This window comes from Odontesthes bonariensis, chromosome 4 (assembly GCF_027942865.1).
Source record: "Odontesthes bonariensis isolate fOdoBon6 chromosome 4, fOdoBon6.hap1, whole genome shotgun sequence".
NCBI classification, from domain to species: Eukaryota; Metazoa; Chordata; class Actinopteri; order Atheriniformes; family Atherinopsidae; genus Odontesthes; species Odontesthes bonariensis.
Window position 1 is genome coordinate 1,583,033 of NC_134509.1, and position 66,578 is coordinate 1,649,610.

General features: G+C 43.4%; 3 protein-coding genes across 3 annotated transcripts in view; 1 reads left to right on the plus strand and 2 right to left on the minus strand.

The window, feature by feature from the left end:
* Window positions 1–15,318, plus strand: part of LOC142378181 (protein NLRC3-like) — a 16,077-nt gene extending 759 nt beyond the window's left edge. The window contains exons 2-9 of the mRNA XM_075462430.1: window positions 4,003–4,285; window positions 4,572–4,655; window positions 5,856–7,716; window positions 7,810–7,983; window positions 8,628–8,801; window positions 8,913–9,074; window positions 12,963–13,009; window positions 13,136–15,318. Of these exons, the coding sequence (XP_075318545.1) occupies window positions 4,012–4,285; window positions 4,572–4,655; window positions 5,856–7,716; window positions 7,810–7,983; window positions 8,628–8,801; window positions 8,913–9,074; window positions 12,963–13,009; window positions 13,136–13,752 (3,393 nt within the window). The 5' untranslated portion in view covers window positions 4,003–4,011 and the 3' untranslated portion in view covers window positions 13,753–15,318. The remainder of the gene's footprint in view (window positions 1–4,002; window positions 4,286–4,571; window positions 4,656–5,855; window positions 7,717–7,809; window positions 7,984–8,627; window positions 8,802–8,912; window positions 9,075–12,962; window positions 13,010–13,135) is intronic.
* A 16,562-nt stretch (window positions 15,319–31,880) lies between these two features.
* LOC142378106 (NLR family CARD domain-containing protein 3-like) lies at window positions 31,881–44,609 on the minus strand. Its single transcript, XM_075462336.1, has 7 exons — window positions 44,592–44,609; window positions 36,244–38,138; window positions 35,977–36,150; window positions 33,855–34,028; window positions 33,582–33,743; window positions 32,791–32,837; window positions 31,881–32,664 (listed from the first exon to the last, which is right to left on the minus strand). Exons 1-7 carry the CDS (start codon window positions 44,607–44,609, stop codon window positions 32,039–32,041), a joined length of 3,096 nt encoding a protein of 1,031 aa, XP_075318451.1. The 3' UTR covers window positions 31,881–32,038.
* LOC142378201 (NLR family CARD domain-containing protein 3-like) lies at window positions 44,428–58,006 on the minus strand. The gene is made up of 6 exons (XM_075462460.1): window positions 55,952–58,006; window positions 55,685–55,858; window positions 52,004–52,177; window positions 51,731–51,892; window positions 47,560–47,606; window positions 44,428–47,433 (listed from the first exon to the last, which is right to left on the minus strand). Exons 1-6 carry the CDS (start codon window positions 57,853–57,855, stop codon window positions 46,727–46,729), a joined length of 3,168 nt encoding a protein of 1,055 aa, XP_075318575.1. The 5' UTR covers window positions 57,856–58,006; the 3' UTR covers window positions 44,428–46,726.
* Between the last annotated feature and the right edge of the window lie 8,572 nt (window positions 58,007–66,578).

Consider the following 66,578-nt stretch of genomic DNA (forward strand, 5'->3'; position numbering starts at 1 on the left):
CCTGTCACTGGTTTTAAGTCCTGTCACTGGTTTTAAGTCCCGTCACTGGTTTTAAATCCTGTCACTGGTTTTAAGTCCTGTCACTGGTTTTAAGTCCAGTCAATGGTTTTAAGTCACTGGTTTTAAGTCCAGTCACTGGTTTTAAGTCCTGTCACTGGTTTTATGTCCCGTCACTGGTTTTAAGTCCCGTCACTGGTTTTAAGTCCCGTCACTGGTTTTAAGTCCCGTCACTGGTTTTAAGTCCCGTCACTGGTTTTAAATCCTGTCACTGGTTTTAAATCCTGTCACTGGTTTTAAATCCTGTCACTGGTTTTAAGTCCTGTCACTGGTTTTAAGTCTTGTCACTGGTTTTAAGTCCTGTCACTGGTTTTAAATCCCGTCACTGGTTTTAAGTCCCGTCACTGGTTTTAAATCCTGTCACTGGTTTTAAGTCCTGTCACTGGTTTTAAGTCCAGTCACTGGTTTTAAGTCCAGTCACTGGTTTTAAGTCCTGTCAATGGTTTTAAGTCCAGTCACTGGTTTTAAGTCCAGTCAATGGTTTTAAGTCACTGGTTTTAAGTCCAGTCACTGGTTTTAAGTCCTGTCACTGGTTTTAAGTCCAGTCATTGGTTTTAAGTCACTGGTTTTAAGTCCAGTCACTGGTTTTAAGTCCTGTCACTGGTTTTAAGTCCCGTCACTGGTTTTAAGTCCTGTCACTGGTTTTAAGTCCTGTCACTGGTTTTAAATCCTGTCACTGGTTTTAAATCCTTTCACTGGTTTTAAATCCCGTCACTGGTTTTAAGTCTTGTCACTGGTTTTAAGTCCTGTCACTGGTTTTAAGTCCTGTCACTGGTTTTAAGTCCCGTCACTGGTTTTAAGTCCTGTCACTGGTTTTAAATCCCGTCACTGGTTTTAAGTCCCGTCACTGGTTTTAAATCCTGTCACTGGTTTTAAGTCCTGTCACTGGTTTTAAGTCCAGTCAATGGTTTTAAGTCACTGGTTTTAAGTCCAGTCACTGGTTTTAAGTCCTGTCACTGGTTTTAAGTCCAGTCAATGGTTTTAAGTCACTGGTTTTAAGTCCAGTCACTGGTTTTAAGTCCTGTCACTGGTTTTAAGTCCCGTCACTGGTTTTAAGTCCCGTCACTGGTTTTAAGTTCTGTCACTGGTTTTAAGTCCTTTCACTGGTTTTAAGTCACTGGTTTTAAGTCCCGTCACTGGTGTTATGTCCTGTTACTAGTTTTAAGTCACTGGTTTTAAGTAACTGGTTTTAAGTCCTGTCACTGGTTTTATGTCCCGTCAATGGTTTTAAGTCCCGTCACTGGTTTTAAGTCCTGTCACTGGTTTTATGTCCCGTCACTGGTTTTAAGTCCCGTCACTGGTTTTAAGTCCCATCACTGGTTTTAAGTCCCGTCACTGGTTTTAAGTCCTTTCACTGGTTTTAAGTCACTGGTTTTAAGTCCCGTCACTGGTGTTATGTCCTGTTACTAGTTTTAAGTCACTGGTTTTAAGTAACTGGTTTTAAGTCCTGTCACTGGTTTTATGTCCCGTCAATGGTTTTAAGTCCCGTCACTGGTTTTAAGTCCTGTCACTGGTTTTATGTCCCGTCACTGGTTTTAAGTCCCGTCACTGGTTTTAAGTCCCATCACTGGTTTTAAGTCCCGTCACTGGTTTTAAGTCCTGTCACTGGTTTTAACTCCCGTCACTGGTTATAAGTCCTGTCACTGGTTTTAAGTCCTGTCACTGGTTTTAAGTCCTGTCACTGGTTTTAACTCCCGTCACTGGTTTTAAGTCCCGTCACTGGTTTTAAGTCCTGTCACTGGTTTTAACTCCCGTCACTGGTTTTAAGTCCTGTCACTGGTTTTAAGTCCTGTCACTGGTTTTAACTCCCGTCACTGGTTTTAAGTCCTGTCACTGGTCTTAAGTCCTGTCACTGGTTTTAACTCCCGTCACTGGTTTTAAGTCCTGTCACTGGTTTTAAGTCCTGTCACTGGTTTTAACTCCCGTCACTGGTTATAAGTCCTGTCACTGGTTTTAAGTCCCGTCACTGGTTTTAAGTCCTGTCACTGGTTTTAAGTCCCGTCACTGGTTTTAAGTCCTCTCACTGGTTTTAACTCCCGTCACTGGTTATAAGTCCTGTCACTGGTTTTAAATCCCGTCACTGGTTTTAAGTCACTGGTTTTAAGTCACTGGTTTTAAGTCACTGGTTTTAAGTCCTCTCACTGGTTTTAAGTCCAGTCACTGGTTTTAAGTACAGTCACTGGTTTTAAGTCCAGTCACTGGTTTTAAGTCCTGTCACTGGTTTTAAGTCCCGTCACTGGTTATAAGTCCTGTCACTGGTTTTAAGTCCCGTCACTAGTTTTAAGTCCCGTCACTGGTTTTATGTCCCGTCACTAGTTTTAAGTCCTGTCACTGGTTTTAAGTCCTGTCACTGGTTTAAGTCCTGTCACTGGTTTTATGTCCCGTCACTAGTTTTAAGTCCTGTCACTGGTTTTAAGTCCTGTCACTGGTTTTAAGTCCTGTCACTGGTTTTAAGTCCTGTCACTGGTTTTAAGTCCTGTCACTGGTTTTAAGTCCTGTCACTCGTTTTAAGTCCTTTCACTGGTTTTAAGTCACTGGTTTTAAGTCCTGTCACTGGTTTTAAGTCCTGTCACTGGTTTTAAGTCCCGTCACTGGTTTTAAGTCCAGTCACTGGTTTTAAGTCCAGTCACTGGTTTTAAGTCCTGTCACTGGTTTTAAGTCTTGTCACTGGTTTAAGTCCTGTCACTATTTTTAAGTAATGTCATTGGTTTTAAGTCCTGTCACTGGTTTTAAGTTAGTGGTTTTTAGTCCCGTCACTGGTTTTAGGTCACTGGTTTTAAGTCACTGGTTTTAAGTCCTGTCACTGGTTTTAAGTCCTGTCACTGGTTTTAAGTCCCGTCACTGGTTTTAAGTCCAGTCACTGGTTTTAAGTCCTGTCACTGGTTTTAAGTCCTGTCACTGGTTTTAAGTCCTGTCACTGGTTTTAAGTCCTTTCACAGGTTTTAAGTTCCGTCACTGGTTTTAAGTCCCGTCACTGGTTTTAAGTCCTGTCACTGGTTTTAAGTCCTGTCGTTCTTACAGTTTATATAAACAACATTATATCCTCTAGAAAAAAATTATATATATGCAGACAACACTGTTCTCTATTGCTCTGCACAGTAAGCCACTGAAGCCCTTCAACAAACTACAAGAAGATCCTGCAGTTAGTCAGGAATGTCAAACAGATTCGATCTTTTCTCTAGAATCAGAAGCATCATGGATCCCAGTTTGGAAATTACTTCTCTTAATGGGTGACATACTGAGAGTGTCTCAGAGTAGATGTGTCTTGGTACATAGTTGAACCAAAAACTTACCTTAAAGTGATAGTTCGGAGTAGATTCACCCTAGGGTCATTTGAACTGTGACATCCAGCCAAGTAGCCCACCCGAAGTTTTTCCGATATTGGCTGAATATCAGCCAAGTTACTGAGTTATCCCGAATAGCTTCGTACAAGCGCTAACGGACCCTGGCAAGGCTGCTCAATTTCTCCATTGATAAAATAAATTCACAACTCTACAACATAAAAATTCATAAAAATTCATGTAGAATATAGCATATACTACAGTAGTAGATCAACCCTCTTCTTACATTGAAGCTCCCAGATCAAGGAAGTGACGTAGACGCAGCTTTAGCAGCAGAGAAGCTATCAGGCTTGTGTTGATAATCATAAACTCCTGGACTATTTTCAAACTTCCAAATGCATCGTTTTGTGAGTACAGACCATATTTGTAGTACTGTAGAAGTTTGGTGTCATGGCATGTGATTTTAGTGAGGTAATTTTGGAGATACTGCCAGGGTCCATTAGCGCTTGTACTAAGCTATTCGGGATAACTCAGTAACTCAGCTGATGTTCAGCCAATATCGGAAAAACTTCGGGTGGGCTACTTGGCTGGATATCACGGTTCAAATGACCCTAGGGTGAATCTACTCCGAACCATCACTTTAACTTGTATCTGACTTCATCAGGGAGCCGCGATGACTCCAGTGGACATCTTAAACACTCTGGAAGATCTGGGAGATGAGGAGTTCTGTAAATTCAAGTGGTTCCTGCAGCAGGCCGACATCCTTGGAGGCCTCCCGGCCGTCAAAAAGTGCAGACTGGAGACGGCAAACAGGTCAGACACCGTGGACCTGATGGTGCAGACCTACAGACTTCCTGGAGCTGTGGAGGTGACCAGGAAGGTGTTGGAGAGCATCAAAAGGAATGACCTGCTGCAGAGTCTTTCTGCCATCAGCTCAGGAGCAGAAGGTCGGTCACAGGAAGAGAAACTCATAGAGTCACCGACTCCTACATTAAAATAATATTAAAATTTAATTAAACTAATTAAAATAAATATTAAAATAAAAATAAATAAAAAAAATTTAATTTGATTAATTAAAATACATATTAAAATGAATATTAAAATAAAAATAAATAATTAATAAATAATAAAAATGAATTTCAATTAAATAATAAATAATAAAAATTAATTAAATTAATAAAGTTGCTCAGAGAACAGTTTACATCAGTTTAACCCACATAAACTGCCTTTCAGAGGCTGTTTCGGATGTTCAGGGGTCTTCAGAGAACAGAGGACCTTCATCTTCTCAGCCACAGGCTCCTCTTCCTCAGACTGAAGGTAAAAGTACTGGATTTTCTGGTGAGTAGCAAAGAAAGCCTTTTAAGAATAAAGGACGGTCGTGTGTCTAACTGAGTCTTCAGCGCCCAGCATCAGTGCCCCTGATTCCAGCGTACGAGGGAACCACTGTGGGCAGAGCAGCATCTGGCCCTCTGGATCAATTTGAGAAGAACTCAGTAGTCACTGTTATAAAGCCTTGTAGAGCGCAGAGAGATGAGCCTCTCACTGCAGCTGCTCCTCTGTCCTGTCAGGATGCTGTGGAGGGGGTGTTTATTATTCTCCATCACAGAATCTAACTTCCTCCTCATCCGTTTCTCCACCACAGCACCGAGAGGGTCCAGCCTTCTGCCTACAACAGAACCAGCCTTTTTCACCAGTTTGTCCTGGCGCCACAAGTTTGTCCAGGCGCCATAATTACATTACATTACATCACGTTACATAACATTACATTACGTCACGTCACATAACATTACACTACATTACATCACGGTCATTCTGCAGACGCTTTTATCCAAAGCGACTTACAATAAGTGTGTTCCACATCGGTAGGCAAAAGAACTTCACGTCACAAGAAATCATAAGTGCACTGAAATAAATCAAAGTCTTACCAAATATATTTGTCTCATTAGCTTAAAAACCTCTTTAAATGTCAAAAAAGCTTGTTTCATATGATATGTGACTCAAAACAATTTGTTTTCAAGACTTTTTAATTCAACAAGATATTCAAGATGTATTCTATTAAAACAAGACCCTATATCTGGCTGAAATGGTACTTGTTAGGCAGTTGTGTCTTATATCAAGTGTAATGAGATATTTTGACTAGAAATTAGACAAATGTACTTGGTAAGACTTTGATTTTTTCCAGTGAGAAAGACAGTTTACAGAATCTACACACTGGAAAAAATCTAAAGTCACTAAAAATCTAACTCAGAGAGTTAGTAGGAGAAGTGTGCAGTTTGGAACACAGGCGATGTATAGAGGGAGAAAAGAAGAGGACCCAGGACCGAACCTTGGGGAACCCCAGTGGTGAGCCTACGTGGCTTCGACACAGACCCTCTCAGTGATTGGCTCTCATGGGATTTCTGACTTTGGCTTGAAATGTGTTTCCATGCTGTGTTTCCAGCTTCTAACAGGAGCTCAGTCACCTGTAACTGATGTGTTTGTTTCAGACTGAAACTTTCTTCTTTCTGTTGGAGACAGATTTAATGGTTCCAGTTCCTGAGCCGCAGCCCGTCACATTTTACCAACAGATGCTTCAGTCCAACTTCCAGGACACGTTCATGTGTGCACGGGAAGGCTGGGCAGAGGATAAACAGCGTCTGGTAGATATCTACACAGAGCTGTACATCACAGCAGGGTGGGACGTGCACATGAACACGCAGCACGAGGTCCGACAGATCGAGGGGGCGAGGAAGCCGGCAGAACCGGAGAAAGCAGTGAGACCCAGAGACATGTTCAAACATCCTCCTGGAGAATACAGACCCGTAAAAACTGTGCTGACCAATGGAATAGCAGGAATTGGAAAAACCCTCCTGGTGCAGAAGTTTGTGTTGGACTGGGCCGAACACAGATCCAATCAGGATGTGCACCTCATCTTCCCCTTCACCTTCCGTCAGCTGAACCCTCTGCAGGGAGGAGAGTTCAGTTTGGCACAACTCATTCATGAATGCATCCCAGAAACCGTGGACATCAGAGAGGAGGCTCTGAACCACATCTTCACCGCTCTGCAGTCTTCGGGAAACAGCAACTACGACAAGAGCAAATTCAAGCTGCTGTTTGTGTTGGACGGACTGGATGAGAGCCGCCTTCATCTGGACCTTCATGCCGAAGACGTCGGCTCTGTGGACGTAACGAAGCCGACCGCAGCCGGCGTGCTGCTGAGGAAGCTCATCAGCGGGAAACTGTTACGCTCCGCTCGCCTCTGGATAACCACACGACCCGCGGCGGCCAATCAGATCCCTCGAAGGTTGGTCAGCTGCGTGACGGAGGTCAGAGGGTTCACCGACTCTCAGAAGGAGGAGTACTTCAGGAAGAGGTTCAGAGACGAGGAGCAGGCCAGCAGGATCATCTCCCACATCCAGACGTCCCGAAGCCTCCACATCATGTGCCACATCCCGGTCTTCTGCTGGATCACTGCTACAGTTCTGGAGGATGTGTTGGACACCAGAGAGGGAGCAGAGCTGCCCAGCACCCTGACTGAGATGTACATCCACTTCCTGGTGGTTCAGGCCAAAGTGAAGAAGCTCAAGCATGATGGAGGAGCTGCGACAGATCCACACTGGAGTCCAGAGAGCAGGGAGATGATTGAGTCTCTGGGAAAACTGGCTTTTGAGCAGCTGCAGAAAGGAAACCTGATCTTCTATGAGTCAGACCTGACAGAGTGTGGCATCGATATCTCAGCAGCCTCAGTGTACTCAGCAATGTTCACACAGATCTTTAGAAAGGAGAGAGGGCTGTACCGGGAGAAGGTGTTCTGCTTCATCCATCTGAGTGTTCAGGAGTTTCTGGCTGCTCTTCATGTGCATCTGACCTTCATCAACTCTGGACTCAACCTGATGGGAGAAAAACAAAAGTGGTTTAAATTATTCAAATACAAAAAAGACCTAAAACATCTCCATCAGAGTGCTGTGGACAAGGCCTTAGAGAGTCCAAACGGACACCTGGACCTGTTCCTCCGCTTCCTCCTGGGTCTTTCCCTGCAGACCAATCAGAGGCTCCTACGAGGCCTGCTGACACAGACAGGAAGTAGCTCACAGACCAATCAGGAAACAGTCTGTTACATCAAGAAGATCAGTGAGGATCTGTCTGCAGAGAGAAGCATCAATCTGTTCCACTGTCTGAATGAACTGAATGATCGTTCTCTGGTGGAGGAGATCCAACAGGCCCTGAGTTCAGGAAGTCTCTCCACAGATAAACTGTCTCCTGCTCAGTGGTCAGCTCTGGTCTTCATCTTACTGTCATCAGGAAAAGATCTGGATGAGTTTGACCTGAAGAAATACTCTGCTTCAGAGGAGGCTCTTCTGAGGCTGCTGCCAGTGGTCAAAGCCTCCAACAAAGCTGTGTGAGTACAGATATAGAGGGATGTGTATGAATATCCTGCTGCTGTTTCTATGGGAGAGAAAGTCCCAGATTTATCTCATTATTCCCTCCTCAGACTGAGCAGCTGTAACCTCTCAGAGAGAAGCTGTGCAGCTCTGTCCTCAGCTCTCAGCTCCCAGTCCTCCAGCCTGACAGAACTGGACCTGAGTAACAACGACCTGCAGGATTCAGGAGTGAAGCAGCTGTCTGATGGACTGAAGAGTCCAAACTGTGAGCTGGAAGCTCTCAGGTCAGGATTCATTAACCTTTTAAACTGAGCGTTGATATAATTCTGTCTTAATTTAATGATAAAACAGCTGCCAGGTGCCTTGATCAATGAAGTAGATGAATCTGTTCTGGTTTTCTGGCTTAACTAACCTGAACAATCGATATCATGCAGCATAACGATGTTGGATGTGTAATGTAATGTGGATTATATGATGGTGTATATCTCCACTCTGTGTTTCTTCTCACCTTCATCACACACAGTGGAGCCATATAATCTGGGAGTGCAGCAGATGAGACTCAATTAAAAACAAGAGCAGCAAAACAGTGGTAGAGACTCTCACTCTGGGGTGAAATGAAACAAGTGCCCACCAGTGGTGTGAGATAATTACATGATCACAAAGATGATGATGTGCTGATAGACAACAGATTTTGAGACTTTGTCACTGAGAAACTGCAATTCCAAGGTTCAAATGCTTCGCCACCATGTTGACTCTTTGTTTCACTCACCGTGTTTCTGAGCATTTAAGAACCACCACATGGATAACAAGGTTATAAACCTGATATCAGGAGGTGATATAGATGCTCTTTCAGCCTTTATGCAGCATTAGAGCCATTTCATTTGGATCACAGCTGTTCTTTGTCCTTTTCCTGTTATTCCCTCCTCAGACTGAGCGACTGTAACCTCTCACAGGGAAGCTGTGCAGCTCTGTCCTCAGCTCTCAGCTCCCAGTCCTCCAGCCTGACACAACTGGACCTGAGTAACAACGACCTGCAGGATTCAGGAGTGAAGCAGCTGTCTGATGGACTGAAGAGTCCAAACTGTGAGCTGGAAGCTCTCAGGTCAGGATTCTCTGCTGTTTCAGCTTCATACAGTCTCTGTGATGCAGTAACATCTGTTATTATGTTATTATTATCTGTTATAACAGCAGCTGTGTTGCTCTGTGTCTGCAGCCTGTCAGGCTGTCTGATCACAGAGGAAGGCTGTGCTTCTCTGGCTGAAGCTGTGACCTCCAACCCCTCCCATCTGAGAGAGCTGGACCTGAGCTACAACCATCCAGGAGCCTCAGGAGGGAAGCTGCTGAGGGCTGCACTGAAGGATCCACACAAACTCAGGTATGGAGAGGCCTGCTGCAGCCTCACAGTGTCTGACAGAGGAGGAAGAGCAGGGAACATGTTCTCTGTGCTGCACTCAGCCCTGTGCTTCTGCTTCCTGCTGAGTGTTACATGAACAATCACACATGTAGGAGCCTGTTTCCTTTGCTCAGCAGAAACACTGGTTGGACAGAAACAGCAGGTGTTTGAGCTCTCCAAGGAGAACATCTGCAGGAACAACAGTGAGAAGTGTCTGTTGGTCAGAGCTGATTAATTTTGGACAGGTATCTGCATGTTAAAGGAACAGTCTGTCATTTACAGTTTCTCTCAATTGCTAAAACACAAGTTCTGAAACCTTGCTCAATTTTCTGAAAACATTAAACACAAAACCTCAGCTTCAAGCACTATTTACAAAACAGTTTTACCTGTGCTCAAAACCAAACACTGCTCTTAAATCATACACAAAGTGATCAAACTGATATATCCTATCAAGCAGTCAGTAAACAATACACCAAGAAATAAAAAACACATTGTTCAAAACATATAGTTCTCAGGGAGAAGTAGATTTTTAATCTCAAAACAAATTTGATATTTTTCTGTCATTGTTTTTGATGAACGTAAAGTCATGTTCATTGTACTACAGTATACAATATTAAATATAATACAAAATCAAAAGGAGTAAACATAATCAATGTGCTTCATCCTTTCTTTGGGCTGGGTCAGGCCAGAGCACCTCATCAACATCACAAGCAATCTTTTCCCTCCTGAGACAACGAGGGAAGAAGCCTCTTGTGTGCTGTATCCAGCCCTGACATGGTTCCTTACCTATATCACCACAGGCTAAATCCATCGCTTGCAGTAGATTTACTGTGGTGTAGGGTTGTGTATACTTATATATATATATATATATATATATATATAAGTATACAGACCATTTACTCTGGTCTGTATACTTGTTTCATTCGCACCCTGTTACGCTGGAGGACACGGTCAATTGTGGAAATGCTCACACTGTTGATTCCCTGGAAGTTTGTGTTGTCTTCTATCACTCGTTGCTGGATTTCTCTGAGTCGTATTAGATTGTTTTGAAGGACCATGCCAACTATAATTTCCTCTTGTTCACGAGTGAGTATAGCTCTCCTTCCACCTGCATGTGGCAGCCTTGCAATTCTACAAAAATAGATGTGCAGTTACAAAACATGTTCATGCAATACAATACATACAGTGATTAACTTTATGTCTATTGAAACAGCTGCATGTAGTGTAGTACAGTAAATTTGCAATTACAAAAATACAGTAGTATACTGTACCTGTTCTGGTCTCTGAATGTCCTTACTATGGTGGACACAGAAAATCTGCTTAAATTGGGTTGCACTCTAAGTCCTGCTGCCCTCATCGTCAGACCATGGACAAGAACATGGTCAATTATTGTTGCACGAATTTCATCCGATATTTCCACTCTTTGTTTTCCTCTTCCTCTTCGTACTCTTCCTCTTTCTTGCCCTTCTCCTCTTCCTCCTCGTTGCCCACCTCGCATACGCACTTGTCCTCGTCCTCTCACATTGTTTCGTCTCTCCATTCTAAGACTTTCTCCTTCCCACCTTCAATAGCCTGTTTGCTCTCTGACCTGGCTTATATTGGTTGTGTCACATCATTTGAAACGAGTGAAATCAGTTTTGAGTGGTTGTGTTTAATGAATGACATGTGTTCTCTATTTGCATTTGATTGTTGCACTTTGTGTTTACCGGTATGGATGAAATGTGCATTAGAGTGCAGAATGTGTTTTGAGAATAAGAATGTGTTTAGAGTTCTGATAAAAAGTGAAAATGAGATCTGCAAATTGTGTTTTAACATGTGAAATGGTTTAAGGTATTGACAACAGACTGCACAATTAGCTAAATGAGTTCAGGCAACTGTGAACTTTGTTCAGCCAGTGGCTTTTAGTGTTTTAGCAATTGAGAAAAACTGTAAACATCCTTTTGGTCTCTGACTCTGATTCATTTGCAGAGATGGGTCCAGGATATGTTAGCCTAGCTTAGCACAAAGGTTCATAAAACTGTGTGCACATGTTCAGGTGAAGTTCCCTTTATAAATTACATTACGGTCATTTTGCAGACGCTTTTCATAAATCACAGTCCACGTGGAAATGTGCACATGTGGATTAGACTCTTGTCCCTCCCTCCAGACGCCCAGGTTTAACCATAAATGGTGGATGCAGAGCACATCATGCATGTTGATGCACAGCTCCTGCTGATTGGAGGCTCCTGATCACAGCAACAGACCCAGAAAGTGAATTTAGATGAGACAGACATCAAGGTCGATATGCAGAAGGAAACAATTTGAACACTCGTTCCATCCAAATTCTTTCATCCATGTTGTTATTCAGTGGTGCCAATGCTCTGAGCAACATCACACACAAGTGTCAATGCAGCATTCATCGTTTTCCTTCAAACACCTGATCAAAATGAAGGTGAGTCAGTGGAACCCCTCACCCTGATAGGATTTGAAATGAAAGCACAAGTTGTTTCCTTCTTCAGGCTCCTGAGGTTTTGCTCGCTGCGTTCTGATATGGACTCATCATGAGTCGGGATGACTGTGAGAGCTGTCCCTGGGTTTCTGTCCAGACTTTGTCCCTTTGCAGTCGGTAGAACACAACAGGGAGGTGCCTGGACAATGCAGAGTGTGTGTGTTGGGATGATGAAGGTGTCATCAGTTAGCCCGGTTAACGGGGTTGATGTGAAAAGGACTCGGTGTATTCACAGCTAACATTGACCACCAGTGTCAGTCCAACGTCTCCTCTGCAGTCAGGCTTTCAAAGCTGGATGATGAGATGGCGCTGACTCAGTAATGAGATGAATGTGATCCATGATTTGAGTTTGCTTCTGCCTTTTACAGCTGAACGTTTACTATGGAACTGGAACAGTGTGTCCTAAACGCTCGTACACATGGCTCAGAGTTTGTGTACAGGTGTGCACGTTTTCCCGTGTTTTTACAGATGACTAAACGAGTCACTTTGTGCCTCCTGTGAGTTGATAATCATGGGGATCTTCCCCTGGAGCGGCTCTCTGACAGCTCCAACACATTCAGAGAACAGTGTGTGGAACTGGATGTGTTTCAGCTCAGAGATGAAGCCACCAGAGCAAACTTTAACGATCCTCTGAGCTCCACATGACATCAGACTGATGGAGCACACAGATGCCCTGCCTCTGGAGTTTGTGCTGTTAGTGATCACTGCTCCATCACCTGGGTCAGAGACACTGACATCCCTCAGTCTCTAATGATCCGCTCAGGAAATGAGAAGCATTTGAACCTTCAGGATCTTTAACTGTGCTTTGTGTTTGCAGATTGAATGTTTCTGACAGACGCATCTTGTTGCTTTTTGGATCCTGTGTATGTAACCTGCTGCTGTAGCTCATCACAGTCAGTCTGCCATGCTTCCACATGTCAGCTTTCCAACAGGAAAATATGAAAGGATTAGCCATCTTTCCTCTGAACATTTGTGCTGCTGATCAGTCTCTGATGAAGGACGTGGAACTCTGACTGAATGAAGCAGAGAACAACCTGGAGGACACAAGCTAACCATGTTTTCTAGCTGAGATAGCTCTGTAGCATGAATTAAAAGCAGCTGTACTGACACACTCACCACTGTTGTGCTGTTAGCTTTATCAACAGCTCTAATGATCCAAGAAGAGAGGTTGCAGCTCTGGCTCAGATCAGGAGCAGATGGCTGAAAGAAGCAGTTTGTTGGTGTCAGTGCTGATCAGACAGCTTTCATTCTAGTGTCCAGATGCTCCATTCCAGTGGATGTGTCCAGATGTTGGACTGTTCCTTTCTCAGTGTAGAACAGTGTGTGTGAGAGCCATGTAATGTCCATGTTTGATGCTGCTCTGACCCCCCTCCTCCTTTCAGGGTGGAGCCTGCTGGAGAACGATGGCTGACACCAGGGCTGAGGAAGTGTGAGTGTGTTCTTCATCTGATTCATGACATCCAGCCATCTTCACACTGTCACATCACTCATTGATCAAAGTCAACAGATGATGGATCAATAACTGCAGCTGGACTGTGTTTGTTCTCTCCATCAGATTCCTGCCAACTCACAATCGACACAAACACAATGAGCAGAGAACTGAAACTGTCTGACAACAACAGGAAGGTGACACGTGTGATGGAGTTTCTGTCATATCCTGATCATCCAGACAGGTTTTATGGCTGGATGTATCCTCAGCTGCTGTGTAGAAATGTTCTGACTGGTCGCTGTTACTGGGAGGTCGAGTGGAGAGGAGACGTTTCTATATCAGTGAGTTACAGAGGAATCTGCAGGAGAGGAGGCAATGAATGTTTGTTTGGAAGGAACGATCAGTCCTGGAGTCTGTGCTCTGATGGAGGTAAATACTCTGTCTGGCACAATGAGAGAAGAACACCCATCTCCTCCTCCTCCTCCTCCTCCTCCTCCTCCTCCTCCTCCTCCTCCTCCTCCTCCTCCTCCTTCTCTTCCTCCTCCTCCTCCTCCTCCTCCTCCTCCTCTGTCTGTAACAGAGCAGCAGTGTATGTGGACCGTCCTGCTGGCACTCTGTCCTTCTACAGAGTCTCCTCTGACACACTGATCCACCTCCACACCTTCAGCACCACATTCACTGAAGAACCTCTGCATCCTGGATTTACAGTCTGGTTTCCTGGTTCCTGGTTGTCTCTGTGCTGAGTACACAGAGTGTCCTCCTGTCAGAGAATCCCTGCTGAACAGATAGTTCAGTCTGTTCATGTCTGTCTCTTTCACTCAGAAACACCTTTTCAGATTCATGGATTCAGTCCAAGACACCAGACGCACACACAAAGTTTGTTTCAGTTTTAAAGAGTAGCACATGTTAATGGTTTGTGGTTTTGAACTTGCATGCCTTTCCTATATTCGTTAAATTTAGTCTAAATAGCTATCACTTCCCCATTCGTGCCCCCTTGGACCGAAGAGGCTAGGTAACCAGCTACAGCCAACACTTGGCCTACGCTAAATACACCATGTGTGGAACCGAAACAATGCAAAACAAAAAGTTCATTTGTACAGGTAACGTTATGCTCAAGATTTCCCAATAGTGCCTAATGACCATGCTATGGTTACTGAAACAGGAGGATTATAACCATTTCATAAGAAGTTACCTCAATGTGTTTCTTCAAGTTGGACGGGGAGTTTCTGCAAGATAGAATTTCCACGTCTTTGGACAGGCGTACCGCATAATCTTTAACACCCACGAAATCAAACATTGTGTTTAAATTAGGCCACGGGTTCTCATCACCAGCTGGTGGTTCCCCTGTAGCCGAGTCCGATGTAGACGTAGTCGCAGTCGTTGTTGTTGTCTCCGTCTCCTGTTCCATGTGGCTGCTGATTGCGAGCGGGCTTTTTGCTTAAAGCTGCCGTCGGCAGGTTTTCAAAATTCCGAGTCTAAAGTCGGAAAATTCGAACTGATACAACTTTCAGGTCCCTCCCCCAACCTGGACGAGGTTGTGCACGTGAGTTCACACCAGTGTGCGCGCACACAAGCTGGGGGCAGACTCATGCTCAGCATGGAAGACGTGGTTGGTGACTGTTCTGCTCAGATAATAGATAAATAATAAACCTAACGTGATTGGTTAAAAACAGCCGGGAGTGCTCGATTTTTGCAAGCACGATTACAGGCTTTAGAGGGAGCTACAGATTTCGGGATTTTTCCTGAACATCCATCCATCCATCCATCATCTTCCGCTGGTCCGGGGATCGGGTCACAGGGGCAGCAGCTTGAGCAGAGAAACCCAGACGTCCCTGTCCCCGGCCACTTCCTCCAGCTCTTCTGGGGGGACCCCGAGGCGTTCCCAGGCCAGCCGAGGAACATAGTCTCTCCAACGTGTCCTCGGTCTTCCCCGGGGTCTCCTCCCAGTGGGACGGGCCTGGAACACCTCACCAGGGAGGCATCCTAACCAGATACAAAGAGCCGGCTCTGCGAGCCGGCTCTTTGTAGTGAATCAGAAGAGCCGGCTTGCATTAAGTGAGAGCCGACTCCAAGTTTTTTTCCATCCGCTGCTTAGGTTTCACTTTCAGTGCTCAGTCCCAGCTCTGGTTACGACAGAGCTTCGTTATGATTGGCCAGCATGGTACCAGCATGCGGTATTCACGTGAGAATTAAGGAGTTTGGTTCTGGTTTTGGTTCTGTTCTGTGGATTTGTTTGAAATTTTTTGTTTCATTTGTCCAATAAAAAAGTTTAATTGAGGACATTATTAATGTTAGCTTGAGTTTGCTTCTGTTCTGTGGATTTGTTTGAAGTTTAATGTTAATTTGTGCAATAAAAAAGTTGAATTGAAATAAACAAATGTAAAAGTGGTTTTGTCACAGAATAAATGCAAAGAATTAGGCAATTATAAGGTCTCTCATAAAAACACTGAAAGCAAAAGGGTTTTCAACACATAAACCATGATTTTTTTTTTTTTGCAAATATAGGCTACAAAAGATCCTAAATAAAGAGCCGTTCGGGAGTTGAAAGAACCGAACTTCCCATCACTACAGTACAGCTGAGTGACTGATGGTCTTAAAAGTATAAAATCATCAAAAGCCTTGATGTTTATCAGCTGTGTAAGTTTGATTTTACTGGGAAGAATATGAACCTCTCCCCAGTGGTATGACCTTAAGTACATCACAGTGCACATTATTAATGAATTATTTTTTACATTTATTTATGACACCAACTTTTGCAGACGTGTCATCTGAACTGGTGACATAATCTGTGTGAGTCTACAAAGAAAGCCCGAGAGCCTGCCCATCCAAACAACTTCATTGGGTCTGGTTAAAATAGATCTGATAAGTGGTGATTGTTGAGAAGCAAAGGTTTTATTGTAATGGCTACAAATGATCTGACTCTGCAAGATTCATTTGAAAAGGGAAGTGCGCACTTTTTTTATTTTCCTGATCATCAACGTGCCATAACATTGTAAAAGATCAGACATAAAAGTGAATCTTCACCAGGCTTTAACATATGTATGACAGGCTCAGATGGACAGCTACAGCCTCATACTGTACGCATGGAAAGAGCCTGACTGCTGCCCTGGCAGCCGAGACTCAGGGCACATCTGCCATCAAAGCCTGTTTGTGAGCGCACGATATTATATGTGTATGAACGTGTTTACATGCACGAGCGTGGGCTACAAATACTTAACTATAACTATTTAGCAGCTCAGTTACAGAAAAAGGAGAAAACACAGAATGTTCCACATGTGGAAACTGCTGTGTTGTCTGGCTTGGGTCTTACATGACGTAAGGAATGACACTCAGATCAGACAGCTTTCAGCTATGTGTCGTTCATGCTCAAACTATTTTCTTAGCGGTGGCGGAGTAAAATCAACGAACATCCAGTACAAAATGTCAAATAAAACACGACAGAAGCAACTTTTCGCAACAAAATTTGATATGGATTACCAGTGCACACCAGTAACCACTCCGGTGAGTTGATGATTTTGAAAACGGACGTTTATGGTGCTTTTACGGACCTTTTTGGACATGCACATGACTTGCCGTTCTGAAGCAGGTTGAGAAGAATCAAAATTAGGCAAATACCGGAGACAGCAGTAAACATAAAAAAAGCGGTGAGGGGGGTTCTAAAACACTGCAGACGACTCAGAAAAGAGGTGGTGATGCTTTATTGAGCCCACTGTACCCTGGCCTCTTCGACACACTCCTCCACCCAGTGGTTGTGAATCTTGAGAGGGCCGTGGTCCTGTAGCGGAGACCTGGAAGGCTACAGGCCACAGATGACACTGCTGGGAGATCTTCAGGTGGGATGGTGGCTGAAGGCCTGTGGACCAGGCTCAGCAAATACCGAAGGAGGATGAGAAGGACAGGCCATCTCAGTGCGCTTCCTCTTCTGAGAAAGCTTTGCACTGCTTGCTTGTACTTAAGTCACCTGGAGAAGGTCAGTAGAACCCACTTTCTGAACAACATGCTTTTACATTCCTACTCAGCAAAATGTAGAAAAGTTTCACTGTGGCCCCTTTGCCAGATCAAACAACTCTCATGGATTCTGTCCATTTCATCAGATTTTACAGATCAAACATCTATTTTGTTATGCGTTTGGATGCAAGAAGACAAGCGATTGTCTTTGGTGTTGGAATATATTCAGTTAAGTCGTGACCTGTACAACAACACAGTGGACTGTGCACAGAAGCATTCACTATCCTGTCTGGAAAATGAACAAACATGTCTGATTAATACTGGGCATAATGCAACATTAAATGTTCCATCTGCATGTGAGAATCAGATGTCTTACCTGCTCATACAGCAAGGACACTGCCTGTGGGCCCTACTTCCAAATAGTTGACATATTATTAAAAGAAAAGCTTCTGTGGACTTGTTCCACACTTTAAGTCACTCACATTGTTAACCTGCAGTTTGAAATTGAAATATCAACATGATAAAATCTGGTCTTTTTTTGGCTTTTATGAAAGTAATCATGACGACAGATGATATACTGTAACAAATGTTACTTTTCAGAATTAAAAGAATCTGGGGATATAAAATGTATAAAAATTTAACTTTAACTTCTCTGTATTTTCAGTACAGTTCCACCTCACTGATGGTTGGTAAAGCCTCCACTGTAAAAAAGAAAAGAAAAGAAAAGAAAGCAGTAGACAACAGACTATAAAGTGTTCAAATGACAGAGTTCCAGTGTTGGAAGTTTGTTGTGTCACAGGGAGTCTCTGAGGGTCTTTGGTTGTTTTGACAAGGCAACAACTTTTCAGGAGGAGTGATGGAAATCAACAGAAATCGTGAAGAAAAAGTTGAGAAACACTTACAGAAATGGACAAATTGATGGAACAAGGTGCTTTAAACATTCAACCTCCTTTATGTCCTGTTTAATCAAGTTCATTTGAAAACAAATCTAAGATCTCCTCCATGTCATAAAAGAGCAGTTTTTCATCGTGTTGTGTAACGTTTCTACGTCTCAGCTCAGATATTAATCTGAACAAAAGGCAATGAGCGTGACTTTAGTAAGAATACACCCTCTGCTATGTTACAAACACAAGCATGCTTCTAGATCCTCTGGATGAGAGAGCTGCAGAGATCTTTATTCCTGCCAAGGAGTTAACATTATTTTAGAGTTATTTCCAAAACGCAGCAGGTTCACTTACTAAGACTCCAGTCTTGTGTCACATTATAGACATGTATAGTCATCTTTCCATCTATTTCGCACTAAGGTAAGTCGTGTTTTATTCTGTTATTGAACGTAAACTTGCAAGCTTTTCTACGATGAATAAATAGAAAACGGTGTAGCTGCACTTAGTATAAACTGCAAAATATAAAAAGTTAAAAATATCGCCTAAAATGCGATGATTATGTGTGAATTATAAGCGACGCGCTGTTTTATGATAGCAGGAAAATGGATGGATGGAGGGAGGGAGGGAGGGACGGTGATTGGTCAAACGTAAGCCCAAAGGGGAAACGTGATTGGCTAATGTGGGCTTACTTTGGTGACATTGACAGGACACAGTAACATTAGTTAGGCAGAACCATTCACGTTGCTTCATATTTCAGCTCTGCAGACTTTAGATGGAGTCTGAATTATGACACCTCCGAAGACATCAAGCCAAATATTCCTCAAATGTGCTTTGCCATCTTGCAAATGTGTCTTTAGCAACCAGAATCTGTCCATGATCGGCTGAATGTGTGTTTGTGTAAATATATGGTTCCGAGAGAATTAAAACAACGTACTTTGTTGATCCTGGACTTCTCATTTACCATCATAGATACTGGTACACAAATTCATGGCCCCAAGGATTGTGGCTTTAAAGAGGATTTAAAGAACTGATGGCATCTCCATCAGCCCATCAGCTGTTCTCTGTGGTTGTCTATTCATCCTCCAGCAAAACTTTGCAGCAGCTGATAAAATAAATTTCTGTTAGATGTTTTTCATTTTAATCTTTTGTGGTTCAGTCTTCAATATCAGAATTACTTTGTGCTACTTATTATGTACAATAATTGAATGTATCTATTGCCTAGTTTTTGTTTTATGTTATTGAAATTATGCATCACATTACATTACATTACGGTCATTCTGCAGATGCTTTTAACCAAAGCGACTTACAATAAGTGCGTTCAACATCGGTAGGCAAAAGAACTTCAGGTCACAAGAAATCATAAGTGCATTTCCTTCCAAAACCAAACAGCTAAGAGCAGAACTAGTGCTAGAGTAAGTGCGATAAGTCAGCTACCTCAGCCTCTCACCAACTGCACACCAGTCACAGCGGGGTGGGGATGCAAACCCTGGTCCGGGTAGGGGGTAATGAAAATATAGAGGGTGCCAGTGGTGTATAATAATTGCAAAAAAATCAGCATTTTATCCTGTCATGCATATCAGCTTTCCTTTCACTGCCACATTGAAGCAGTTAGAAAACTGACTTTAAAACCCATTTCCTGTCATTACAAAACAGGGCAGAGCAATAAATCCCAGCTCAGACAGAAGCTTTGTCTCGGTTACTGTAACTGTGAGAGCTCAAAAGCATAGAGCAATAAAATATATACTGGAGCAATGCTATTCAAACGTTTGCTTTTGTGTTGATAAAACATCTGTTTTTAACTCACAGCACCCATTATAAAGGACCACATTTCTATCCACGCTCATTTTAGACACTGATTTTCCCTGCAATTACTTAAAGGTCCTACTTTATGTTTTTCAAACGGTTCACTGAGTAGAGCCAGAGTGGAGTTGAGGCCCTTTATCCTGCCTGGTCTAAATACTACACACCACTTGAACTCCAAAGCCTTTGTAATCTTAATGGATGGAGTGTGTTTATCTACTGTGGATGCCTGCCATGGCTTTACCTTTATCAGTATTTACTAGGTGTGCTTACTTGGCTTCAAGGGGCGATGCAGAAGAATGAACACATCAAGTTGTACAAATGAAAGTAATCATTCATACAGTGTTGGCTTCACTGTCAAAGTGCAAAGATGAAGTTGTTTTAGTTTTTCTGTCCAAAGAACACACAACAGCTCCAGCTGTGCAATATGATGACCTGTAGGCACACTATGAAATTTAAATATACAATACAACACATTCAAATGTTTGCATGTGCCTGAGTTCCAGTGGCACACTCAACCAGCAGACTTATAAGACAGCATGCTGCAGAGCAATGCTGAGGCTGTCAGTTCATGCCTCACCTGGAGTTCATCCTTTAGAGCATATGTGTCAAACTCAAGGCCCGCGGGCCAAATCTGGCCCGCCTCGTCATTTTATGTGGCCCGCGAGAGCTTAAAAGGTCTGATTGTCTAAAAATAAAATCAAAATAAAGTCAAATACGTGCAGTGACCAAAAGCCACATTTCCCACAATGCATGCTGATTATGTTACGCGCGAACTGGAATGCAATGTTTCTAAATCGATGTGATTTTCCCAACAAGTGGAATTGAGAAATACAAATAATGATCCCAAAATGTCCAGGAAGAGAAAACTGATGCAGATGCCCTTCCATCTGCATCAATTTTTCTGTTTCAAGAAAGATTGGAAGGCAAATACGTGTTTGTGCTTCAAGGAGAAGAAACGGTACGTCTTTTGTGTTCTGAGGCGGTGCCGGTTGTCAAAAAGTACGATCTACGTCCGCATTCTGAGACCAAACACGGAGCTCAGAGCCAACATCAGGCATCAAGAAAAACAACAAACTGCCAAAGAATTAAAAGGCAAACTGCGACCGCAGCAGAATGTGTTCGCTAAAAGCCACAACTGGAAACAACGTGGCAGTAAAAGCTAGCTTTGTTTGATATTTCAAGTTTGGAACAAAGTAAATATCATAACTTTTCTTTATTCACTTGGATAGTTTGATCATTGATGGATGGAGTTGATGTGGGTTTCATAACCTGACAAATTAAAAGGATTTATGATATAATAACAGAACAACAAGCAAACATATATTTTTTTATATCCATGCAAATATATATGTAATATTTGTAACTTGAATAAGTAATAAATTCAGAGTTATTTAACATTGAGGAGTAGTTACATTTATAAGTTACATCTGGCCCTTTGAGGGCAACAATTCTGCTGATGTGGCCCTCGGTGAAAATGAGTTTGACACCCCTGCTTTAGAGAAACAACAAGGAGCCAGTCAAGATGGACCCTTTCCCCACACTGTGGATTTATTCTGCTACTACCTCATTGAATCTGTTTTCATTTTTTTTTTCCACAAGTGAAATGATGAAACTTTTCAGGATTAGCCTGAAGGCAAGATTGCAGTCAGTGTTTGAGCTTCTTAAGGTTGGAGATCTATGTACATTTGTTCCAGAATGGAGAGCAATTTAAACCCAAATGAATCTTAATTATTAATGTTCTTCATGTTTCTAATCTTCATTATTTGATTTTTTACATCACTATATACTGTATTGTAAGAACACATGTGTATCTATATTGTTTAAATGTGCTCTTAGCTTACCTATTGGCTTTTAATCACACATTATAATCAGCAATGTTATTATCATGTCTCTGCCCAGCTGTAACATCAAAGCTTTAAGATTATTTAAGAACTTAACACCAGATATGCTCCAGGTGAGGCTTGAGCTCTACAGCGTACTGTCGTATAAGTACCGCGCGCTGACCGATTGCACCACTGGAGCTTAGATAACTACATAAACTACCCAGACCAGTCTGTTTCTGACATCCACCTGAAAAGTGACGACTTCTAACTTGGATGAATTTTCTCTGAACAGAGGTTTAATGAGCACACATTTTGATTAAGTGATGCAAAGCATGTGTGAACTCACAACCTCTGTAGAGCAATGCCGAGGTTGTGAGTTCAAGCCTCACCTGGAGCATACACAGGCAAGAAATGATGCCCCATTCAACATGAAAAAGAACACCATCATTAATTTAATCTTGAATAGCACTATTTATCAATCAGTTAAACCTTTAATGTATTAGAATAGAATAGAATAAACTCTCTCACTGTACATGTACAATGTGATTAAAAGCAACTCCTCGATGTAATAAAAATAACATAAGCAAATATAGCAACATTAAAACAACTAGTTCAAAGAAAAAAGATGGATTAGCTGCACAAGGCACTATATACATAATATACCTTTACACTTCCTGCTGAGGCGGCGGGGAAGAGAAAGTGTAGCTGCTGCTGAGCCTTCATGATGACCGCTGTGATGTTGTCTGTCCAGGAGATGAGGACAAAATATTAGATAGATATTAGATTAGATAAAATGTTAATTACTTTCTTTTTTCTGTTTTGTTTTTGTAGGTGAACTGCTGGGAATGGAGTATTTGTACAGCCAGACCGGCAATACACTGACTCCTGAGCTCCAGAGCCCAGAGGAGGACAGGCTGGTGGAGGCAGTCAGCGATGAGGATGTACAGGATGAGGGGTTTCATGAAGAGACCGTGGACGACATCACAGTTCCTGTGCTCCATGAGGATGAGCCCTCTGTGATCCGGAGAACAGGCCCTCATTGTTGATGACAAGTCCTCCATCACCTGCTGATCTGCCTGCAGATCACATCACGTGATGGAGAGAGCAGCAAAATAACTTCTCAACTGTTTTGCTGCTATATATTGTGTGCCTGCATGTACAGTTCCTTGTATAGGATGTATATAGTTCTTCTGAAGTGTGTGTGTGTGTACATTATTATCATTACACGGAAATAAACATTACAAGTCATTGGGGGGCATGTGACCTTAAAGCCAAAGCAATGTTCTTCATAATAAACACAAAATAATAAATATGAATCAATACAATGACATGACGTTGCTGTGGTATCAGTCTTTGAGGGCACACTTCTTCTTATTATAATAACAATAAACATAAGCATTACTTTTCATTGGGGGCATATAATACTAAAGCAACAGTAATGTTCTTAAGAATACACACAAAATAAGTATTATTCACTACAATGATCAGATTTCAGATCAGGGAGAGTCTGTCCGGCAGATCTCAGGTTCAAATCTAGCATGTTCGATTAACACGGAACTGAAAATCTTCCATAATGCACAGAGATATCGCTTGAATATAGCTGCAGGGAAAAATGTCTCTGCTATTTCATTATTCTGTATTTTCTGGGAGTCTTTTCGCTTGCGTGATGGGCGTAAAGATTGGCTCCCTTCAATGGAAGGTCGATTACCTGTCAGTGGTCATAATGTTATGGCTGATACAAAATCAGCTGAGAGTAAATAATGTATGCTGAAACCTTAGCATGTCTCATCATGTTCAATTTGTCCTCAAAGAAACTCCGTCCTGCTGTGATAAATGGATACAAAGGATGATCCACAACCTACAGAACACTCTGCAGACTTGTTTTTACCTCCTGAACCGCTTTTTGCTGATGACTTTCACTCAACAAATATATGTTTGTTCATGCTTCATTCCCAACACATACAGCTGATCTCACAGAAACCAGGCGGTCTGATGGAGCATGCACACACACACACACAGATTACACTGGATCTGTTGTTGATGCTGAGGTACCTTGATACCTTGGTGGTTGACCTGATTCAACCTAAAGGTCTGGAGATCCTTCTAATTTGAACCTGGGGAAACAGAAAGAGAAATTAAGAAAAATTAGTCTCAAGTGGGTCCTGTTATAAACTTTGAGGATGCACTTTATGACGTCAATAGCCGCATTCGTACTGTAGGAACCTTTGGTGGTTCTTATAACCGCGGGCCGTTTTCTCCCGCATTCGGACATACAGGAACATTCAGCTCCTATAGTCATTTCAGCTCCTTCTCCTCAGCTGGCTCTGTTCTGGTTTCCATAGGAACACATCTGACCGAGGTGTTTGGTGGTCGGTAGCTCCGCCCCTTGTCATGTTGTCATGTGATCGTCCATGATTAATATCACCATCATGCAGACCATGAACACGGTGGCCTCCCCGCTCTCCATGTTAGCTTCTTGGTGGTGTTTCTTCTTCTCTCCTTACTTTTACCGGGTTTTGTTTTGTTCTGTTTTGTTGTTGAATGTGGCGCTAAAGTAACACGTCGCTGTCGCAGACGGCTGCGCCGCATCAGTCCCCATCAGGTCCGACTCATGTGGGAATGCAGACTGAAACAGTTCCCCTGGGGAAGGGCAGCTATCAGAACGGAATTAAAGGAGGACCGTTCTTAGAACGGCTCTGTCCGAAAGCGGCTGGTGTGTCCTGATGTGGGGGGAGGTGTTGGCTGTGTTCAGAGCCGTGACTGAGGTGGAGGGTGACATTATAGAGGTGTGACAGGGAGGATGTGGGCACAGTAGGGTGGGAAGTGATGCTGGAGGTAGGGGATGAGCATGCTGAGTGTTGATCTGAACTGAACCTACTGAAGTACATGTATTTATTTCATTTGCTCTGGGCTTCCATCAGTTTTACCCTCTTTCTCCTTAAAGCCACACACATCTCTCACATTGTTTTACCGGAGCTTTCTGTACAGTTTTTTTTTTTGATGGACAATCTCTGTTACCCTAAAATGGTCTGCAGATGGACTGCAGATTGCATGCACTGATACATAACGGTCCACACCAGAGGTCTGTTTCACGAAGCAGGTTTAGTGAAAACTCTGAGTTTATTAACCCTGAAATGAGGGAAACTCTGAGTTTTCCATTTCACAAAGGGAGGTAACTCAAACCCGAGAAAGAGGGGTAACTCTAGCCTGTTTCACAAAGAGAGGTAATTTAAGCGCTCGGTCAGTTACCGTAGTAACAGACTCTCTGAACCTAACCTGGTCGGGACCAGGTTTTACTCAGTGAACCTGGAGTTTCTCTCTGTCTCCGCCCTCTTTCAGCCTCACGCCATTTGATTTCCTCATTCATTCAGTCAGCAGAGCGAGTTCTTCTACTTCTAGAAGTCCATCAGGCACAGCAGGAGGCGACTTTTTTCACCAACATGTCCTTTAGACAACGATCCCGTGGATGAAGGTGCAGCATTACTGCGCAGAGAATTAAATATTCGTCTGGAGATGGTTATCATCGATCATTTAGCATTTACAGACAATTATCTTTTTGAGCGGCACCATCAGAATGTGTTGGGACAAAAGAAAAAAAGACATAAAAGACAAATAAATATTTGTATGAATAGGCTTAAAAAAATATATCAATAGGCCTATTATATTTTATAAAGGCACTTGTGTCTTGGGGGTGGATTCCCTCAGCCACTGGCCTTCCGTTAGAGGTGGCGGTGCTGGGCACCACCCGTTTTACGGGCATCTGCCTTCTTTCTGTTGGCTCAGTAGAAGTCTGTGTTAGTTTAAATAGGTTTAATTATTTAACAGAACATGATATAGATGAGAAGACATTTATGTGTGTGAAAACAGCATTATGTTGGGAATAAAATAACTGCACAGTTAAATAGCCACTTAATATTTACTTTACAGTGTAAAACATGATCAAAATGAGGAACCTCCATGCCGAGGTCTCACCTGTTTGAACAATGTTTTTATATTTCATCTTAAACTGATGCAGAGTGCACTTCTCCCCCGCGGGATTGCACCTAAATGAAATAAATGAATGGGCTACCATTCAAGCAGTTTCCCTGTAATATTATTGTGATTGCAAAGGACTACATTTAAACTTACACTTTTGCTGCTGCAGCGGTGTTGCACTTATTTCTAAAAACGTATTGAAACTCGCCGTATGAGCGCATTAAGATTTCCAATTCCAGGTTGGTGAAAAACGTAGCCCCTCCTCTTCACCGTTGCCATGGTGACTCGTCGAATCAGGGCTCCATTGATGCTGGCTTTTTAAAGTTGTGGTGCACGCGCTAAACTCAAGGTGAACCTACTCAGAGTTGATTAAACTCACTCAAATCAGCGTTTCTGGAACCGAAAACTCAGAGTTTTCTATCTCAGAGTAGATCAACTCAGAGCTCAGGAACAGACTCAGAGTTTGCTGAACCTGCTTTGTGAAACGGACCCCAGGACAGCTGATCGTTTTCAACCAGGAAAACATGGATGGAAAGTAAAATACTGTTCACTATTATTCTACCTGATGCGCTACAGATGTTCATACTTTTCAGTGAATAAACACCATCTTTTCAGATTAATTTGATAAATTGTGTTATTGCTTTATGTCACTTCATTATACTTTAACAATTATTATTTTACACCTGAGCTACCGAGAGTTTTAAGGTGCTTCACATTGCATTCCATTACAGTGTAGGAAATGTATCCCAAAATGCATCCCCTCCGTAGAATCGTTACCTTAATGTCGTGGAAGGTTTGTGTATCCACATAACCCAACAAGCTGTGTTGTCCAGGGTCTTAGTCCCTGATAGAGTCTCCCATGGCAGACTGGTCTCTGGAAAGGGCTCAGACTGAGAGCCATTCAAAGACGTCAGCACATGTGTAAGAGAGTCACCTCACCTGGAAAAGGGAAACTGGGGCAACCCCACGGAACAACAAACAAAACAAGTTCAGGAAAAATCTCTGGGTTAGGGTTAGAAAACATCACGTTTGGGGCTGAAATACATTCTTTTTACGATGTAATGTTAAAGCGAAAGTTCGTTTTTTTTAAACCTGGACCTTATTTCTGGCATAAAATACATTCATCTACTCACCAATAACAGGATGCTATTTAGATCACTGAGATCCGCGTATATCCATATAACGGGAGAGAACAGGGCAGAGACAATACAGCCTCTAAATAAGGCCTAATCTGTCTTTATTTCACCAACACTTTAAGACCAATGAATTGTCGCGTTCATTCATTCATTCCTCCGAAGGATGCCGACTTTCACCAAACTGTTATAAGTGAGAAGATGAACGTATTTCATGCCAGAAATAAGGTCCAGGTTTAAAAAAACCGAACTTCCCCTTTAATGAATGTTTTCTGTCGCCCTCTGGTGGTGAAACCACAAACTGCACGATGTGGCTTTAATGAACACAGAGGCTGTTCACACCTGCTGCTGATATAAGTCCCGGCTGATCGGATCACAGGTGAACAGCACTAAATACAGGTGTGAACGCATTCAGATCCGATTCCTCAGACCACATTCAGAGGTGCTCTGTGACACTTGTGTCCACATTCTCAGAACAGCGTGAACACAAATCCATCCTGGGCCACATTGAAGGACCTACTGACCTGACGGGACTCCACACAAGCAGTCCAGGTTTCACCAGGATGTTTTCTGGGAAAAATACATTGTGTAAAAGCAGCGTCCTGAATTCATGTGTGAATGATGATATAGTTGAGTTAGTGAACGTATCAGTGATTTTACAGAAACATCAGTCGACCTGCTGATGTCCTGTTTGTCCAACATTAAATATCCATTCTTACTGTTGCCTCAAAACTCAGATTTTTATTATAAAAGTAAAAAATGTCAAATATTCTAAGATAAAAATCTAATACCTAAATATATTGAGATACTCAATATTTTCCAATAAAAAGTAAAAAAACATGACTGAGATAAAGAGTAAAAATGAGAGAAAAGATCTGAGATCTGAATTTCACCAACTTTGAACTTTAATCAATCAATCAATCTTTATTTATATAGCGCATTTCATACCACAGGCAACTCAATGTGCTTTACATAAAAACAAAAAAACTACAACACAGAAATACAGGTAAATAAAAACATTAATTTGGTGCGGATCTTTTGGAGGTGTGAAAGCAGACCGGACCTAATCCCAGACTTTTTGCTTTTTGTACCTCAGGAGCATCCGTCCTTTGTCTGCCGCTACAGAACAGAGCGTCGTTCTTCTAATTACTAGACCGGCTGTGGTAAAGCTAACGAAAGACCGAAAATAATATTTCTAGACCGAAAATTAGTAAGGGACAAACGTGGGGCACCTTGCCCTTTGTCGTCGTGGTTGATAAATTACTTGTACAGCAGCATAGTAATTACACAGTTATGAAAATAGCAAAACGTTGAAAAAACATATAGTTTTGATTATATTAAAAGCAATAACGGCACGGAAAGCGTCCCTGACTACATTCACTTTTGAACTTAGCACTTTGTGTTGCGCGTGTTTATTCTGACCAGTAGCCGAACGACTTCAGGGCGCGTGGCTTTGTTGACATATTTTGGTCCGTTTACTGAAATGTACAGTCTGAAAGCGAACCGCACCAAAATGAAAAAAAAAAGGTTCGGACCAAAGCAAGTGAACTATCGGACTTTCCTGGTCTGAATACGCCCTAAGAGGGAGCATTTAAGAAGCCGTTCAATGGTCCATAAATTAAAGGGGACTTGGGTAAAAAACTTTATTCTGAGAGGAAATATTAAGGTTTATACAGTGATAATAGGTCCTAATAAACCATTTGAATATGACTAAGTTTTCCTCTTAGTGAAGCGTTGAGATAATTTGAGTAAACTAACAAAAGCTAACAAACATGGATAAACTTTCCTCTAAGAGGAAGCATTTAAAAATATAGCTAATAACAGAACGGTTGATATAATGAATGATAACAGATCTTCAATATATGAATATGACTAAGTTTAAACTAAGTTTAATGAATAAAATTATCAGATAAAAACATGAAAAATGAACATTGTGATGAATAATGAAGCAAAAAGTCCCATTTCTGAGATGAAAAATCTAGAATTCAATCAATAATTCAGCAGGTGAAAATGTCAGAAAGTCAGAATAAAGACAGAATGAGCCAAACAGACTAACAGTGAAACACTGGCAGGATTCTGATGCTGAACATCAGGAACTTTCAGTCCAAAGCAGATGTTGTGGACTGTTAAAGTCTGTAGAAACAGGACGGTGGCTGCTGGGGGACAAAAAGCTGCTCTGAGTTAAAGAAAGGATGCTGCTGGGCTCTTCTCCTCTCCCTCTGCAGCCGGGAGGAAGAGGTGATCCAAAGTGAGGAGTGTGGCAGCGCCTCCTTTAAACTCTGTGGGCAGGCCCTCATGCTCATGCAAATGTTGTTTGTAAAGGATCATTTCAGTCCTCTGTGTGAGCGTTCAACAGCAACATTCAGCAACATTCTGCCATCAGAAAGCAGCTCCAGCCCAGGTGTCCTTTCATCATCTAACAGGAAGTGAAAGTGAAGAAACATCAGGATGAACCCCGGCTGCTCACCAGACTTCTGCTCATTGCAGCAGAATCAGTGAAGATCTGTCAGCAGGTTGGAACTCATCTGGGCTGATGCAGCTCAGTGATTCCTCTCTGATGTCACAGTTTGTCACATGTGCAGCAAACTAACTGCAGCTGACATCAGCTGAATGGGCTCAGCTGAAGTGAGCTGCAGAGAAACACAACCTGCTGATACTCAGTGTGAAGCTTTGACTGGAAACACACAGAAAAACAACATCCTGGAAGAATGGCAGCTTCCTAGCCTGATAAACCAGCCTAAATGGATTGGATGTCTAATTTAGTCTGGCACCGATCAATGGATACAACGGAACATTGTTGATGAGCACAACCCGTTGTCTTTCAAACCGCGTCTGTGCCTATAGGCCAACGCTCTGACCAATCAGCGCAACTGACTGTGACGTAGTAAGCGCGACAGAAAGCTTTGGTGGGAGGGGACTCTTCCAAAACTGATGCCAAGCACAGTTTCTATAATAGGACAGATACGCCACTCACGGTGCATTTCCGGTTTCCAACGAGGCGATTTTGGTTGCAGTTCCACCCTCTTTCCACGTGGGGCGCCCAATTTTGGAGACCAGAATGAATGGAGTCCTATGGAGCTATACGCCCTTTCGTGCCCTTATCTCAAGATATAATTTTTTCTCTAGTAATTCGAATGTTGTTTTCGAAAGAGGGTGTTTAGAAAATACCCATGGCTGAGTTTTAGATTTTTAGAGCCACTCATTTGCTTAAAAAAAGGATTTGAAGTGTATATGACGTCATACATAGCTGGTCGACCAGCTGTCATTAGCACAATGCTAGCGCGTTGTGGACAACAAGAAGCCAACCAGTAAGAAATCAAAGGGATATATGTACTCGTTCAGTTGATTTTTTACTTGAAACCCATGTTGAGCTCTCAGAAACTACATTCAAATCTGAGCGCTCTTGAGGAGACTTAGGTGAAACTGACCATTTGTAGCATCTAGCTCCATTGGGCCCCATTCATTCTGGTCTCCACCGACGCTCCCAGTGGAATTCTGGTGGAACTGCAGCCAAAAAGCCGGTACAATGGGGCTTAATAGAGAGTGGCAAGGCTGTTCGTTATAATGGCTGTGTGCCAAGGCTGAATCAAACGAGCACTGTTCCATTGCCGCCGCCATCTTTCTTGTTGTGCTTTCGCTTGTCTATGTTCGCTTCCACTGCCCAACGTCGCACTGCTCTGTCGTCACTCCCTCAGAACCCTCTGGCCCGCCCGCGTTGATTCAAAACACATCTCTGCGTTGTGATTGGTTTAGTTGCCATCTGCCAGATTCAGGGCAGTATTTTCAAAATGACAAGTGGATCGAGGCCAGACCCAACCGCAGGCAAAACATTTTGCCGTCCAGCAGTTGGCGCTGGTTTTCCAGGCTAGCAGCTTCCATCTTTAAAGGCCTACAGAAAGCTGACACTACACCCAATACATAATGATAATACATACACAGAGGAACAATAATGATCATTGGACTCTACACCAAAACATTTCATAAACACATGAAATTTGCGATTTTGAATTTGCCGCTAGGAAACCTTCCTGGAATTGCAGACTGGGGGCGGGGCTTCCGTGCGACGTCACAGGTGCCATGGCTTTTCCTGGCTGCCGTGTTGCCAATTTAGCGACTTTGTCGCTAGATTTAGCGACTTTTGGCCATCTCTGGCGACAAAAAAAATAATCTAGGGACTTAGCGACTTTCGGGCTCAATCTGGCTGAATCTAGCGACAATTTAACTTGTTTTGTGAGTGACAAATCAGTTGCCCCGCGACACCATACAAGCCGAGACAGAAGCACTGCAGGACGGCGGCAACCCGGCATACCGTCATTTCCTGTCAAAACGGCAGTTTCAAGCTAGCTACAACGAGGGTAGGTTCACTTCCTGTTTTCCCTATGATAAAAGGCAACTGGTATTTTATTTTGTGAACATAACCGGAAGTGCGTTACTCAATGCGGCTAGCTTTAGTAGCGCCGAATTCGTGGGAACAAAATTGTAAACAGCCGGTATTTTGTCTGGTTTTCAACACGTTGGGGATCTAAACGACTACTTTCTCACCTGAAAAGTTTCAAATGTTGCGGGGACAGAGGAAGCAGAGAGACCTGCGGTCTTGTGTCTGTGCCTCCCTGTCCGCCTGCCTCCTCTCTGGTGAAATCAGCCGGAGCCATCCCGCCGTGTTCAGCTCCCTGCGGTGCAGACACTCAGGGGGAATCCACCTGGCGGAGAGCGGACACACCGCGGGATGGTTGTCCTGAAATCAGCCGGCAGAGCGATCATCAAGAGCCCCGACATGGACATGATCGCTCTGCCGGCTGATTTCCACTCTCCACCTGGCGGAGAGTGTGTTCGCTCTCCGCCAGGTGGATTCCTGTCCGACCGCAGGTCTCTCGGCTTCCTCTGTCCTCGGTGGTGTGAGCTGCTGCTGCTGAGGGCAACACACGCACTTCCTACATCTACTCGCAATAAAAACTGCACTGAACCCAACGTTTTATATTTCCAAGCGACGTCCCGCGGCACACATCGAAATTTGCCGTGAAGAAGCTGTCCAGGTCTGGCAAACTGCTGGCTTCGCTACTGGAACTACTGGTATCAGACATGTTTATTGTTCCAGCAGCTGGCACTCGTGACGTCACGCACCTGTCGTCGGTTTGCCAAAATTCTAATCAAAAGTGGTGATAGTTTATTGGGTCTAATCAGGACTATCCAGGGACCTCAAATTATTTTAAAATCATAAAACAATTCCATGGTATATAAGGAATCGATCTGCCATTTCAGTTTTGTGCAAAAAATCACCTTTCTGTAGGCCTTTAATGGACCGGAAGAGGAAGAAGTTTCCAAGGAATCATTCAGAAGAGTTTCAAACAGAAACTGACTGAGTCCATGAATCTGAAAAGGTGTTTCTGAGTGAAAGAGACAGACATGAACAGACTGAACTATCTGTTCAGCAGGGATTCTCTGACAGGAGGACACTCTGTGTACTCAGCACAGAGACAACCAGCAATCAGTTGTCAGGACTGTAAACCCAGGATGCAGAGGTTCTTCAGTGAATGTGGTGCTGAAGGTGTGGAGGTGGATCAGTGTGTCAGAGGAGACTCTGTAGAAGGACAGAGTGCCAGCAGGACGGTCCACATACACTGCTGCTCTGTTACAGACAGAGGAGGAGGAGGAGGAGGAGGAGGAGGAGGAGGAGGAGGAGGAGGAGGAGGAGGAGGAGGAGGAGGAGGAGGAGGAGGAGGAGGAGGAGGAGGGGGAGATGGATGTTTCTCTGTTATTGTGCCTGATAGAGTAACCTCCATAGTAATCATCCCCAGAGCACCTCAGACTCCAGGACTGATCATTACATCCAAACAAACAGTCTCTGCCTCCTCCTCTCCTGCTGATTCCTCTGTAACTCACTGATAATTCAACTCCTCGTCTCCACTCGACCTCCCAGTAACAGCGACCAGTCAGAACATTTCTACACAGCAGGTGAGGCCAGCCATCAAACCTGTCTGGATGATCAGGATATGACTGAAACTCCTCCACCCATGACACCTTCCTGTTGTTGTCAGACAGTTTCAGTCTCCTGCTCACTGTGTTTGTGTCGATTGTGAGTCGGCAGGAATCTGATGGAGAGAACAAACACAGTCCAGCTGCAGTTATTGATCCATCATTTGTTCACTGTGATCAATGAGTGATGTGACAGTGTGAAGATGGCTGGATGTCATGAATCAGATGAAGAACACACTCACACTTCCTCAGCCCTGGTGTCAGCCATCGTTCTCCAGCAGGCTCCACCCTGAAAGGAGGAGGGGGGTCAGAGCAGCATCAAACATGGACATTACATGGCTCTCACACACACTGTTCTACACTGAGAAAGGAACAGTCCAACATCTGGACACATCCACTGGAATGGAGCATCTGGAAACTAGAATGAAAGCTGTCTGATCAGCACTGACACCAACAAACTGCTTCTTTCAGCCATCTGCTCCTGATCTGAGCCAGAGCTGCAACCTTCTGTCGGCCCTAAAGCTTTTACATCTGATCCACTCTTTTAACCTCAGTCAGTGAAAGAGGCTACACACTCCAAAGGTCACACCTTACACTCTCACATTTCCAATGCTGACTCTGCATTTACATTTTGCAACGCCTTTAATTCTGCGTCCTCAGCCCACTTTGAACCACAGGCACTATTGCAGTTGTATAATGAACATTTCCTTTCTATCCTTCACAAAATCATCCCATTTAAATCCAGGTAACAAACATCTAGTAATACCCCTCAGACCAAACTGAATCAACTCTGACCAACAGACACTTCTCACTGTTGTTCCTGCAGATGTTCTCCTTGGAGAGCTCAAACACCTGCTGTTTCTGTCCAACCAGTGTTTCTGCTGAGCAAAGGAAACAGGCTCCTACATGTGTGATTGTTCATGTAACACTCAGCAGGAAGCAGAAGCACAGGGCTGAGTGCAGCACAGAGAACATGTTCCCTGCTCTTCCTCCTCTGTCAGACACTGTGAGGCTGCAGCAGGCCTCTCCATACCTGAGTGTGTGTGGATCCTTCAGTGCAGCCCTCAGCAGCTTCCCTCCTGAGGCTCCTGGATGGTTGTAGCTCAGGTCCAGCTCTCTCAGATGGGAGGGGTTGGAGGTCACAGCTTCAGCCAGAGAAGCACAGCCTTCCTCTGTGATCAGACAGCCTGACAGGCTGCAGACACAGAGCAACACAACTGCTGTTATAACAGATAATAATAACATAATAACAGATGTTACTGCATCACAGAGACTGTATGAAGCTGAAACAGCAGAGAATCCTGACCTGAGAGCTTCCAGCTCACAGTTTGGACTCTTCAGTCCATCAGACAGCTGCTTCACTCCTGAATCCTGCAGGTTGTTGTTACTCAGGTCCAGTTGTGTCAGGCTGGAGGACTGGGAGCTGAGAGCTGAGGACAGAGCTGCACAGCTTCTCTCTGAGAGGTTACAGCCGCTCAGTCTGAGGAGAAGATATTAATAACATTAGTGTTAAAACTTAGTCACATTTAACTCTTTCGGTGCCATTGAAGTCTATAGACGTCAATTTAAAAAAAAAACGTTGACTGCCAAAGACGTCTATAGACGTCAATTGCGTTTTTTAACGGAGCGGGCTGGGGGACAATCTAGCAGAGTTTGTCACTAAATCTTAGGCTTGTAAACACTAAACAGAGAATATACTGGCAAAATTACCCGCAAGGTGGCAGCAGTGCCACTTTGCAAAAAAAAAAAAAAGCTTGTTTTCTCCGTTTTTTTGGTCAAACAGCTGTTTTTGGTGAAACCAACCTATGTTCTACCGTCTATTACTAAAGGACTGAAAATGGTAGAAACAAACTTTTTTTTCCTGATGAAAGAAGAGAGTCTACTCTTTCGTTTGGTAATTTCGGTGTGTACATAGTCATAAGACACACTTTTCTGTGGGTCTTGGAAAATCAGTCAAAATACTGTTAAACACTTGGCAGTATGGGTCTCTCTGCACTGAAAATGGCTGGCAGCCAATGAGTTAATGTCATCTTGGAGACAATCCTTGGAAACATCACATTAAGTTGCTCTGAGAAACCAAGATATCTTCCTCACTTTTAGCTCCTATTTGCTGCATTTGATGATAAACAGCATATGAGACAGAGACTTTTTATGGACGGGCAGAGTATCTTTCTAGCTTCTACTTAAGAGCTGCTGAATTTGTTGATATACAGTATAGTTTAATTCTTTGATTTTAAATGGAAGTGTTTTAAAGCATTTTAATTAGTAATCCACAGGAGAGATTCTGTAAATGTCTCCCATCAGTCACAAATATCTCACGATGCTGAAGAACATTTTATTTGTGATTCATAAAGGCTTGTGTAAAACTACAGAGTAATATGTGCAGATTGATGCTTTAACATGAAACAAAAACACATGCAGAGTGGCATGTAAAAGGTTGTGGATCCATTTTTACATGTGAAATGTGTTTTACACATCTGTGAATCTCTTCCTGTCAGTGTGTGACATGTAATCTGTTACTTTGCTGCGACTGTTTTGTGTCATTTTAGTGCAGCTGATCTGTAGAGAAGATGCGCCTATGTGAGGTGCAGTTCCTAACTACAGCAGCAGGTGGCAGCATTCCCCACATGAGCTGACAGAACTGCAGTCTGAACTGAGAGAAGGAACAAGAGTCTCTGCAGCACCTGGATCCAAACAACAGGAACATCAAGGAGAAGGACGGCGGCCGGGTTTCAACCAGGAGAAGAAACACAAGGTGGAACATCTTTATTTCACCCAACACTCGTCTTCTTCTTGTCAGTTGAACAAAGGACTGAACTTTATTTCTGTTTATCGTAGGGACCACTTCAGAGTTTGGACTGACCTCCTCATTAATTTTGAATCAGTGGGTGTGTCCAAACCTTTGACTGTTGCTGTATTACAGCTTCCTGTCAGAGGTGTTGAGGCACAGAGGCTGAAAACAGTCGTGCTTGAAGTGATTCTTGAATGCTGCTGTCTGAAAATGAATGATTACCTCATATTGTTCACAAATCAAAGCTGGTTTTTCATCATAACATGTTAGTTTATGTCCTAAACTGGCTTAACTGAGCTTGTTTTCAAAGGATAACAGGAAATTATTTCCCCTCATGATTATCAAACATCTGGGCATCAGGCCAGCATCTGTAGACGGCATCTTCACAGCTGCAGCGCCTGATTTAACCTGAAAATAGTTGTTTTTTTATGTCTATTTCAAAGGTTATAAATAAATGTTTCAGCCAGAGTTCATATGTGTGTGTGCGTGCGTGCGTGCGTGCGTGCAGACTGGATCAGAGGAAAGTGACACAGATCTGGAGATATTTTACTTTGTGATTTTAAACATCTCTGAAAAAGTAACAGATGTTATTGCATCACAGAGACTGTATGAAGCTGAAACAGCAGAGAATCCTGACCTGAAAGCTTTCAGGTCACAGTTTGGACTCTTCAGTCCATCAGACAGCTGCTTCACTCCTGAATCCTGCAGGTCGTTGTTACTCAGGTCCAGTTGTGTCAGGCTGGAGGACTGGGAGCTGAGAGCTGAGGACAGAGCTGCACAGCTTCTCTCTGAGAGGTTACAGCCGCTCAGTCTGAGGAGGGAATAATGAGATAAATCTGGGACTCTCTCTCCTATAGAAACAGCAGCAGGATATTCATACACATCCCTCTATATCTGTACTCACACAGCTTTGTTGGAGGCTTTGACCACTGGCAGCAGCCTCAGAAGAGCCTCCTCTGAAGCAGAGTATTTATTCAGGTCAAACACATCCAGATGTTTTCCTGATGACAGTAAGATGAAGACCAGAGCTGACCACTGAGCAGGAGACAGTTTATCTGTGGAGAGACTTCCTGAACTCAGGGCCTGTTGGATCTGCTCCACCAGAGAACGATCCTTCAGTTCATTCAGACAGTGGAACAGATTGATGCTTCTCTCTGCAGACAGATCCTCACTGATCTTCTTCTTGATGTAACAGACTGTTTCCTGATTGGTCTGTGAGCTACTTCCTGTCTGTGTCAGCAGGCCTCGTAGGAGCCTCTGATTGGTCTGCAGGGAAAGACCCAGGAGGAAGCGGAGGAACAGGTCCAGGTGTCCGTTTGGACTCTCTAAGGCCTTAATCACAGCACTCTGGTGGAGATGTTTTAGGTCTTTTTTGTCTTTGAATAATTTAAACCACTTTGGTTGTTCCTCCATCAGGTTGAGTCCAGAGTTGATGAAGGTCAGATGGACATGAAGAGCAGCCAGAAACTCCTGAACACTCAGATGGATGAAGCAGAACACCTTCTCCCGGTACAGCCCTCTCTCCTTTCTAAAGATCTGTGTGAACACTGCTGAGTACACTGAGGCTGCTGAGATATCGATGCCACACTCTGTCAGGTCTGACTCATAGAAGATCAGGTTTCCTTTCTGCAGCTGCTCAAAAGCCAGTTTTCCAAGAGACTCAATCATCTCCCTGCTCTCTGGACTCCAGTGTGGATCTGTCGCAGCTCCTCCATCATGCTTGAGCTTCTTCACTTTGGCCTGAACCACCAGGAAGTGGATGTACATCTCAGTCAGGGTGCTGGGCAGCTCTGCTCCCTCTCTGGTGTCCAACACATCCTCCAGAACTGTAGCAGTGATCCAGCAGAAGACCGGGATGTGGCACATGATGTGGAGGCTTCGGGACGTCTGGATGTGGGAGATGATCCTGCTGGCCTGCTCCTCGTCTCTGAACCTCTTCCTGAAGTACTCCTCCTTCTGAGGGTCGGTGAACCCTCTGACCTCCGTCACGCAGCAGACGAACTCTCGAGGGATCTGATTGGCCGCCGCGGGTCGTGTGGTTATCCAGAGGCGAGCGGAGCGTAACAGTTTCCCGCTGATGAGCTTCCTCAGCAGCACGCCGGCTGCAGTCGGCTTCGTTACGTCCACAGAGCCGACGTCTTCAGCGTGAAGGTCCAGATGAAGGCGGCTCTCATCCAGTCCGTCCAACACAAACAGCAGCTTGAATTTGCTCTTGTCGTAGTTGCTGTTTCCCGATGACTGCAGAGCGGTGAAGATGTGGTTCAGAGCCTCCTCTCTGATGTCCACGGTTTCTGGGATGCATTCATGAATGAGTTGTGCCAAACTGAACTCTCCTCCCTGCAGAGGGTTCAGCTGACGGAAGGTGAAGGGGAAGATGAGGTGCACATCCTGATTGGATCTGTGTTCGGCCCAGTCCAACACAAACTTCTGCACCAGGAGGGTTTTTCCAATTCCTGCTATTCCATTGGTCAGCACAGTTTTTACGGGTCTGTATTCTCCAGGAGGATGTTTGAACATGTCTCTGGGTCTCACTGCTTTCTCCGGCTCTGCCGGCTTCCTCGCCCCCTCGATCTGTCGGACCTCGTGCTGCGTGTTCATGTGCACGTCGCACCCTGCTGTGATGTACAGCTCTGTGTAGATATCCACCAGACGCTGTTTATCCTCCGCCCAGCCTTCCCGTGCACACATGAACGTGTCCTGGAAGTTGGACTGAAGCATCTGTTGGTAAAGTGTGGCGGGCTGCGGCTCAGGAACTGTAACCATTAAATCTGTCTCCAACAGAAAGAAGAAAGTTTCAGTCTGAAACAAACACATCAGTTACAGGTGACTGAGCTCCTGTTAGAAGCTGGAAACACAGCATGGAAACACATTTCAAGCCAAAGTCAGAAATCCCATGAGAGCCAATCACTGAGAGGGTCTGTGTCGAAGCCACGTAGGCTCACCACTGGGGTTCCCCAAGGTTCGGTCCTGGGTCCTCTTCTTTTCTCCCTCGACACATCGCCTGTGTTCCAAACCGCACACTTCTCCTACTACTCATACTACTCCTACTAACTCTCTGAGTTAGATTTTTTAGTGACTTTAGATTTTTTCCAGTGTGTAGATTCTGTAAACTGTCTTTCTCACTGGAAAAAAATCAAAGTCTTACCAAGTACATTTGTCTAATTTCTAGTCAAAATATCTCATTACACTTGATATAAGACACAACTGCCTAACAAGCACCATTTCAGCCAGATATAGGGACTTGTTTTAATACAATACATCTTGAATATCTTGTTAAATGAAAAAGTCTTGAAAACAAATTGTTTTGAGTCACATATCATATGAAACTAGAAATGCACTCAGAGAGTGCAGACCTCCGCCAATGAAGCTTTGTTTTATAAGCGCATTTTTTTAATCCACCCATATATTGTAGTGAATGGTCTGAAACGATTAACGTCGTAATCCACCACGTCCGAGAGAAAGCGATGCGCCTGCTTAAACATGTGCATAGATTCAGCTGGCTCGTGTTCCGATTGAAAAGGTTTACAAAGTAAAGGCTGAGTTATACTTCTTTTGAAGCCTGGTTTATAGTTGGTAACGCAAGGTGCAAGAAGAAACGCAAGCCCTTGCGCGGTTGCAAGCCCCCCCTTGCGTGCTTGCGTGTGTCACCTCAATTTTCTAAACTTCACGCAAGACGCAAGCACAAGCCACTGGCTGTGTTCGAAACCGCCTACTACTTGAAAACGGCATACTCATCAATCTGACAGTATGCAGAGCGTTTACACACAGTGCACTTCACTCCTGTCCGAGCCCAAATCAGCCGGCCTGAAAAGCTGATTTCCCTTAAGCTATAAACTCTGTAAATATATAACTTTAGCAACATTTGAAACATTTTCAGGCGAGAAAGTAGTCGTTTAGACCCCCAAGGTATTGAAAATCTGACAAAATACCGGCTATTTACAAGAAGTAGAAGCATGAATCCAGTCGAAGAGGTCCTGGCGGTGAATTTGCTTTCATCATAGTAGGCTTGTCATTGAAAAAACCCGCTACTCCACCTACTGTCCTGGCGGTGAATCGCCACGCAGCACACGCAAGCGCCGACAAAGCAAAATGAAGCATAAACGTCTCGAGCCATTAACATACGTGCAAGGGCAGTTAAAAGAAGTATAACTCAGCCTAAAGACGGCTTTCATTTGGGTTTACCTTCCCCCCTGCGCAGTTAGTGTAAGCTTTCCCTCTGCGCACCCCCTCCTTACCCCTCCCTCAACGACAACGAAACAACCAAGCCAAGCCACCTTGTGGCAGGTCGCAAGATTGCAGCGAACAGACGAACATCCAGACCAACAGACAAACTCGGGCGATCACATAACCTCCTTGGCGGAGGTAACAAGCTTTTTTTGACATTTAAAGAGGTTTTTAAGCTAATGAGACAAATATACTTGGTAAGACTTTGATTTTTTTCAGTGCACTTATGATTTCTTGTGACCTGAAGTTCTTTTGCCTACCGATGTGGAACACACTTATTGTAAGTCGCTTTGGATAAAAGCGTCTGCAGAATGACCGTAATGTAATGTGATGTGATGTGATGTGATGTGATGTCCCTATCAATTCATTCTAACACTCAGTGTAGATGGGGAGGATCACATGTCTCCAAACCCTATAACAAAACAACTTGTAACAGTTTGGTGTAAAACATTTGGAGTTGTAAGTCACACACCCAACGCAAAGCTCTCAGTAAGGGAAGCAACTCAAGGCCTTTCCTCAGAAAAACCACAACAACTTTTCCACAAACAACCAACCATAAGAACAACACAAACCAAGAAAAACAAGAAGATAATCCCACTAAAAACACTCCAAGTGAAAAAAAATAAATACATCAAACAATTTTGAGCAACTGCAGAAGATCCTCGACACCAAACTTTACTGCAAACCCTACATTCACCTGCTGCTGCACAGGTGGAGCTTCCTTCTGAAACACACATCCAAACGCATGAAATCACAGATTCTTTGCTACAAACACATTAGCAACCATAACCCTGTTCAAACACTCAGAAAACAGGCTACTCCAGACATTTCCTAACATAAACCAAGTGCACGTCAAGGCAAAAATGGAGGACAAGCTGGTTGTGTGGGTGAATTATTGGCGATGATCCCTCCTGCACCCACAGAATCACTGTCAGTGCAGCAGTGCATTGCAACATAGATGGGAACAGAGGTCCGTTTCACGTAGCAGGTTTAGTGAAAACTCTGAGTAGGTTAACCCTGAAATGAAGGAAACTCTGAGTTTATTAACCCTGAAATGAGGGAAACTCTGAGTTTTCCGTTTCACAAAGGGAGGTAACTCAACCCCGAGAAAGAGGGGTAACTCTAGCCTGTTTCACAAAGAGAGGTAACTTAAGCTCTCGGTCAGTTACCGTAGTAACAGACTCTCTGAACCTAACCTGGTCGGGACCAGGTTTTATTCAAGAAACCTTGAGTTTCTTTCTGTCTCCGCCCTCTTTCAGCCACACACGCCATCTGATTTCCTCATTCATTCAGTCAGCAGAGCGAGTTCTTCTACTTCTAGAAGTCCATCAGGCACAGCAGGAGGCGACTTTTTTCACCAACATGTCCTTTAGACAACGATCCCGTGGATGAAGGAGCAGCATTACTGCGCAGAGAAATAAATATTCGTCTGGAGATGGTTATCATAGATGTTTTAGCATTTACAGAAAATTATCTTTTTGAGCGGCACCATCAGAATGTGTTGGGACAAAAGAAAAAAAGACATAAAAGACAAATAAATATTGTATGAATAGGCTTAAAAAAGACATATATAGGCCTATTATATATTTTATAAAGGCACTCGTGTCTTGGGGGTGGATTCCCTCAGCCACTGCCCTCCCGTTAGAGGTGGCGGTGCTGGGCACCACCTGTTTTACGGGCTTCTGCCTTCTTTCTGTTGGCTCAGTAGAAGTCTGTGTTAGTTTAAATAGGCTTAATTATTTAACAGAACATGATACAGATGAGAAGACATTTATGTGTGTGAAAACAGCATTATGTTGGGGATAAAATAACTGCACAGTGAACTATCCTTTTCATATTTACTTTAGTGTAAAACATGATCAAAATGAGGAACCTCCATGCCGAGGTCTCACCTGTTTGAACAATGTTTTTATATTTCATCTTAAACTGCTGCAGAGTGCGCTTCTCCCCCGTGGGATTGCACCTAAATGAAATAAATGAATGGGCTACCATTCAAGCAGTTTCCCTGTAATATTATTGTGATTGCAAAGGACTACATTTAAACTTATACTTTTGTGTTGTACTTATTTCTAAAAACCTGTTGAAACTCGCCGTATGAGCGCATTAAGATTTCCAATTCGAGGTTGGTGAAAAACGTAGCCCCTCCTCTTCCCCGTTGCCATGGTGACTCGTCGAATCAGGGCTCCATTGATGCTGGCTTTTTAAAGTTGTGGTGCACGCGCTAAACTCAAGGTGAACCTACTCAGAGTTGATTAAACTCCCTCAAATCAGCGTTTCTGGAACCGAAAACTCAGAGTTTTCTATCTCAGAGTAGATCAACTCAGAGTTCAGGAACAGACTCAGAGTTTGCTGAACCTGCTTTGTGAAACGGACCCCAGGACAGTTGATCATTTTCAACCAGGAAAACATGGATGGAAAGTTAAATACTGTTCACTATTATTCTACCTGATGCGCTACAGATGTTCATACTTCTCAGTGAATAAACACCATCTTTTCAGATTAATTTGATAAATTGTGTTATTGCTTTATGTCACTTCATTATACTTTAACAATTATTATTTTACACCTGAGCTACCGAGAGTTTTAAGGTGCTTCACATTGCATTCCATTACAGTGTAGGAAATGTATCCCATAATGCATCCCCTCCGTAGAATCGTTACCTTAATGTCGTGGAACGGTTTGTGTATCCACATAACCCTACAAGCTGTGTTGTCCAGGGTCTTAGTCCCTGATAGAGTCTCCCATGGCAAACTGGTCTCTGGAAAGGGCTCAGACTGAGAGCCATTCAAAGACGTCAGCACATGTGTAAGAGAGTCACCTCACCTTACACATGTACACATGTAATCTCTCGGTTAGGTTTAGAAAACATCACGTTTGGGGCTGAAATACATTCATTTTACGATGTAATGTTAAAGGGGAAGTTTTTTAAACCTGGACCTTATTTCTGGCATAAAATACATTCATCTATTCACCAATAGCAGGATGCTATTTAGATCACTGAGATCCGCGTATATCCATATAACGGGAGAGAACAGGGCAGAGACAATACAGCCTCTAAATAAGGCATAGACTGTCTTTATTTCACCAATACTTTAAGACCAATGACTCACCGCGTTCATTCATTCATTCCTCCGAAGGACGCCGACTTTCACCAAACTGTTATCGGTGAGTAGATGAACGTATTTCATGCCAGAAATAAGGTCCAGCTTTAAAAAAACCGAACTTCCCCTTAAATGCATGTTGTCTGTCGCCCTCTGGTGGTGAAACCACAAACTGCACGATGTGGCTTTAATGAACACAGAGGCTGTTCACACCTGCTGCTGACATGAGTCCCGGCTGATCCGATCACAGGTGAACAGCACTAAATACAGGTGTGAACGCATTCAGATCCGATTCCTCAGACCACATTCAGAGGTGCTCTGTGACACTTGTGTCCACATTCTCAGAACAGTGTGAACACAAATCCATCCTGGGCCACACTGAAGGACCTACTGACCTGACGGGACCCCACACAAGCAGTCCAGGTTCCACCAGGATGTTTTCTGGGAAAAATACATTGTGTAAAAGCAGCGTCCTGAATTCATGTGTGAATTATGATATAGTTTAGTTAGTGAACGTATCAGTGATTTTACAGAAACATCAGTCGACCTGCTGATGTCCTGTTTGTCCAACATGAAATATCCATTCTTACTGTTGCCTCAAAACTCAGATTTTTATAATAAAAGCAAAAAATGTCAAATATTCTAAGATAAAAATCTAATACCTAAATATATTGAGATAAATACTCAATATTTTCCAATAAAAAGTAAAAAACACGACTGAGATAAAGAGTAAAAATGAGAGAAAAGATCTGAGATCTGAATTTCACCAACTTTGAACTTTAATCAATCAATCTTTATTTATATAGCGCATTTCATACCACAGGCAACTCAATGTGCTTTACATAAAGACATAAAACACATACAACACAGAAACTCAATGTGCTTTATATAAAGATATAAAAACTACAACACAGAAATACAGGTAAATAAAAACATTAATTTGGTGCGGATCTTTTGGAGGTGTGAAAGCAGACCGGACCTAATCCCAGACTTTTTGCGCTTTGTACCTCAGGAGCATCCGTCGTTTGTCTGCCGCTACAGAACAGAGCGTCGTTCTTCTAATTACTAGACCGGCTGTGGTAAAGCTAACGAAAGACCGAAAATAATATTTCTAGACCGAAAATTAGTAGGGGACAAACGTGGGCCGCCTTGCTCTTTGTCGTCGTTGTTGATAAATTACTTGTACAGCAGCATAGTAATTACACAGTTGTGAAAATAGCAAAACGTTGAAAAAACATGTAGTTTTGATTATATTAAAAGCAATAACGGCACGGAAAGCGTCCATGACTACATTCACTTTTGAACTTAGCACTTTGTGTTGCGCGTGTTTATTCTGACCAATAACCGAACGACTTCAGGGCGCGTGGCTTTGTTGACATATTTTGGTCCGTTTACTGAAATGTACAGTCTGAAAGCGAACCGCACCAAAATGAAAAAAAAAGGTTCGGACCAAAGCAAGTGAACTATCGGACTTTCCTGGTCTGAATACGCCCTAAGAGGGAGCATTTAAGAAGCCGTTCAATGGTCCATAAATCAAAGGGGACTTGGGTAAAAAACTTTCATCTGAGAGGAAATATTAAGGTTTATACAGTGATAATAGGTCTTAATAAACCATTTGAATATAACTAAGTTTTCCTCTTAGTGAAGCGTTAATGAGATAATTTGAGTAAACTAATAAAAGCTAACAAACATGGATAAACTTTCCTCTAAAAGGAAGCATTTAAAAATATAGCTAATAACAGAACGGTTGATATTCAATTCAATTCAATTCAATTCAATTCAATTCTTTATTTCAGACCCAGGGGGATCCATATCACACATAAAAAAAAAACATCACATCAAACATCACAAAACATCAAAAATAGTTAAAAACAAAAGAACAATAAAAAAGAAAGAAAATAAAACACAGAGATATCGCATAGCTCACTATCTCACATACAGGCATGTTCGCCACTGACTCCATAAACTTGACTGCAGTCTTACAGAGCTACGTCCAGGGCTAGCCAACACAGCAATTACATTGTTATGTGACTCAGACACCCTGCACATAAATCCATATATCAATTTACGCAGCACAGCTGCGCAAGTAGGTACCCCAGCACTGACAAACATGTGACTTGCGCTGGACCTTCTTGGGATTTTCAGCAGCATCCTCATGCTGTCATTGTAAGCCACCATAAGTTTCCTAAGGCTGCCTTGTTTGTAGTGGCACCACAAGTGTGCAGTGTACATTGGTGTGCAGTACGCTTTGAAGAGTGAGATCTTGACTGTCACAGAGCACATTTACAATTTGTTTACAATTTACAATTCACAATTTACGGCACAGCATGTTTGCTTGTACATACAATTTCTGCCGTTGCCTATAGATATCTCTATCATCTGACAGGTCATTAGCAATAATGTGGCCAAGATATTTGATATCACTGCACTCAGTGAGTGCAGTGCCAGCCAGATAGAAGGCAGGGAACGGTGATCGTTTATCTTCTCTGCTTCTTATGATCATGATCTTACTTTTATCCGCATTATATTTTATGTCACACTCCTCTCCATACTGTGAGCATATTCTTAGTAACTGTTGCAAACCAGCAGTACATGGACTAAGGATGACCAAGTCATCTGCATACATAATGTGATTGACTATTATGTCACCAACCCTACAGCCAGTTCCACACATATTTAGAGACAATGACAAATCATTCATATAAACATTAAAAAGAAAAGGAGATAAAATTCCGCCCTGTCGAACACCATTGGTGACAAGGAAGGGAGCAGAGGTCACATTACCCCATTTCACCCTCATTGTCTGATGTGAGTACCAATAAACCAGGATTCTAATTAAAAAACCAGGGACCCCACTGTTGGACAGTTTTAAAAATAATTTCTCATGACTGATGCGATCAAAAGCCTTAGAGGCATCTATGAAACATGTGAATATTGTCGTATTTTGTGTATTATATCTATGCAAAATTTCCTTTAAGGCATAGATGCACTATAATATATATAATGAAGGATAACAGATCTTCAATATATGAATATGACTAAGTTTAAAGTAAGTTTAATGAATAAAATAATCAGATAAAAACATGAAAAATTAACATTGTGATGAATAATGAAGCAAAAAGTCCCATTTCTGAGATGAAAAATCTATAATTTAATCAATAATTCACCAGGTGAAAATGTCAGAAAGTCTGAATAAAGACAGAATGAGCCAAACAGACTAACAGTGAAACACTGGCAGGATTCTGATGCTGAACATCAGGAACTTTCAGTCCAAAGCAGATGTTGTGGACTGTTAAAGTCTGTAGAAACAGGACGGTGGCTGCTGGGGGACAAAAAGCTGCTCTGAGTTAAAGAAAGGATGCTGCTGGGCTCTTCTCCTCTCCCTCTCCAGCCGGGAGGAAGAGGTGATCCAAAGTGAGGAGTGTGGCAGCGCCTCCTTTAAACTCTGTGGGCAGTCCCTCATGCTCATGCAAATGTTGTTTGTAAAGGATCATTTCAGTCCTCTGTGTGAGCGTTCAACAGCAACATTCAGCAACATTCTGCCATCAGAAAGCAGCTCCAGTCCAGGTGTCCTTTCATCATCTAACAGGAAGTGAAAGTGAAGAAACATCAGGATGAACCCCGGCTGCTCACCAGACTTCTGCTCATTGCAGCAGAATCAGTGAAGATCTGTCAGCAGGTTGGAATCCATCTGGGCTGATGCAGCTCAATGATTCCTCTCTGATGTCACAGTTTGTCACATGTGCAGCAAACTAACTGCAGCTGACATCAGCTGAATGGGCTCAGCTGAAGTGAGCTGCAGAGAAACACAACCTGCTGATACTCAGTGTGAAGCTTTGACTGGAAACACACAGAAAAACAACATCCTGGAAGAATGGCAGCTTCCATCTTTAAAGGACCGGAAGAGGAAGAAGTTTCCAAGGAATCATTCAGAAGAGTTTCAAACAGAAACTGACTGAGTCCATGAATCTGAAAAGGTGTTTCTGAGTGAAAGAGACAGACATGAACAGACTGAACTATCTGTTCAGCAGGGATTCTCTGACAGGAGGACACTCTGTATACTCAGCACAGAGACAACCAGGAACCAGGAAACCAGGACAAGAACCCAAATCCAGGATGCAGAGGTTCTTCAGTGAATGTGGTGCTGAAGGTGTGGAGGTGGATCAGTGTGTCAGAGGAGACTCTGTAGAAGGACAGAGTGCCAGCAGGACGGTCCACATACACTGCTGCTCTGTTACAGACAGAGGAGGAGGAGGAGGAGGAGGAGGAGGAAGAGAAGGAGGAGGAGGAGGAGGAGGAGGAGGAGGAGGAGGAGGAGGAGGAGGAGGAGGAGGAGGAGGAGGAGGAGGGGGAGGAGGAGGAGGAGGAGGAGGAGGAGGAGGAGGAGGAGGAGGAGGAGGAGGAGGAGGAGGAGGAGGAGGAGGAGATGGGTGTTCTTCTCTCATTGTGCCAGACAGAGTATTTACCTCCATCAGAGCAGAACAGCCTCCAGGACTGATCATTCCATCCAAACACACAGTCTCTGCCTCCTCCTCTCCCGATTCCTCTGTAACTCACTGATATAGAAACGTCTCCTCTCCACTCGACCTCCCAGTAACAGCGACCAGTCAGAACATTTCTACACAGCAGCTGATGATACCAGACATCAAACCTGTCTGGATGATCAGGATATGACTGAACCTCTCTCACCCATGTCACCTTCCTGTTGTTGTCAGACAGTTTCAGGTCTCTGCTCACTGTGTTTGTGTCGATTGTGAGTTGGCAGGAATCTGATGGAGAGAACAAACACAGTCCAGCTGCAGTTATTGATCCATCATCTGTTGACTTTGATCAATGAGTGATGTGACAGTGTGAAGATGGCTGGATGTCATGAATCAGATGAAGAACACACTCACACTTCCTCAGCCCTGGTGTCAGCCATCGTTCTCCAGCAGGCTCCACCCTGAAAGGAGGAGGGGGGTCAGAGCAGCATCAAACATGGACATTACATGGCTCTCACACACACTGTTCTACACTGAGAAAGGAACAGTCCAACATCTGGACACATCCACTGGAATGGAGCATCTGGAAACTAGAATGAAAGCTGTCTGATCAGCACTGACACCAACAAACTGCTTCTTTCAGCCATCTGCTCCTGATCTGAGCCAGAGCTGCAACCTTCTGTCGGCCCTAAAGCTTTTAGATCTGATCCACTCTTTTAACCTCAGTCAGTGAAAGAGGCTACACACTCCAAAGGTCACACCTTACACTCTCACGTTTCCAATGCTGACTCTGCATTTACATTTTGCAACGCCTTTAATTGTCAGGGATGGGAGTGGTGAAGAGAAGGTTGGACACAGATGCAGACTTTTTCAAAAAGAAAACTGGCTTTATTTCACAAACAAAAACAAAGTTCAAACCAAAGGCGCGGCAAAGCCGGATTCAAAAAACTAACTGTGAAAAAATAAACAAAGAACTTGGCATGGCATAAATGAATAATTACTTAAAGACCTCATGACACCTGGAGAAGACTTTTTTTGTTTAGTCTGAAATAACTATTATTTTCGAGTTGAAATACATTTTTGTGATAAATATGCCCGGTTCTCTGTTATTTTCGAAATTTGAACGCACGCCACTGAAATCCACAGGCCAGTGTCCCTGGAGCATACGTCATCAAAATGACGTCTGCTCCGGAACGTCTGCTCCCTCCTCCTCTCTCCTCTCGCACACTTTAGACCAGGGGTCTTCAACGTTTTTCAGGCCAGGGACCCCCAAACTGATGGAGAGTTGGAGCAGGGACCCCCCTACTATTTATATGGCATACAATTGTGTTTTATATTTAACGGGGCCTAGTGCTGTGTATATACATAGCTACTCTGTTATTGTACATTCAATACTAAGCTATTCAAATAATACACAGGTGAATATATTCATGTTTTTATTTTAAACATGTGCAAGGTACAGGGTGGCTGCGCCACTGCCATTTATAAACATGTTGCATACAACACTGAGCTATTCAAATAATCCACAGATTTTAACTTTAAACATGCATGTAGATGGGACAATGAATCCTCAAACCATCTGTGGATGGCACACGTTTGCACACAATTTGTGAGAAAAAACTGTTTGAAAAAAAAATATATATATATTATTATTTATTTATTTATTTTTAAATCGTCTAATCAACCAAAGATTTCGCGACCCCCCTGCAGTACCTCCGCGGACCCCCTGGGGGTCGCGGACCCCCTGTTGAAGACCTCTGCTTTAGACTGTTCGCGGCAGCGGACACCGACTCATCTACCACTGGCATTGGCTCACACCTCCCAAAAGAACACCTAAAGCAGGGGTGGCCAACCGGTCAGAGCCGCATTATTTTGAAAAATGACCGAATTCTCTCCGTTCCATCCGTCTGTTCTTGACTCGCTCTCGTCTCGGTCACATCAGCACTGATATTAAACCCACGAACCGAGCAAAATGAGTCAAAAACAGACGTGTTTGGAAAGCTTCTTCCCAGTGAGGAGAAAGAAGAGGCTATGACCCCCAAGAAAAAGAAAGCTGCATTTTGAAGACATGTTTCAGCGTTACCATAGCGACCAGAGAGCGTTAGGAGGCAGAGTCGTTATATCAGGATGCTGCTAATAAAGTTACATACAAGTACACAGTGGATTCAAGTTTATTATTATATTTACTAAATACCACAGAGTCTGTGTTGGTTGTATCATTTTATTTTGTAGTATTTATCCGCCACACCTGAAAGGCCGATCCGTGACAATATTGTCTGACATTAAACCGATCCATGGAGCAAAAAAGGTTGGAGACCGCTGTCGTATTGAACTGAAACGAAGCGAACACGCACATAAAAAAAAACCACAAACACAAATTTTGATATGATCATAAGAGCCGCATGAAACCAGACAAAGAGCCACATGCGGCTGAGGAGCCGCGGGTTGGCCACCCCTGACCTAAAATATAACAGATAAAGTAGGGGTGGGCGATATGGAAAAAATGTTGTATCACGATTTTTTTGCATAAAATCACGATTTCGATTTTTTTTATCACGATCTTCCATCCAAAAAAAAAAAAAAGACCAATTACAGTAGAGTTAAGTCGGCATGCTGAACCACAGAAGAGCTAAGGAGTAAAAGAAAGAATTTGGCAATCAACACATTGTAATTCAACTGTAACCCAATTCAAGATGAAAAATAATGATCTAATTAATGACATCTGACACAGTGAGAGTGAAGCAACCGGAAATAGAAAAACGAACCACTGATGACGACTTGACTCCACCTCATGATGCCATTTAGCAACAGATGAGCAACGCTGCATGTTCATTTACTGCAGCCACAGTCACGCACTGCCATCACCAGAGCGCCCTAAAGGAATACTTTTCAACTGTGTAATGTTTGTCACGGTCGCGGTGCATCCCTTTTCTCTTGCACCGTAGTTAGCTTACGAGCTAGCGGTTTCCTCATCCGACCCGAGAGTGCTGCTGCTGGCCGTGAGTTTCTCCCGTGCGCCGCTATGTGCTGTGGATGGTGCCGCTGCTGCTGTTCCCATTCCTGATGTGGACCAGCAGCAGTGGGTTAGGGTAGAAGAAAACCCGAACCAATTCCAAATTACAGAGGTGGATTTCCTCTTCTTCACCAGCTCGTCGGCTTGGCTTTCAGCCATGGCTGTCCATGCGTTTTCTAAGTTTTACCAAACACAACATGGAGGCGTGTAAGGAAGTGTCACGACGTATAGTTCGCTATGATTGGTCGGTTAGGTTAAGGACGCCCTACGTCTGCCGCATCGGCGGGAACCAGCATTAAAAAAATAATAATAATTGCGCTGATTGGCAAAGGCGATCTATACGGTTTCTCTAACTTGCCAGTCACGATTTTATATCGTCAGATCGCGCACCCCTAAGATAAAGGTAAGGGGCTTGAAATAATCTTACAATTGTCACAGAACTTGTCCACTGGTCAGGAGCTAGGCTATAGCATATGAGCAACAGCGCCTTCCGCCTCGCCATCCGAACTTTCCGTGGAACCGTGTGGCTCCAACTCATCCAGGTATGGCTCGTATCTATAGGGCATAACGCCCCTCACATTGTCCTCCAGCATTGGGTCGGACTCTGCCACTTCGAAAAATGTGTCAGGATCCGAGGAGGATTCGGAGGAGTTGTCAGAATCCTTGTTGCAGCTATGACAGGTGTCAGGATCGTTCCGGAGTGTACGTCATAGGTCACGTGACGGACTAATAGGAAGCTCGCCAGCAGATCACAAAAATTGCACTTTTCAAAGGCTGTACAAACTCAATTTCTCTATCATAATGATTAAAACCAGCTTCAAGTGACTATTTTGTATGTGTACTTTCAATGTGTTTATGTATATTACAGTATTTTCCACGTGTCATGAGGTCTTTAACTTGGAAGGTGCTGACGGATAACATGGGAAACAAGGCAGGCAGGTCAGGTAGGTACGACAAACAGCTTGGTTAGACAAACAACGAAAAGATCCGACAACAAGACAGGGGAGACTGGAAACTAAATAGGGAGTGAGTGATTAGTGAGTGGGTGCAGCTGGTGGGGAATGAACAGGTGCAGTGAATGAACTAAGTGAAGGGAAACTAAAACATGGCAGAACTAAAATCTAAGACATGAACTGTAACCTAAAACCTAAAACGCAAAACATAGTCCCATGGGTGTGTCTTTAATTCTGCATCCTCAGCCCACTTTGAACCACAGGCACTATTGCAGTTGTATAATGAACATTTCCTTTCTATCCTTCACCAAATCATCCCATTTAAATCCAGGTAACAAACATCTAGTAATACCCCTCAGACCAAACTGAATCAACTCTGACCAACAGACACTTCTCACTGTTGTTCCTGCAGATGTTCTCCTTGGAGAGCTCAAACACCTGCTGTTTCTGTCCAACCAGTGTTTCTGCTGAGCAAAGGAAACAGGCTCCTACATGTGTGATTGTTCATGTAACACTCAGCAGGAAGCAGAAGCACAGGGCTGAGTGCAGCACAGAGAACATGTTCCCTGCTCTTCCTCCTCTGTCAGACACTGTGAGGCTGCAGCAGGCCTCTCCATACCTGAGTTTGTGTGGATCCTTCAGTGCAGCCCTCAGCAGCTTCCCTCCTGAGTCTCCTGGATGGTTGTAGCTCAGGTCCAGCTCTCTCAGATGGGAGGGGTTGGAGGTCACAGCTTCAGCCAGAGAAGCACAGCCTTCCTCTGTGATCAGACAGCCTGACAGGCTGCAGACACAGAGCAACACAACTGCTGTTATAACAGATAATAATAACATAATAACAGATGTTACTGCATCACAGAGACTGTATGAAGCTGAAACAGCAGAGAATCCTGACCTGAGAGCTTCCAGCTCACAGTTTGGACTCTTCAGTCCATCAGACAGCTGCTTCACTCCTGAATCCTGCAGGTCGTTGTTACTCAGGTCCAGTTGTGTCAGGCTGGAGGACTGGGAGCTGAGAGCTGAGGACAGAGCTGCACAGCTTCCCTGTGAGAGGTTACAGCCGCTCAGTCTGAGGAGAAGATATTAAATAACATTAGTGTTAAAACTTAGTCACATTTAATGTCATCTTAGAGACAATCCTTGGAAACATCACATTAAGTTGCTCTGAGAAACCAAGATATCTTCCTCACTTTTAGCTCCTATTTGCTGCATTTGATGATAAACAGCATATTAGAGAGAGACTTTTTATGGACGGGCAGAGTATCTTTCTAGCTTCTACTTAAGAGCTGCTGAATTTGTTGATATACAGTATAGTTTAATTCTTTGATTTTATGTGGCAGTTTTTTAAGCATTTTAATTAGTAATCCACAGGAGAGATTCTGTAAATGTCTCCCATCAGTCACAAATATCTCACGATGCTGAAGAACATTTTATTTGTGATTCATAAAGTCTTGTGTAAAACTACAGATTAATATGTGCAGATTGATGCTTTAACATGAAACAAAAACACATGCAGTGGCATCTAAAAGGTTGTGGATCCATTTTTACATGTGAAATGTGTTTTGCACATCTGTGAATCTCTTCCTGTCAGTGTGTGACATGTAATCTGTTACTTTGCTGCGACTGTTTTGTGTCATTTTAGTGCAGCTGATCTGTAGAGAAGATGCACCGATGTGAGGTGCAGTTCCTAACTACAGCAGCAGGTGGCAGCATTCTCCACATGAGCTGACAGAACTGCAGTCTGAACTGAGAGAAGGAACAAGAGTCTCTGCAGCACCTGGATCCAAACAACAGGAACATCAAGGAGAAGGACGGCGGCCGGGTTTCAACCAGGAGAAGAAACACAAGGTGGAACATCTTTATTTCACCCAACACTCGTCTTCTTCTCGTCAGTTGAACAAAGGACTGAACTTTATTTCTGTTTATCGTAGGGACCACTTCAAAGTTTGGACTGACCTCCTCATTCATTTTGAATCAGTGGGTGTGTCCAAACCTTTGACTGTTGCTGTATTACAGCTTCCTGTCAGAGGTGTTGAGGCACAGAGGCTGAAAACAGTCGTGCTTGAAGTGATTCTTGAATGCTGCTGTCTGAAAATGAATGATTACCTCATATTGTTCACAAATCAAAGCTGGTTTTTCATCATAACATGTTAGTTTATGTCCTAAACCGGCTTAACTGAGCTTGTTTTCAAAGGATAACAGGAAAGTATTTCCCCTCATGATTATCAAACATCTGGGCATCAGGCCAGCATCTGTAGACGGCATCTTCACAGCTGCAGCGCCTGATTTAACCTGAAAATAGTTGTTTTTTATGTCTATTTCAAAGGTTATAAATAAATGTTTCAGCCAGAGTTCATATGTGTGTGTTTGTGTGTGTGTGTGTGTGTGTGTGTGTGTGTGCAGACTAGATCAGAGCAGGGTATGAAATTAAGAAAATATTTTGGGGGCAATTTTGGCCCCCACAGTCCAAAAAGTGGGGGCATTTTCAAAATGTTTGGGGGCCATCAAAAAAAACAAACAAAAAAAACTTAGATCTTCAAGTTATTTTTAGATTTAAATGCACGACGTCATCATTACTTTGCCGTCTGCCAACCCAAATAAATGTAAAGCTTGCCATTTATTTTACAGAGAGAAGTGTGGAAGTAGTAGCTACAGACAGAAAACAGGAGAAAGCCGTAAGCAAACTGACATCAGTATTGGTTTGATTTAAACAATTTTAGCCTTCTATGAGAATGAGAACAATACTGGTAGGCTGCCTGGCCCCTCATAAACATAAAAGTAAGCTGAAAACCTAGGGCTGAGCATCCCCTCCGACTCTAAATCGACTCTATAGATTGCATGTTCTTTACTTAAATAATGAACTGCTTTTAATTACGACTTGGCAGAGACCTTACGTGCTATTCATGCGTTTCCCATGAATAGCCTACTACTAAAACCAGAGCTAAAACTCGGGAGCGGAGCAGGATATAATGTGCATGCGACAAAGCGAGATTACAGGTCGTTTTTTTGCACATTCTGCACGAGTAACACGCGAAGTGACACAGTCCAAACTACACAACTCAACTATGGTGTCGAGCTGATGCTAGCCTAACGCTAAGGTCACCGTCTACATCCTGCAGCAACACACGGCTCTCTGTGTTTGCCTAAGAGCCGTATGTTGCTGCAGGATGTAGACGGTGACCATAGCTATCAACTCGACACCTTAGCTAACGAGCCACACAAAAGATGTGATGAAGTCTTAAAAGTTAGCGTCTGTTGTCACTTACCATAAGCGAAACGGTGGTGTTTTGTAGTCTGTCACCAGAATGCACACCACATTGTATTTTTTGACCTTTGCTTTTTGCGCATTTTCACAAAACACGCTCTTAAATTCGATACGACTTGGATGGAAACCCAACTACTCCCGCCGCTCGCTTAATAATCGTTTATTTACATTCCATCAGGAGAATAAAGAGACGCGACGGTAAATTAATGAAAATAAAAATTGTAGTTTAATGTGACATTATAAAAATGTACAAATATTTGTTTCAAAAACTTGGGGGCAATTTTGGCCCCTCGAGCACGATTTTTGGGGGCATTTTAGGCTAAATTGGGGGCCAAATGGCCCGTGGCCCTCGCTAATTTCCGACACTGGATCAGAGGAAAGTGACACAGATCTGGAGATATTTTACTTTGTGATTTTAAACATCTCTGAAAATATAACAGATGTTATTGCATCACAGAGACTGTATGAAGCTGAAACAGCAGAGAATCCTGACCTGAGAGCTTTCAGCTCACAGTTTGGACTCTTCAGTCCATCAGACAGCTGCTTCACTCCTGAATCCTGCAGGTTGTTGTTACTCAGGTCCAGTTGTGTCAGGCTGGAGGACTGGGAGCTGAGAGCTGAGGACAGAGCTGCACAGCTTCTCTCTGAGAGCTTACAGCCGCTCAGCCTGAGGAGGGAATAACAGGAAAAGGACAAGGAACAGCTGTGATCCAAATGAAACGGCTCTAATGCTGCATAAAGACTGAAAGACCATCTATATCACCTCCTGATATCAGGTTTATAACCTTGTTATCCATGTGGTGGTTCTTAAATGCTCAGAAACACGGTGAGGGAAACAAGGAGTCAACATGGTGGCAAAGCATTTGAACCTTGGAACTGCAGTTTCTCAGTGACAAAGTCTCAAAATCTGTTGTCTATCAGCACATCATCATCTTTGTGATCATGGAATTATCTCACACCACTGGGGGGCACTTGTTTCATTTCACCCCAGAGTGAGAGTCTCTAGCACTGTTTTGCTGCTCTTGTTTTTAATTGAGTCTCATCTGCTGCACTCCCAGATTATATGGCTCCACTGTGTGTGATGAAGGTGAGAAGAAACACTGAGTGGAGATATACACCATCATATAATCCACATTACATTACACATCCAACATTGTTATGCTGCATGATATCGATTGTTCAGGTTAGTTAAGCCAGAAAACCAGAACAGATTCATCTACTTCATTGATCAAAGCACCTGGCAGCTGTTTTATCATTAAATTAAGACAGAATTATATCAACTCCCAGTTTAAAAGGTTAATGAATCCTGACCTGAGAGCTTTCAGGTCACAGTTTGGACTCTTCAGTCCATCAGACAGCTGCTTCACTCCTGAATCCTGCAGGTTGTTGTTACTCAGGTCCAGCTGTGTCAGGCTGGAGGACTGGGAGCTGAGAGCTGAGGACAGAGCTGCACAGCTTCTCTCTGAGAGGTTACAGCCGCTCAGTCTGAGGAGGGAATAATGAGATAAATCTGGGACTTTCTCTCCTACGGAAACAGCAGCAGGATATTCATACACATCCCTCTATCTCTGTACTCACACAGCTTTGTTGGAGGCTTTGACCACTGGCAGCAGCCTCAGAAGAGCCTCCTCTGAAGCAGAGTATTTCTTCAGCTCAAACTCATCCAGATCTTTTCCTGATGACAGTAAGATGAAGACCAGAGCTGACCACTGAGCAGGAGACAGTTCATCTGAGGAGAGACTTCCTGAACTCAGGGCCTGTTGGATCTGCTCCACCAGAGAACGATCATTCAGTTCATTCAGACAGTGGAACAGATTGATGCTTCTCTCTGCAGACAGATCCTCACTGATCTTCTTCTTGATGTAACGGACTGTTTCCTGATTGGTCTGTGAGCTACTTCCTGTCTGTGTCAGCAGGCCTCGTAGGAGCCTCTGATTGGTCTGCAGGGAAAGACCCAGGAGGAAGCGGAGGAACAGGTCCAGGTGTCCGTTTGGACTCTCTAAGGCCTTGTGCACAGCACTCTGATGGAGATGTTTTAGGTCTTTTTTGTCTTTGAATAATTTAAACCACTTTTGTTGTTCTCCCATCAGGTTTATTCCAGAGTTGATGAAGGTCAGATGGACATGAAGAGCAGCCAGAAACTCCTGAACACTCAGATGGATGAAGCAGAACACCTTCTCCCGGTACAGCCCTCTCTCCTTTCTAAAGATCTGTGTGAACACTGCTGAGTACACTGAGGCTGCTGAGATATCGATGCCACACTCTGTCAGGTCTGATTCATAGAAGATCAGCTTTCCTTTCTGCAGCTGCTCAAAAGCCAGTTTTCCCAGAGACTCAATCATCTCCCTGCTCTCTGGACTCCAGTGTGGATCTGTCGCAGCTCCTCCATCATGCTTCTTCACTTTGGCCTGAACCACCAGGAAGTGGATGTACATCTCAGTCAGGGTGCTGGGCAGCTCTGCTCCCTCTCTGGTGTCCAACACATCCTCCAGAACTGTAGCAGTGATCCAGCAGAAGACCGGGATGTGGCACATGATGTGGAGGCTTCGGGATGTCTGGATGTGGGAGATGATCCTGCTGGCCTGCTCCTCGTCTCTGAACCTCTTCCTGAAGTACTCCTCCTTCTGAGAGTCGGTGAACCCTCTGACCTCCGTCACGCAGCTGACCAACCTTCGAGGGATCTGATTGGCCGCCGCGGGTCGTGTGGTTATCCAGAGGCGAGCGGAGCGTAACAGTTTCCCGCTGATGAGCCTCCTCAGCAGCACGCCGGCTGCAGTCGGCTTCGTTACGTCCACAGGGCCGACGTCTTCAGCATGAAGGTCCAGATGAAGGCGGCTCTCATCCAGTCCGTCCAACACAAACAGCAGCTTGAATTTGCTCTTGTCGTAGTTGCTGTTTCCCGATGACTGCAGAGCGGTGAAGATGTGGTTCAGAGCCTCCTCTCTGATGTCCACGGTTTCTGGGATGCATTCATGAATGAGTTGTGCCAAACTGAACTCTCCTCCCTGCAGAGGGTTCAGCTGACGGAAGGTGAAGGGGAAGATGAGGTGCACATCCTGATTGGATCTGTGTTCGGCCCAGTCCAACACAAACTTCTGCACCAGGAGGGTTTTTCCAATTCCTGCTATTCCATTGGTCAGCACAGTTTTTACGGGTCTGTATTCTCCAGAAGGATGTTTGAACATGTCTCTGGGTCTCACTGCTTTCTCCGGCTCTGCCGGCTTCCTCGCCCCCTCGATCTGTCGGACCTCGTGCTGCGTGTTCATGTGCACGTCCCACCCTGCTGTGATGTACAGCTCTGTGTAGATATCCACCAGACGCTGTTTATCCTCCGCCCAGCCTTCCCGTGCACACATAAACGTGTCCTGGAAGTTGGACTGAAGCATCTGTTGGTAAAATGTGACGGGCTGCGGCTCAGGAACTGGAACCATTAAATCTGTCTCCAACAGAAAGAAGAAAGTTTCAGTCTGAAACAAACACATCAGTTACAGGTGACTGAGCTCCTGTTAGAAGCTGGAAACACAGCATGGAAACACATTTCAAGCCAAAGTCAGAAATCCCATGAGAGCCAATCACTGAGAGGGTCTGTGTCGAAGCCACGTAGGCTCACCACTGGGGTTCCCCAAGGTTCGGTCCTGGGTCCTCTTCTTTTCTCCCTCGACACATCGCCTGTGTTCCAAACCGCACACTTCTCCTACTACTCATACTACTCCTACTAACTCTCTGAGTTAGATTTTTTAGTGACTTTAGATTTTTTCCAGTGTGTAGATTCTGTAAACTGTCTTTCTCACTGGAAAAAAATCAAAGTCTTACCAAGTACATTTGTCTAATTTCTAGTCAAAATATCTCATTACACTTGATATAAGACACAACTGCCTAACAAGTACCATTTCAGCCAGATATAGGGACTTGTTTTAATACAATACATCTTGAATATCTTGTTAAATGAAAAAGTCTTGAAAACAAATTGTTTTGAGTCACATATCATATGAAACTAGAAATGCACTCAGAGAGTGCAGACCTCCGCCAATGAAGCTTTGTTTTATAAGCGCATTTTTTTAATCCACCCATATATTGTAGTGAATGGTCTGAAACGATTAACGTCGTAATCCACCACGTCCGAGAGAAAGCGATGCGCCTGCTTAAACATGTGCATAGATTCAGCTGGCTCGTGTTCCGATTGAAAAGGTTTACAAAGTAAAGGCTGAGTTATACTTCTTTTGAAGCCTGGTTTATAGTTGGTAACGCAAGGTGCAAGAAGAAACGCAAGCCCTTGCGCGGTTGCAAGCCCCCCCTTGCGTGCTTGCGTGTGTCACCTCAATTTTCTAAACTTCACGCAAGACGCAAGCACAAGCCACTGGCTGTGTTCGAAACCGCCTACTACTTGAAAACGGCATACTCATCAATCTGACAGTATGCAGAGCGTTTACACACAGTGCACTTCACTCCTGTCCGAGCCCAAATCAGCCGGCCTGAAAAGCTGATTTCCCTTAAGCTATAAACTCTGTAAATATATAACTTTAGCAACATTTGAAACATTTTCAGGCGAGAAAGTAGTCGTTTAGACCCCCAAGGTATTGAAAATCTGACAAAATACCGGCTATTTACAAGAAGTAGAAGCATGAATCCAGTCGAAGAGGTCCTGGCGGTGAATTTCCTTTCATCGTAGTAGGCTTGTCATTGAAAAAACCCGCTACTCCACCTACTGTCCTGGCGGTGAATCGCCACGCAGCACACGCAAGCGCCGACAAAGCAAAATGAAGCATAAACGTCTCGAGCCATTAACATACGTGCAAGGGCAGTTAAAAGAAGTATAACTCAGCCTAAAGACGGCTTTCATTTGTGTTTACCTTCCCCCCTGCGCAGTTAGTGTAAGCTTTCCCTCTGCGCACCCCCTCCTTACCCCTCCCTCAACGACAACGAAACAACCAAGCCAAGCCACCTTGTGGCAGGTCGCAAGATTGCAGCGAACAGACGAACATCCAGACCAACAGACAAACTCGGGCGATCACATAACCTCCTTGGCGGAGGTAACAAGCTTTTTTTGACATTTAAAGAGGTTTTTAAGCTAATGAGACAAATATACTTGGTAAGACTTTGATTTTTTTCAGTGCACTTATGATTTCTTGTGACCTGAAGTTCTTTTGCCTACCGATGTGGAACACACTTATTGTAAGTCGCTTTGGATAAAAGCGTCTGCAGAATGACCGTAATGTAATGTGATGTGATGTGATGTGATGTGATGTCCCTATCAATTCATTCTAACACTCAGTGTAGATGGGGAGGATCACATGTCTCCAAACCCTATAACAAAACAACTTGTAACAGTTTGGTGTAAAACATTTGGAGTTGTAAGTCACACACCCAACGCAAAGCTCTCAGTAAGGGAAGCAACTCAAGGCCTTTCCTCAGAAAAACCACAACAACTTTTCCACAAACAACCAACCATAAGAACAACACAAACCAAGAAAAACAAGAAGATAATCCCACTAAAAACACTCCAAGTGAAAAAAAATAAATACATCAAACAATTTTGAGCAACTGCAGAAGATCCTCGACACCAAACTTTACTGCAAACCCTACATTCACCTGCTGCTGCACAGGTGGAGCTTCCTTCTGAAACACACATCCAAACGCATGAAATCACAGATTCTTTGCTACAAACACATTAGCAACCATAACCCTGTTCAAACACTCAGAAAACAGGCTACTCCAGACATTTCCTAACATAAACCAAGTGCACGTCAAGGCAAAAATGGAGGACAAGCTGGTTGTGTGGGTGAATTATTGGCGATGATCCCTCCTGCACCCACAGAATCACTGTCAGTGCAGCAGTGCATTGCAACATAGATGGGAACAGAGGTCCGTTTCACGTAGCAGGTTTAGTGAAAACTCTGAGTAGGTTAACCCTGAAATGAGGGAAACCCTGAGTTTTCCGTTTCACAAAGGGAGGTAACTCAACCCCGAGAAAGAGGGGTAACTCTAGCCTGTTTCACAAAGAGAGGTAACTTAAGCTCTCGGTCAGTTACCGTAGTAACAGACTCTCTGAACCTAACCTGGTCGGGACCAGGTTTTATTCAAGAAACCTTGAGTTTCTTTCTGTCTCCGCCCTCTTTCAGCCACACACGCCATTTGATTTCCTCATTCATTCAGTCAGCAGAGCGAGTTCTTCTACTTCTAGAAGTCCATCAGGCACAGCAGGAGGCGACTTTTTTCACGAACATGTCCTTTTGACAACGATCCCGTGGATGAAGGAGCAGCATTACTGCGCAGAGAAATAAATATTCATCTGGAGATGGTTATCATAGATGTTTTAGCATTTACAGAAAATTATCTTTTTGAGCGGCACCATCAGAATGTGTTGGGACAAAAGAAAAAAAGACATAAAAGACAAATAAATATTTGTATGAATAGGCTTAAAAAAGACATATATAGGCCTATTATATATTTTATAAAGGCACTTGTGTCTTGGGGGTGGATTCCCTCAGCCACTGGCCTCCGTTAGAGGTGGCGGTGCTGGGCACCACCCGTTTTACGGGCATCTGCCTTCTTTCTGTTGGCTCAGTAGAAGTCTGTGTTAGTTTAAATAGGCTTAATTATTTAACAGAACATGATACAGATGAGAAGACATTTATGTGTGTGAAAACAGCATTATGTTGGGGATAAAATAACTGCACAGTGAAACAGCCACTTAATATTTATTTTACAGTGTAAAACATGATCAAAATGAGGAACCTCCATGCCGAGGTCTCACCTGTTTGAACAATGTTTTTATATTTCATCTTAAACTGATGCCAAGTGCATTTCTCCCCCCCGGGATTGCACCTAAATTAAATAAATGAATGGGCTACCATTCAAGCAGTTTCCCTGTAATATTATTGTGATTGCAAAGGACTACATTTAAACTTATACTTTTGTGTTGCACTTATTTCTAAAAACCTGTTGAAACTCGCCGTATGAGCGCATTAAGATTTCCAATTCGAGGTTGGTGAAAAACGTAGCCCCTCCTCTTCCCCGTTGCCATGGTGACTCGTCGAATCAGGGCTCCATTGATGCTGGCTTTTTAAAGTTGTGGTGCACGCGCTAAACTCATGGTGAACCTACTCAGAGTTGATTAAACTCCCTCAAATCAGCGTTTCTGGAACCGAAAACTCAGAGTTTTCTATCTCAGAGTAGATCAACTCAGAGTTCAGGAACAGACTCAGAGTTTGCTGAACCTGCTTTGTGAAACGGACCCCAGGACAGTTGATCATTTTCAACCAGGAAAACATGGATGGAAAGTTAAATACTGTTCACTATTATTCTACCTGATGCGCTACAGATGTTCATACTTCTCAGTGAATAAACACCATCTTTTCAGATTAATTTGATAAATTGTGTTATTGCTTTATGTCACTTCATTATACTTTAACAATTATTATTTTACACCTGAGCTACCGAGAGTTTTAAGGTGCTTCGCATTCCATTCCATCACAGTGTAGGAAATGTATCCCATAATGCATCCCCTCCGTAGAATCGTTACCTTAATGTCGTGGAAGGGTTTGTGTATCCACATAACCCTACAAGCTGTGTTGTCCAGGGTCTTAGTCCCTGATAGAGTCTCCCATGGCAGACTGGTCTCTGGAAAGGGCTCAGACTAAGAGCAATTCAAAGACGTCAGCACATGTGTAAGAGAGTCACCTCCCCTGGAAAAGGGAAACTGGGGCAACCCCACGGAGCCAGGCCTGGGTTCGCCGGCAAGTGCCTAAGAAGAAACAGGAGAACACCCTCACATTGGCTCACCAACCGAGGGAAGGATATTCAAGGTCGGGTGCAATATCAGCTGGGCGACAGGCGACAGCGAGGCCTGAGCAACAACAATCCACAACAAATTAAAAAATACACATTTATTTCTACTGAACCAAAAGGCAGGTTGGAGATTGTGTAAGCACGTGGAACCAAACCACAAATATGTTTTGGAGTTGCATGACAATACGTTTATGGGAGGGAATTCATTACTTTCTATGGGAGGATTCATTTTCTGTTGTATGTGGAATACATAGGATGAACTGTACATTTAGGAGGCCGACACAAGATTCCTGCTGATAAGAAGGTTTAATCTAAGAATGATGTATTTATGCACACTGAGTTATTTAACATCACAGAGGATGGAGACTCCCACAAACAGGTGGAACACAAAGGCTGAGAAAGGTTTAAACTGATTTTATTCTTCATTCATTTAGTATTTATTATTCTCTGTGAATTTAAAACTAAAAAAAGCTGCAGCAAAAAGAATGACTACTTAACATTTCAACAGCAGACAAAAATGAATTTTCAAGCATTTCTTTCAAGAAACAAAACAAGTTCAGGAAAAATCTCTGGGTTAGGGTTAGAAAACATCACGTTTGGGGCTGAAATACATTCTTTTTACGATGTAATGTTAAAGGGGAAGCTTTTTAAACCTGGACCTTATTTCTGGCATAAAATACGTTCATCTATTCACCAATAGCAGGATGCTATTTAGATCACTGAGATCCGCGTATATCCATATAACGGGAGAGAACAGGGCAGAGACAACACAGCCTCTAAATAAGGCCTAATCTGTCTTTATTTCACCAATACTTTAAGACCAATGAATTGTCGCGTTCATTCATTCATTCCTCCGAAGGACGCCGACTTTCACCAAACTGTTATAAGTGAGAAGATGAACGTATTTCATGCCAGAAATAAGGTCCAGGTTTAAAAAAACCGAACTTCCCCTTTAATGAATGTTTTCTGTCGCCCTCTGGTGGTGAAACCACAAACTGCACGATGTGGCTTTAATGAACACAGAGGCTGTTCACACCTGCTGCTGATATAAGTCCCGGCTGATCGGATCACAGGTGAACAGCACTAAATACAGGTGTGAACGCATTCAGATCCGATTCCTCAGACCACATTCAGAGGTGCTCTGTGACACTTGTGTCCACATTCTCAGAACAGCGTGAACACAAATCCATCCTGGGCCACATTGAAGGACCTACTGACCTGACGTGACTCCACACAAGCAGTCCAGGTTTCACCAGGATGTTTTCTGGGAAAAATACATTGTGTAAAAGCAGCGTCCTGAATTCATGTGTGAATGATGATATAGTTGAGTTAGTGAACGTATCAGTGATTTTACAGAAACATCAGTCGACCTGCTGATGTCCTGTTTGTCCAACATTAAATATCCATTCTTACTGTTGCCTCAAAACTCAGATTTTTATTATAAAAGTAAAAAATGTCAAATATTCTAAGATAAAAATCTAATACCTAAATATATTGAGATACTCAATATTTTCCAATAAAAAGTAAAAAAACATGACTGAGATAAAGAGTAAAAATGAGAGAAAAGATCTGAGACAAAATTTCACCAACTTTGAACTTTAATCAATCAATCAATCTTTATTTATATAGCGCATTTCATACCACAGGCAACTCACTGTGCTTTACATAAAAACAAAAAAACTACAACACAGAAATACAGGTAAATAAAAACATTAATTTGGTGCGGATCTTTTGGAGGTGTGAAAGCAGACCGGACCTAATCCCAGACTTTTTGCTTTTTGTACCTCAGGAGCATCCGTCCTTTGTCTGCCGCTACAGAACAGAGCGTCGTTCTTCTAATTACTAGACCGGCTGTGGTAAAGCTAACGAAAGACCGAAAATAATATTTCTAGACCGAAAATTAGTAAGGGACAAACGTGGGGCACCTTGCCCTTTGTCGTCGTTGTTGATAAATTACTTGTACAGCAGCATAGTAATTACACAGTTATGAAAATAGCAAAACGTTGAAAAAACATATAGTTTTGATTATATTAAAAGCAATAACGGCACGGAAAGCGTCCATGACTACATTCACTTTTGAACTTAGCACTTTGTGTTGCGCGTGTCGATTCTGACCAATAGCCGAACGACTTCAGGGCGCGTGGCTTTGTTGACATATTTTGGTCCGTTTACTGAAATGTACAGTCTGAAAGCGAACCGCACCAAAATGAAAAAAAAAAGGTTCGGACCAAAGCAAGTGAACTATCGGACTTTCCTGGTCTGAATACGCCCTAAGAGGGAGCATTTAAGAAGCCGTTCAATGGTCCATAAATTAAAGGGGACTTGGGTAAAAAACTTTCATCTGAGAGGAAATATTAAGGTTTATACAGTGATAATAGGTCCTAATAAACCATTTGAATATGACTAAGTTTTCCTCTTAGTGAAGCGTTGAGATAATTTGAGTAAACTAACAAAAGCTAACAAACATGGATAAACTTTCCTCTAAGAGGAAGCATTTAAAAATATAGCTAATAACAGAACGGTTGATATAATGAATGATAACAGATCTTCAATATATGAATATGACTAAGTTTAAACTAAGTTTAATGAATAAAATTATCAGATAAAAACATGAAAAATGAACATTGTGATGAATAATGAAGCAAAAAGTCTCATTTCTGAGATGAAAAATCTAGAATTCAATCAATAATTCAGCAGGTGAAAATGTCAGAAAGTCAGAATAAAGACAGAATGAGCCAAACAGACTAACAGTGAAACACTGGCAGGATTCTGATGCTGAACATCAGGAACTTTCAGTCCAAAGCAGATGTTGTGGACTGTTAAAGTCTGTAGAAACAGGACGGTGGCTGCTGGGGGACAAAAAGCTGCTCTGAGTTAAAGAAAGGATGCTGCTGGGCTCTTCTCCTCTCCCTCTCCAGCCGGGAGGAAGAGGTGATCCAAAGTGAGGAGTGTGGCAGCGCCTCCTTTAAACTCTGTGGGCAGTCCCTCATGCTCATGCAAATGTTGTTTGTAAAGGATCATTTCAGTCCTCTGTGTGAGCGTTCAACAGCAACATTCAGCAACATTCAGCCATCAGAAAGCAGCTCCAGTCCAGGTGTCCTTTCATCGTCTAACAGGAAGTGAAAGTGAAGAAACATCAGGATGAACCCCGGCTGCTCACCAGACTTCTGCTCATTGCAGCAGAATCAGTGAAGATCTGTCAGCAGGTTGGAATTCATCTGGGCTGATGCAGCTCAGTGATTCCTCTCTGATGTCACAGTTTGTCACATGTGCAGCAAACTAACTGCAGCTGACATCAGCTGAATGGGCTCAGCTGAAGTGAGCTGCAGAGAAACACAACCTGCTGATACTCAGTGTGAAGCTTTGACTGGAAACACACAGAAAAACAACATCCTGGAAGAATGGCAGCTTCCATCTTTAAAGGCCTACAGAAAGCTGACACTACACCCAATACATAATGATAATACATACACAGAGGAACAATAATGATCATTGGACTCTACACCAAAACATTTCATAAACACATGAAATTTGCGATTTTGAATTTGCCGCTAGGAAACCTTCCTGGAATTGCAGACTGGGGGCGGGGCTTCCGTGCGACGTCACAGGTGCCATGGCTTTTCCTGGCTGCCGTGTTGCCAATTTAGCGACTTTGTCGCTAGATTTAGCGACTTTTGGCCATCTCTGGCGACAAAAAAAATAATCTAGGGACTTAGCGACTTTCGGGCTCAATCTGGCTGAATCTAGCGACAATTTAACTTGTTTTGTGAGTGACAAATCAGTTGCCCCGCGACACCATACAAGCCGAGACAGAAGCACTGCAGGACAGCGGCAACCCGGCATACCGTCATTTCCTGTCAAAACGGCAGTTTCAAGCTAGCTACAACGAGGGTAGGTTCACTTCCTGTTTTCCCTATGATAAAAGGCAACTGGTATTTTATTTTGTGAACATAACCGGAAGTGCGTTACTCAATGCGGCTAGCTTTAGTAGCGCCGAATTCGTGGGAACAAAATTGTAAACAGCCGGTATTTTGTCTGGTTTTCAACACGTTGGGGATCTAAACGACTACTTTCTCACCTGAAAAGTTTCAAATGTTGCGGGGACAGAGGAAGCAGAGAGACCTGCGGTCTTGTGTCTGTGCCTCCCTGTCCGCCTGCCTCCTCTCTGGTGAAATCAGCCGGAGCCATCCCGCCGTGTTCAGCTCCCTGCGGTGCAGACACTCAGGGGGAATCCACCTGGCGGAGAGCGGACACACCGCGGGATGGTTGTCCTGAAATCAGCCGGCAGAGCGATCATCAAGAGCCCCGACATGGACATGATCGCTCTGCCGGCTGATTTCCACTCTCCACCTGGCGGAGAGTGTGTTCGCTCTCCGCCAGGTGGATTCCTGTCCGACCGCAGGTCTCTCGGCTTCCT

Bases quoted from the DNA above. Each gene is read 5' to 3' on its own strand.
- LOC142378106 (XM_075462336.1), bottom strand. The intron at 34,029-35,976 runs GTCAGGATTCTC...TCTTCTCCTCAG, and splicing joins TGTGACCTGAAAGCTTTCAG to ACTGAGCGGCTGTAACCTCT. The intron at 32,838-33,581 runs GTATGGAGAGGC...TCCTCCTTTCAG, and splicing joins AAGGATCCACACACACTCAG to GGTGGAGCCTGCTGGAGAAC.
- LOC142378201 (XM_075462460.1), bottom strand. From the start codon at position 57,855: ATGTGTTTGTTTCAGACTGAAACTTTCTTCTTTCTGTTGGAGACAGAT. The intron at 55,859-55,951 runs GTGAGTACAGAG...TTCCCTCCTCAG, and splicing joins AAAGCCTCCAACAAAGCTGT to ACTGAGCGGCTGTAACCTCT. The intron at 52,178-55,684 runs GTCAGGATTCAT...TCTTCTCCTCAG, and splicing joins TGTGACCTGAAAGCTCTCAG to ACTGAGCGGCTGTAACCTCT.